General features: G+C 36.8%; 4 protein-coding genes and 2 pseudogenes across 5 annotated transcripts; 3 read left to right on the top strand and 3 right to left on the bottom strand.

The window, feature by feature from the left end:
* The first annotated feature begins 3,472 nt into the window (after positions 1-3,472).
* Positions 3,473-5,686, top strand: LOC145629202 (large ribosomal subunit protein eL14y-like). Its single transcript, XM_081681744.1, has 5 exons — positions 3,473-3,623; positions 3,743-3,844; positions 4,522-4,651; positions 4,735-4,847; positions 5,430-5,686. Exons 1-5 carry the CDS (start codon positions 3,621-3,623, stop codon positions 5,481-5,483), a joined length of 402 nt encoding a protein of 133 aa, XP_081537870.1. The 5' UTR covers positions 3,473-3,620; the 3' UTR covers positions 5,484-5,686.
* A 6,932-nt stretch (positions 5,687-12,618) lies between these two features.
* LOC145629203 (universal stress protein A-like protein) lies at positions 12,619-16,895 on the top strand. Of its 2 annotated transcripts, none has more exons than XM_081681745.1 (5): positions 12,619-12,852; positions 14,288-14,499; positions 15,400-15,521; positions 15,670-15,788; positions 16,653-16,895. In XM_081681745.1, the coding sequence occupies exons 2-5, from the start codon at positions 14,319-14,321 to the stop codon at positions 16,759-16,761; spliced, it is 531 nt and encodes a 176-aa protein (XP_081537871.1). In that variant the 5' UTR covers positions 12,619-12,852; positions 14,288-14,318; the 3' UTR covers positions 16,762-16,895. The 2 variants fall into 2 exon arrangements, with proteins under 2 accessions (XP_081537871.1, XP_081537872.1); XM_081681746.1 differs by having other exon boundaries at positions 14,303-14,499.
* A 1,159-nt stretch (positions 16,896-18,054) lies between these two features.
* Positions 18,055-24,693, top strand: LOC145627090 (uncharacterized). The gene is made up of 5 exons (XM_081679486.1): positions 18,055-18,445; positions 19,284-20,195; positions 20,813-21,013; positions 23,227-23,422; positions 24,243-24,693. The coding sequence occupies exons 1-5, from the start codon at positions 18,344-18,346 to the stop codon at positions 24,425-24,427; spliced, it is 1,596 nt and encodes a 531-aa protein (XP_081535612.1). The 5' UTR covers positions 18,055-18,343; the 3' UTR covers positions 24,428-24,693.
* Positions 24,694-25,254: 561 nt separating this feature from the next.
* On the bottom strand, positions 25,255-28,444 carry LOC145628023 (BES1/BZR1 homolog protein 4 pseudogene; annotated as a pseudogene).
* A 5,326-nt stretch (positions 28,445-33,770) lies between these two features.
* On the bottom strand, positions 33,771-64,050 carry LOC145628024 (putative receptor-like protein kinase At5g59700; annotated as a pseudogene).
* Positions 64,051-68,467: 4,417 nt separating this feature from the next.
* Positions 68,468-69,181, bottom strand: LOC145628025 (uncharacterized). Its single transcript, XM_081680355.1, has one exon. The coding sequence runs from the start codon at positions 69,179-69,181 to the stop codon at positions 68,468-68,470; it is 714 nt and encodes a 237-aa protein (XP_081536481.1).
* Positions 69,182-72,089: the final 2,908 nt, after the last annotated feature.

The raw sequence follows: 72,089 nt of genomic DNA on the forward strand, positions 1-72,089 counted from the left end.
CCCATTCTTTCATTAGGTGCATTAAGAATTTCCTTTCGTGATGAGTTTTTTTTTGGGTGTGCTAAACGCAACCTAAGTTTACTTAACGTAACCCCTTTTTTCCTTATTTTTTCCATTCTAAAAAATGAATCATTATTTGACATGGAACGATGGATTTAAACTTTTTCGCTTTTATTTTGTTTTTTAGCTCAATTCTGTACAAGTTGTGTGAAATAAAAAGATATTCTCGGACATATTGAATAAATGCTATTAGACTTTTCCAAGTATATTGAACAAAACAGTCTATTATATTTCCCTCATATTTGAAAAAAAAAAAGCGTATACTATCTTTCCTCATAAATTGAACAAACTAGTCTAATATGTTCGTAAATATTGAACAAAATACAATTAACAGATAATAATCGACATCGATAAAACCATACGAGTACTTAGATAATAAGCGCATACAATTAACGGATAATAATCGATAAAACCAAATGAGTACTTAGATTTCCATTATATCAGATAATCATTGGCATTGAACAACTCATCTAATAACAAAGGTGTAAGAAACTAAAGTTGTTGATGAGTTTCTAATTAGCAAATTAGTACAGTATAAAAGCTAATATAGGACATAGATTATGATATTAGACATTTTGGACAATTCATATGAAATAATTGGTCTATTTCATTGCACTTGTAAGCAATTCCAACAACTAATTAAGACCAGTTATCAAAAAAGAATGCAACCATTTCGGGCCATCCATCCAAAGCAATCACCTCATTTCGTTCAACTCATTCAATGTAATTGTAACCACTTTTTACCAGCCTTCCAAAACAGTCTCTGGCCCCCAATTTCTTTCAATCCGAAATCAAATTCGCCATTTTTTTTTTTTTTTTTTTGACAAATAGAACTAAGAAATAAACAAACACAGAAAAAGAAACAAACTTAAAAGACCAGAGAAGAAAATGCCGACGTCGCGCCTGAACAGCCAGCCAATGAGCAGGAGCAACCCAGGACCGAGGACCTTCCGAAAATGGCACTCATGGAAACCATCTAGAACCTGCCTTATGTCATGAAGTAACCAGCAGCACTCGACATTATCAGATCTGGAAACACCCAGTAGGTAAACAAAGAAGAACAGTTAGTGTAAACGGAGACACGCAGCAAGCCTCTAGTCAAAGCCGCGAGGAGGTAGGGCCCAGAAACAAGCTTGCAATTCTTCCTGGAGGGCTGAGGATGTTCGACAAGCACGGGAACCCCCACCTAAAACCACATCTGAACCCAAGTCCCGAAGGATCCAACCTGCACCTGCACTGTTATCTTGTTTATCCCAGGCACCATCAAAAATCAAGCAAGTGTCCAACGATGAGTGAGCACACCCTTTAAGCCAGCCCGAAGGAGAAATCACCCAAGGAAGAGAATGTTGTTGAGACGAATGCCAAGAGGAAAAGGAAATGGCCTGTTTGCTACGCTGGTACCAATCCTCAGTTAAAATGGAAATGGTGGTTGGAGAATAGACTGCATTGCGAAAGACCAGATTGTTGCGAGTTAACCAAACTGCCCAAATAGACGAGAAGAAGAAAAGGAGAGCATCATGATTCCCTTTACCAACCAAATCAGAAACCATTCCCGTGAACCACTGTTCAAAAGGAGGAGAAGCAGGACGAAGATGATCAAAGCTCGGAGGGGCATCCAAAACAAACGGACCAGTAAAGAAGCAATCACGAAATAAGTGTGCTGGAGTTTCCGGCTACGAGGTAACGGGAAAACCTCTATTACCTAGAGAATCAAACAAAGGAAGAGCACCATGAATTAAATTCCAAATAAAGAGCTTGAACTTCGGGAGAATCGGCAACCCCCAGAAGCGCTTCCACCACGTTGCAGATGCCGGTGCGCTAGGAATAGAAGCCAAAGAACAACGAACCAGCAATGCATAAGCTGATTTGGTCGAGAATTGACCATCCCGAATGAATTTCCAGTAAACAAAGTCGTCCATCGGACGCTGGGGGTGCTCCAAGGAAAGACTCCGGAGCGCTGAAGAGTTATCAAAGAACAGATGAATCCTAGAAGGATCCCACGCGTAAGTACGTAGATTAATGATGGAAGAAACATGAGTCGGAAGATCCGACTCAACCAAACCTGCTATGAACCTCACTGGCCCCAGGGGCCCAATCGTCCTCAAGCAGACGAACCTGCGAACCATTACCCACTTTCCAAGCCAACCTAGAGACCAAAGTGGACATCCCAGCCGAGAGACTACGAAAACCCCAAGAAGCACGAGGAATCGGACCTGTACCTAACGAGAAGAGCGAAGGATACTTAGCCGAAAGAACCCTAGATGCCAGCAGCTGAGGATGTTGCCGAAGACGCCAACACTGACGAGCCAATAAAGCCGAATTAAAATGCTCTATGCTGCGAAGACCCAGACCACCTAAACCTTTCGGAAGGTGTAACAAGGAAGCAGAAAGAAACGCCAACCCCTTGGAGGAAGCAGAGGACTTCCACCAAAACCGAGCCAAAAGCCTGTCAATACACTTCGTAATAGAAGAAGGAACACGGAAGACTGACAATACATGATTAAAAGATGCAATCAGAACAGAGTTGATGATAACCAACTTCGCCGCTGCCGAAAGCCGCAAAGAGGAGAAATATGACAATCTTTGAGAAACCTTGTCGACCAGGAAACCAAAGTCAGAGACCTTATTGCAACCTAAGTCCACCGGGGTCCCCAAGTACGAACCAAGGTTGTTCGTATGATGAAGACGCAAGATATTAGCCAAAAAAATCCTTATAGTCTGATGGAGTATTAGGGCTAAACTTAACAAATGACTTCTGCAAATTAATCATTTGACCAGACTTGTCACAGAAGTCTTTAAGAAGCTGCATCAAGTTATCGCAAGCAGAGGGATTCACTTCAAAGAAAAGGAGTGAGTCATCCGCAAAAAACAAATGGGAGATAGAGGTATTCACCAAATTGTTATTATTATGGAATCAAAATCCATCGAAATCGAAAACAGCAGTTTATGAAATAATAGGGTAGAACTGTATGTATGAAATTATATATTGAATAATTGATATTTTAATATCATGAATCCTTCAACCAAATTGTTAGTTTGTCGTTGAATATCCATTACAAAATGAAGATACCGAATTGAACAAAATCAATTATTAAATTGAAAATAGCAGAAATGGGTCTACATTAACATGAATGGTTTATGGTTGAGTCTGCATATTGATGAAAAAGAGGGAATTGCGTTGATTTGGATTGCAACGACTAAACTACAAATTCAATAGAGGGTTGCAAAAAGAAAGTAAGAAACTGTTCGTATTGTGTTTTGGGGAGAAGGACGTTTTAGGTTTTTTAGAGGGGTGTGTAGGGTAAGTAAAGGTTGTATTTAGCAATCATGTTTTTTTTACTTTTTATGTTTTTCCTTTTTCTTACCTGAAAAAACAAAAAAAAAAAACCGATCGTTGAACCCAACACATGAATACGACCCAAACCCAAACCCAAACCCAAACCCAAACCCAAATGACCTAATAAAACCCTAGCTAAACACATTGATAATTGTCAGCTGCCTCCTCCTTCATCTCTCCACTCCACTTCCAGGGAAAACCAGAAAACCTTCGCACTTCGAAAATGGTAATCTCTCTCTCCTCTATTTTCCATGGAAATTTAACTTCTTCTTATATTTTTTACGAATTTGTGACAATCAAATCAAATAATATGATTAATTAATTTGTTGAATGAACTTGATGTAGCCTTTCAAGAGGTACGTGGAGATCGGAAGAGTAGCCCTTGTCAACTACGGCAAAGAGTATGGTCGTCTTGTCGTCATTGTCGACGTTCTTGACCAGAACAGGGTATTTTCCTTTTCCGTATTTTTTTTTTCATTTCAATTGATATACAAATTCAAACTTCATCTTCTATGATTGATTGCTTTGAATCGGTTTGATTTAGGGTTTATTTGCAGTTTTTGAGTTGAAATTTGGTTAGGGTTTGTAAATTTATTGATGGGTGAATGAATTTGTTTTAATTCTGCTTCAATTAATTTGCCTGCATTTGTGTTTTTATGGTCGTTTGTGAATTGGAAATCAAGTTCAAATTTGCTTGTATTGTTTGCTTGTTTTCATGGAATTATGGACTTCTATTTTATGCATAATGAGTAAATTTGAGAACTTTATGTGTATTATGAAAGTATGTAGGCTTTTTCTCTTTGGCTGCGTTACTAGCTTTACTTCAGTATTTAACCTGGACTTATCCGGGTTTTCGTTGTATCGTTATATGGATATAGACATTTCAATGGAACCTCTGATTGTTGAATGGTTTAGGATGTCACATGGACTTGTATCCAAATCCTATACCCGAATGCGAGTCTTTAGTTACATACAATCAGGTTATTCTTGATTGGACTCTTGTATGCTAGACATTTCTCAAAGTTAATATTGTTTTTATAAAGTCAATTATAATATGTTAGTTTTGGTTGAGTGGAGTACGGGTTTTGTTTGTATCTAATTGTCTATGGAAAATTGCATTTTAGGTTCTAGTTGATGCTCCCGATATGGTCAGGGGTCAAATGAACTTGAAGAGGCTCTCCTTGACTGATATTAAGGTTGAGATTGAGAAGTCACCAAAGAAGAAAGCTTTGGTCGAAGCTATGGAGGCTGCTGGTAGGGTTTCTTTTATCTTGTAATGGCCCTTTGCCACTTACGGTTTCTGCGTGCATTATGATTAAATTGCAATGATGGTGCAGATGTTAAGAACAAGTGGGAGAACAGTTCATGGGGTAGGAAGCTGATTGTCCAAAAGAGAAGAGCTGGTCTTAACGACTTTGACAGATTCAAGATCATGTTGGCCAAGATTAAGGTTTGTGTTTTTGTTAATGTCTTCACTTCTTTTGGTCCAAATTTCATTGTCCTTTTAATGCTGCTCTCAATGTTCAGTAGTATTTGTTCTTGAGGTTCCTAGTAAAACAATTTAATTTTGGGAGATGATTTGTATGAAAGGAAACCTTTATAAAGGTGTTGAGCAGTATTGCCAAGGAACATTCTTATGTTTTCAGAGCATGTGAATTTTTTGATTTTATTGTTGTTTTCCTCTTATGCTTGTTATACGGTTTCTAGTTAAGGACTTTGATTTTTTTGGGGGCAGTTTTTTATGAAAAGAAAGCTTTAGACTTTGAGCAGTATTTATTCGTCAAGGAACATTCTTATGCTTTCAGAGCATGTGGAACTATTGATTCTAGCGTTGTTTTCCTCTTTTGTTTGTTGCCTTCTGTTGAGCGCTTGGAGGATGTGTAGGTGCCTTGTTGCTCTAAATTGCACGTTTGCACCAATTACTTTTGCCAGATAGACATGCTATTTCTATATAGTCATAAAGTATGCAATCGTCATGTTGTCTATCGACTATCATGGTGCTGATTTATCTCTCCTGTTTTGACTCTTGCAGAAAGCTGGTTCAGTGAGGCAGGAGCTTGCTAAGTTGAAGAAACAGGCTGCATAAGATGTTAGGATTCATGATTTTGTTGTCTCCAGTTAATGTGTTTGAAATTCAAGATTTAGCAAATTTTTGAGTGACTTTGTTTCTTGAAGTACAACGAAATAGCAAGGGAATTTTTATATATCTCCGTCTTTGTGTTGGAACATCTACTTTGTGTCTGAGTAATGAATTTAGAAATCAGCAGGTTGAAGGTTTGTAGCTTTTTATTGCTAGTGCACCTTTCAATTTTGATGTTATTTCAAGTTTCAACTTCTATTACTCAACAATGTTTATCTTCCAATTTTAACATGAAAACAATTGAAAAGTAGAAAAACATCTCATCTTTGTCAATATCTTCCAATTTTGCCATTAACTACATGAATCGTGTCACTTTCCTATATCAATCCTAAAAACCAATCTTGCCAGTTCCAGACCATGCCTTGCTGCATAGCTTCTGCAACATCCGCTTCTGCACTATGATCACTGCAGCAGCTTCCAACAGTTCACCCTTCTGTCTTGCTAATTGCACCCACACAGCCCCAGATACACCTTTCACAATATGTGCATCCAATTACCCGAGTAGATTTTGACGCATCCCACAAGAGGAGACAACAATACTTACTTTGCACATCATGTGCGTCCAATTACCCAAATAGATTGATGTATCCCACAAGAGGAGACAGCAGGCTGGGAGAGCAAAGATGGGAGAGTAGATGAAGGATTAAAAACCTTCATGGCTTCATGACAGAGTAATTTTACACCATTCTACAGCAACCAACAGCACCCACGGTCGGGTGGAGTTCATTTGTAAGCCACCTCCAACTCTCCACTAATGAATGTAATGAATAATGATACTGATGAGCGACCCACAGGAGCATTTATTTCATTAATGTCGGCTAGAAGGCCAAATTTCAGTATGTTTTAATACGAGGTATATGGCAAAACATTGCATCAGTTGCGTCATCATCAAGGACGTCAACCCACTAGTCACAATCTAGCTTTTCTTCAATAAGTCCAAGAACTCTTCATTTTTATTTTTTTTTAATGGTAAGGAGAAGGATCCTGACCGAACCTCAATCCTCACGGTTTTTTTGGTCCAATATTTGCGGGTCAAACACTTTGAGAGTGGGGGGGGGGGGGGGGAAGGGTAAGGAATCCCTACCCTCAAAGTACCTCTAGTGGGGATTGAACCCCCAACCTCATGGTTGGAAGGTGCAATCTTTCCCACTAGACCAAGCTAAGCTTGGTAGTCCAAGAACTCTTCATGCATGCATCATTGAGACATAAATATATTTCACATTTAACAATACAAATACCTTCACATAATAATGCCACATAATTCTTTTAAATAACAAACATGCTTAACCTTTATACGTACAATGTACTTTTTATACGTACAACATTTAAGCCTTAAGTAATACATGAGAGCCCCAAAATCTTCAGCAAAATCAATCAGCATGGTTATGTTATAAACATCAAAACAAGTAGCGACACCAAGTGCAACATTCGTGTCAATGTGTAATGTTCTTTTTGTGGCACATCATAAACATGTGCATGAACTCTAAATAGAAAGTTTTTAAACTGTTATTATTATAACAATTGCACAAAATTAACACCTTTTACAGTTTAATGCAACAATAGAAATACTTAGATCATCATCTCTTATAAAATAGATGCATTTTTCTCTGATTGATTATAAGAGGGCTCTATGCCATTGGGATATATTCTCTAATACATACTTCATCTGTTCTTTTTTACTTGACCTATTTCTTTTTTCACGTTTGCCAATGCAAATCATTAACAATCAATAACTTTAAGTATGTCAAGTAAAAAAGAACGGAGAAAGTAGTAGATTAAGACGTGAGTTAAATTAATTAAGCGAGATTGAACATGAGCCCTCAAAAAATCTATTGAGCTTTGTTCATCTACTAAGTTTAAATGTTACCGAACAACTTGTAAATGACTTGTTTTTATAATTGAACAAAGTTCATATAGGATTAGATTGATAAATGATCCATTTTATAAACAAGCGTCTCTCATAAACAAGATTCGTGCTTTTGACATATGAAAATCTTAAAATTAATCCACATGAGCTAAATTAACATCCTTGATTGAATTTCAAACATTTTAAAATTGCATTTTTTAGGACTTTCGGATATGCCACGTCGCATTCTCGATTATCCAGATGCTCTCGCAAAGACGATGCGCAGACCATTAGCGTTGGACATCAAGGCTCTGCCATATCTGTTTTTGCAACATGACAATCTCACTCGAATTACAAGGACCGATGGTATGTGCCCTTTATTCTCCCAAACTTATTGGCTTATTGTTGGTTCGGCTGTCACAAATCTTGTGTTGGGTGTTCTAAATGGTGAGGTTATTTCGAGAGAACCTAATAAAATTTTTATTGTGCTGATTGAATTCCGTTCGATTAGTTTGTGTAATGTGGTGTATAAATTGATTAATAATATAAGGTGCTTGCTAATCGTTTGAAATTATTTATTTATAATATTAGGGTCTGTTCTGTTCACCTTATTTTCACTTATTTAAGGTGTAATAAGTTCAAATAAGTTCGTTTAAGTTCAGATCAGATTTAATCAGTTCCGATAAGGGTTACCCAAGCACAAATTACAACTAAAATAAGTTTTAATAAGTTCTAATAAGTTCAGGTAAGTTCAGATAAGTGAAAATCAGGTGAATAGAACCCACCCTTACTTCTCTGAACCAAAATACATACCTTTACTCTAGGGAGATTAATTACAGACAACATTGTAGTGGCTTTTGAAGTGTTTCACCATATGAAAAATTCGACTATTACAGGTGGTTCTTTGGCTCTGAAATTACACATGGCTAATGCATATGATAGAGTGGAGTTAGGTTTTTTGAGGCCTGTAATGGTAGGTGAAGATGGAAATTGCATAGATGTGAATTAATAGTGTTATGCAATGTATTTCTACAGTCTCGTTTTCATATCTGATAAATGGTGCACCTTCGGGGGAGTTTACCCCTTATAGGGATTTGTGGCAAGGTGATCCTATATCCCCATATTTATTCATTCTGTGAGCTAAGGCATTATCTGGTTTGTTATATAGAGCGGTGGAGAATGGTAGCTTGCATGATATTAGAGTGGCATCAATGAATCCTTCAATTTCACATTTGTTGTACTACTATAGAGATCCTTCATACTTATGAGGCAACGTCGGGGCAAAGGGTGAATTTTAGTAAGACGACTGTCTTTTAGTAAGGGAGTGCCGGAGATAAGGAGGGGGGAGCTGGCGAATTGATTAGGGGTGTAGTAGGAAGTATCTCAGACTCCCAAATGTTGTTGGGAGGTTGAAGAGGGTGCTTATTACTAAGGGTGTTTGTGAAATATTATGGAAGAGACAACAAGGGCGGAAGGGGATAATGTAATCTAAGGCAGGTCGGGAGGTCCTGATTAAGGCTGTTGCTTAATCTATCCCAACCTACACCATGAGTGTGTTCAAATTTCCCTCTTCTTTTTATGATGAGTTGCGGTCTTTGTTGTCAAACTTGAAAAGGGAGCGAAAGATTCATTGGCTTGCTTGGAGGAAGTTGTGTGAGCCCAAAAGGGCAGGTGGTTTGGGTTTTTGAGATTTTTAAGCTCCTTAATGCAGCATACTAGCAAAACAGGCTTGGAGATTGATTAAGTATCCGGAGAGCCGTATTGACTGAATTATGAGTGCTCCATATTTCAGGGAAGTGATTACTTAAACTTGGAGTTGGGCGCTAATCCGAGTTATTCATGGAGTGGAATATGGGGGGTGAGATGGGTGGTGCAAAGGGGGTATTCGGTGGAGAGTAGGTGATGGATGGGCTGCACATCTTAGTGTGGAGGAGCCCGTGGATACCAAACAACCAATCTAGGATGGTTAATTCTCCATGTGATAGTCGAGGCGGGATATGAAAGTTTGTGACCTTATCCACCTTCCTACTGCATCGTGGTCTGTCACGCACTCACGCTTTTAAAGGATATTTTCCTTCCCTTTGAATATGAAAGAACCCTTGCTATTCTGTTGAGCTTTAAGCTCCTTGATGATGAGTTTTGCTGGGATTTAGAAAAGGATGGAGAATACTCAGTTCGGTCAGCATATAGGGCGATCTTTGGGGAGTATGATGGGGAGCATGGTACTTCGGCTTCAAACTCAATTTCTATTGGAACAAAATTTGAAATGCTGTAACTTTGCCAAGATTGTATTTTATATTTTAATGTGTGGAGGGCGTGTAGGGGTGCTTTGCCAACATTGTGGCCTGGGGGCTTAGCAAATGAATTCATGTGTAACATTTGTTGGGTGGAAGCCGAGACTAAGCTAAATATTCTTCGTGACTGTGTCACTGTGTGATTGCTAGATTGATTTGGCATTGGTGCAATTTAAAGTTAGAGGATAATGGCTTTTGTACGGAGATAATTGATTGGATGCAGGTTTCTCTTGCTTGCATCCATATCGTGATGAGTATGGGCTGTTCTTTACTATCTTCCAGGCGATTTGGACAGCGAGGAATCATTGGGATTTCGAGGGTGAGGCGTGCAATCCCACACAATCAACTACAAAAAGAGGAGAAAGGGTAGGGTTTAGGTGGGGTTTCGACTCGACAAATTAAAAATGGAAGCCACCAAGGGAGGGCATGCTCAAGCTTAATGTGGTTGGAGGGTCTACTAAGGGGCTAGGGGCTTCTGCTGGAGCTGCTGTTCGGAGTGACAAGGGGCAGTTGGTGTTGGTTAATTGTTTTGTGGAGGTTTGAGGAAAGGTGGGAACCTGTTATAGCAGAGGCAAAAGCAGTGCTTTTGGGGCTGCAGGTTGCTGTAAATGCGGGGTTCTCGTGGCTTATGGTGGAGAGTGATTGCCAAGGACTTTTGATCACAATAAAGCCTCAAAAAAGAGGCGGAAGTAGTCTTCATTTGATATTGCATATGTGTTCGTAGTTCGTTTGAGTTTGTTTCGTTGAGCTTTGTTCGTAGGGAATGTAATAAAGTAGCTCATGAGCTTGCACATTGCTTGCCATGGGGTGTTAGTAGTAGAGTTTGGTTTTCGGATTTTCCGAGTTGTATTGTTTCTATTGTGGAACTTGAATCCCCTATGAATGAAAGCTAAGTGCCTTTGGGCCACGTTTCAAAAAAAAAAAAAAAGTATATATACCTTTGTTTGAGATTCAGTTTGTTTGTTAAACGGGATCTCAAAACTTATTCAAGCTCGGCTAATTTCTTACAACGTAAATAAATTAGTGGAAACAAGCTCGGCTAATTCTTTCCTCATGCATAAAATGAGTAACAATTTTTTGTTCATCTATCAAACAAACAAACAATTCTTTGTTTCTTTGCTCATTTGGCACTTAAGCAAACAATTTTTTGCTCATTTGATATGAGCAACAATTCTTTATTCATTTATCAAATGAGCAACAATTCTCATACTTCCACCGTTCTTTAATTTTATTATTGCACCACTTGCCTTCAAAGAAAATTTCACAAATATTGCACCATATTAAATTAAAGAAACAAAATATGTGTGTTCACACTGTAAATATCTAATATACCCTTACTTTTAACACTTGATTTTTTTTTTTACTTTATGTTTACACCACATGGCTTTTTTGTACTTTTACCCTTCTCTCTCCTCATTTTTCCCACTACCAAAAATGTGTGCCCAACATGTATGGTGCAATAGTAAAAAAACGGAGGAAGTATAAGAAAGCGTTCTCACATAAAAACCTATTCTCATCGAATAATCCCCTTAAGGCAATACAATTAATCGATTATGATGAGTAAATTGAACCTACAATCTATTATACGGAGTATACTTAGGGACTGTTCTCTTCATCTTCAGTTTAGTTCAGCTCCAATAAGTTCAGTTCAGTTCAGTTTTTATCTTAATTTCCTTCTCTCATAAAATATACTTGTAATATTCAGTTCAGTTCAGCTTCAAATTAGTTCAGTTCAGCTTCAAATTAGTTCAGTTCAGCTCAATTCAGTCAATCAGAATAGGCCCTTACTCTCAATTATATACAAATTCAATCATAATTAAGAAAAGACAACCATCATAATTAATATTGAGTATAGTTATATATTGTGAGTACTAATTATTTTAATACTCCTTCCGTTTCATTTAGTTAGTCCCCTTTGGAATCAATCACTTAAAATAAGAAAAGGAGGAATCTTAGTAATTTGGAATTTGATTGCAACTTTGTTATTAATGTTTTGTCTTTTCTTGTTTTATTTATGGTTATTGGCTATAATTAATCGCCTATTATAAATTTTGATTGGAAAATTTGTCATGTCAGCAATCCTCTAGCACATACATTAACCAATCAAAATTATTTGATTCTTCAAACACCCAATTAGATTAAGTTCATGGATTATGAAAATTATTCAACTTATAATAATGTTAGGAAATATTCAATGTGGGTACATCATTTTGAAACGCCCAAAATAGTATATGGGACTAAAAAAATGAAACGGATGGAGTATTTCGGTTTGTATCAATGGTATTAAATTTGTAGTTTTATGTTAGCTAATGACGAATTGGCGATGTTGTTGGAGGCTTTTATGCATGCCACGTTGTCACCACAAGGCGGCAATCTATATCCTTTATTACAAATTTAAATTAACTAGTCTTCTGACCCGTACAATGCACGGGTTATTCATAAAAAATTGCATTGAAAGATGAATTAGGAAATATCAATAAGTCATTATGGTTATAATGTGTGATCAAAAATATGATTAAGAAATTTAATTTTTGGAATTGCAATTGAAAATGGGGATTAAATAAAGGTGGAGAGGTTAAAATTAAAGAGAGAAAAGCAAAAGGTTGAATTGAAGAGGGGAGATGAAGATGAAGTGTATATAGAAGATGAAGCATATAATTTTAATGAAAGAATTAAAAAAATATAGTGTAATAAAAAATTAATTAATAGTGTAAGAGGACATGTGGCATTTAGGTTAGAGAAAGAGATTTTGAAGTGCAATAGGATAGAGACATGTGTTTCCCTTGGTTATAGTTTTTAAATACTAAGTATAGATTACTAGTATAATTGTTTCACAAGAACAAGCTTCCCTGTCCAGAATTAAATATTTGAATCTAATTCAAAATAAATAAATAAATAAATAAATACTGTAATAAATACAAGTAATGAATACTTTGTATTAATAAAAATAAAATAAAAAAGACTCCAGAAAATGTCGTTAATGAATTTGAAATAGTTTGCTTCTGTAAACGTTAAACCGTCCTCTTTCTGGGCCCTATCGCCAGAACATCATACATAATCATATTTTTATTCTTCATAATAATCCAAAAACCCAGATTTCTCTTTAATTTCTTCATCAATTCTATTTTGATTTTCTCTCTTCTGGAGTTCTTTCTTACTTGCTCTCGAATCCTTTGTAAGTTTCCATTTATTTAATCAACTTTTTATTTGTTGTTTGATCTTTGTATGATTAACTAGCTTATCTTAATTTCTTCTAGGTTTTGAGTTAATTTTGCTGTTTTTTCTGTTGATTTTTGATTATTTGTCGTAATTTATGGATTTTGTTCTTGTTATTCATTATTTAATTTTGATTAATTTGTTAATTTCTTTTTTAATTTGCTCTTTGGATTGATTTTAGTTGCTGGTATGTAAAGATTATCTTGCTTTCTTGAAATTTTTGCTCAAATGTTGTTGCCTATTTCGCCGCATTTTTGGTTAGGGTTTAATTAAGGTTTTACATTACTATTCGAGGTTGTATTCTGTACCTGTTGATTTCCATGTTGGTGTAGCTTTCATAGTTTCTTAATGATTCATAAACAAGAACATTAGTCTACTTATATCGAGGCAATTACCGGGTTAATTCACCTTAATTGTGGTTAAAATGAGAAAACCTAGTCGGAGACAGCTGTATCTTGACACATTTATGATGTATATTTGATGATTTTGACAAGCTTATGAATGTAGCAGAATTTACAAGTTGAATCAGAATTAGAATACAAATGTACGAGTCTAGTTACCCTTTCGTTGCAAATATCTATCGTTTTTCTAGCTTAAGTGCTTAAATAGTCCACTATTCTAATGTAGGCAATATTACACCATTTCCTTATTCTTTTCTTTTAAGAATGATGGGAATCTCTAGAGTTTGGAGTTTGATTGCCTCAGAATATACTCTATAGAAATGCGGTATACTGAATTATTTTCCTTTCTCCCTCTACACTATAATGGTATAACAGAATTTAGTTACTCCGTATCTGGTATTTATTCTTTGCTATATTTCCCCTTATGTTAATTGTATGTAATTTTGTGTTTACATCTGGAATTTTTGTGAGTTGTAAACAATTGTTCGGATTTTCAATTGCAAATTTTATATTAGAGATTCAAGAGCTGTTGCATTATAGACAGTCTCATTTTTTACCGTGGAGATTCGTGAAGCATTTGCATGCTATGCTAATGTAGTTTGTTCTAACTTCTTGACAATTGACCAGCATTAATTTGCATCTGTTTACCGTGTTTAGTTTGTTCTGCTTCTGCTTGTTAGGCATAAATAGCATATGGGGTTGAATGGTTTTATTTAGTGTTTTTTGTTACTGTAACTAGTCATAAAGCTAAGGGGCTATATGGATTTGGTTTCTTTTCCTTATCTTGAGACCCAAATAAGGATACAAGATAGAATCATAATTAGTTAAAGTTCAAGTGATGTATTCCATAGTCATATTACTCTTAGAAGTAACAAATATTATTGCTGTTTTCTGTCCTGCAATTGAACCAAAAACTGCATATTATTTGATTCCCTCCTTGTATGATTTCTTTTCTTTCTGCGTCCAACTATTGAGCTAAACGTACTCTTACAGAGACTTCTTTGCTAGTGAGAAAAGAGAAAGGATGAGTGGGAGCGAGCCAACTCGAGTGTTGATAGGGGTGAACCAATCCAGCATTAAAGGCTATCCTCATGCCTCCATTAGCTCCAAAGGTGCTTTTGAATGGACTCTCCAAAAGATCGTGCGAGACAATATTCCTGGCTTCAAGCTCCTCTTTCTCCATGTGCAAGTCCCTGATGAAGATGGTACTCTCTTTCTCTCATACTCCTAAATATTTGTTTCTTATTGTATTTGATTACTGATTTATCTAATTAAGATGTTTTAAAGGTGTTGTAGACTTGTTGTGCATTTTAGGGGCAAATTTTATGTATTTAATCATACTTTTGTTCTTCTGGCTATAATTTTTTTTTTTTTTTTTTTTTGTTTTGTTTTGGCATTTTGTATATGACCTACATTACAAATCATATACTGACCTATGTTTTAGCTTAAGGGCGTTAAGGCTGCCTTTATTTGAAGCATTTAATGATATGTTTGCAGTTCTATACTTCTATCTGTATCGTTTGGATTATCTGTATTGTTTGGATTATCATATATACATTGGGACACAAGAAATATTTTGACAATTTACAAATATGCTTTGTCATCAATTTGTGCTTTCACTTTTCTTCTATCACGCACAACTTATGAAGTTATATTGTAAGCTTTCTATTACTCATCCCCTCTGTACAGTATATTATCTGCACCACCTAATTTATGATGTCCAAAGGACACACATCACCTCTTCCTTTTTGATTCTGATTTTGGTATGAAATTTTTATCATCACACGAAGGGGGGTGGTGACTTTGGGATGTTTTGCACATGGCTTTTCTTTTGAAACTACATTCATTATGAAAACAAGTGGCACCATTGACCATTGAGAGTGTATCAGCAAATAATAATTTATATGCATACACAGTTGTTTAACCTAATCTATTCCCTAATGTCTATGCAAAGATATATTTTTTTAATTTTTTATTTATTCTTTCTGCTTGGTATAAATATATAGGTTGCTTCTTCATCTTCTTTAGATAATTTAATACCTATGATGAATTTTGAAGGAATATCCCATAATTTTTTTTTTTTTTTGACATTGTGTTCTTTTTAGGATTTGATGATATGGATAGCATATTTGCATCACCTGATGATTTCAAAAGCATGAAAGCCAAAGAAAAGAATAAAGGACTTCATCTCTTGGAGTACTTTGTTCAAAGATGTCATGAAATAGGGGTAAAGTGAAATCTTTTCAACCTCTGAACTCATCATCCTTACATGATTTTTTGGTTTCTTTGAGTAGGGTTGCTGATATTTGGGCAATTCTTTTGGTATATCATTCTTTTAATGTATGCTTTTGTTGGCTTTCAAATGATTCTTGCAGATTGCTTGTGAAGCTTGGATTCGGAAGGGTGATCCACAAGAAACTGTTTGCCATGAGGTGAAGCGGGTTCAGCCTGATTTCCTTGTTGTGGGATGCAGGGGACTTGGACCTTTCCAGAGGTATGCTAGACTCTCTGGGGTTCTTTTTTCTTGGTTTTTCTCCTTCGTTCTAATATTTACTGTGGATTTTGCTTTTCAGTCTTATTATAATTTAAGGGAAGAAATATTCACTACTCTACATCTGAAATTTTCAATGCTTTCATAATTTTTTTTTTAGGTCATAAGTATTGACCCCTTCACACCAAACTGAGCCATCATTTGCAGAAAACTGCCTTCTTTTCAAGCCTTGATCCCTAGATGCACCACATTCATAATTTCATTTACTGCAGTGCTACTAGCCATTGATTGTTTAACATTTGCAGCGGCTTTATTATTGGCTACCCAGTGCTACATGGACCAAAATATCTTCCCTAAGTCTTTATCAAAGTAAAATCATCTCCATTCCAAAATTATTTTGTTCAATCTGGCCTTTGTACTGACATGATTTGGCAGTTGCTTCAGATTGTCTGGCTAATGCTTTGTTGTTTTGTTTTTTATCCCTTTCCTTACTTGTGCTTGGTGGACCTAGTTGGGTGACAACATGACGAGGGGTTGGATTTCTTGACTGAATTGCTGGACCAAGAATTAGAGGGAGAGAAGCTTATCTTGGGTTGGGGGCTATTTTTTTTTATTTTATTTTATTTTATTTTATTTTTTTGACTAAAACTCTTTTTTGGTTCTATCATACTAATTTGCAACGTAGTTCGTAGTACAAATTTCCCACTTTCAAACAGTGATAGATTTTTTGGAATGGAGACATGGAGTAGTCATTAAAAATTCATAATCTGTTGTAGTCTGGGCTAATCAAATTCCAGACAGTAGTTTTTCTTAATTTCTTTCTACTTTGGAAGTATGAAGACGTGGTTTTGACTGTTTGCTATGCAGGGTATTTGTGGGTACTGTCAGTGAGTTTTGTGTCAAGCATGCTGAATGCCCTGTCATTACAATCAAACGGAGTGCAGAGGAGACTCCTCAAGACCCTGTAGATGATTAAAATGTTGGTGTTGTGGCTGAACCATGGTGCTTTGTATATAGACCTGATTTTAAGATTGTGAACGTTGTGTAAATTTGAATTCGAGTGAAAATTGGGGGCTTAAGACTTGTTTTTTAATGACAATGAATTGAATACGATGCGTTGTGGTGATCTCTTGCAGAGTCTGCTTTAAGGTCTTCATACTGTACAATATTTGTAATATAAGTTCTATATTGTATACTGTATGTTTTCCCTGCAGGGCCTAATAACTTTAGGCTTATTAGTCTTTGTAGTACATGCAACTATGCAAGTCTAGGCGTCTAGCCCGATGGGCGGTGGGAGATGAACTTTTGTGACCTTGACGTTGCAATTGCGAATACCCTCTAGCAGGTTGGGATTGTTGGGGAAGTTTATCGCTATTTCCTCGCATGCTTGGGGCATGTTCAATTTATTTATTTATTTATTTTTTTTATTATTTTTTTTTATTGTAAGTGTTAAGGAAAAAAAATAAAATAAAATTAGGAGGCACTTTTTATGTGGAAATTCTTGATAAAAATAAAGGAAGGTAGTTAAAAATTAAAATTATGGTATGTTCTTACAAAAAAAAAGGTTTTTTTTTTTTTTTTTTTTTTTTTTTTTTTTTTTCCTTCATAGTAACCCTCTTGATTTCACTTAATTACGTTGTACCCTCCATATGGCGAATTTCACACTGTAACTCGCAAGTACGTTTAGTAATCATGTACATCTATGTCTTCAAAACTTAAATTTTCTCATTAGACCCTAAAAATTAACAACATATTTTAATTCGAATTTCGGATCTATCTAAATAACCAAAATTTAATTTGAATTTTCGAATGTTTTAAAAAAAACCAAAATTAATTTGGATTGAATTTAAAAATTAAAACTAAGGTACTGATCACTTTACCTTATAAAAATAATATTAAGTAAAAATAAGTTTTAGTTTAGTAAAAATAATTTCAGTTTAGTAAAAATAATTTTAGTTCAGTATAAAAGTTTAGTTTAGTAAATTTAGTTTTCTTAAAGAAGAATTATAATAGAAAATCAGTATAAATAATTTCAGTTCAGCAAAAATAATTTCAGTTCAACAAAAATAATTTCAGTTCAACAAAAATAATTTCAGTTCAACAAACATAAGGTAAATTAAACCACTGTAAATTTTGAATCAAATTAAAACTAGTTTAAATCCAAATCGAAAAGCGAACAAACACCCTGACTCGATAGCCAAAATACTCGAAACAACAAAGCGTTGGGTTAATGTAAGGGCCACGTCAAATGATCAAGTCTATTTGGGCTCTCTTTCCCTCTACCCAAAATTTGTTTCCTTCCACCATTAAAACTACTCTAAATTCTATCATTTAAAGCAACATCATATTCATCATTATAATTTCAACAAATTCCATCTCGTCTAATCTAATTTCAATCAAATTTAACCTAGATTCCCAATTTTCTTGACAAAATCCAATTAATTTGCAGTTACTTTTGATTTCTTTTTCTGGAAATAAAATCAGCAGAAGCTGAAGACGAAAGCACAGAAGTAATCATTGACTCCTATGGTTGTTCATCGAATTTAATTGAATTATTCATGGAAGATAATTTCGAACCTTCTTCGTCAGTTGAGAGCAGCAATTTTCGATACCCTAAGATTGAACTCCATGATTATGAACCTCGCGCGTTTCCTACGCTGGTAATTTGAATTTGTTGTTGAATTTGTGTCACTTTTATTGAATTGTTATGTAAATTGTTACATGTATTTTTTATTATTCAGAAATTTAATTGTTCCGATTGATTGATTGATTGATGATATTATGCAATTCGTTGCAACTTTTTGATTGATTGATTGAGTAAATATTGTGTGATGAAAGGGGGTATGTTTTTGGTTTGATTAGTGTTGTGATTTGGTAGAATTGTGGTGTTGATTATTTTAGGGTTCTAATTTGATCATTATGTTTAGGGTATTGTAGAGAATTGCTGATTACAATTATAATACTTTGGTTGTTTTTAAAAAGCTTATAAGTGTGAAAAAACTGAAAATTATGATCATCTTGAAATACTTCTACTACCTCCGATTTTTTTAGTTGCAACTTTGGAATATTTTATATCTCTCAAATAATACCCCAAAGTTGCAACTAAAAAAAATCGGAGGTAGTAGTTTTAATTCTATATTGGATGGAATTGAGATTGTTTTATTTTGCCAACACGTCCATTACCCCGTGTTTTAAGGGGCAGGTTAAGTATTCGCTCTTGAGTATGAAATTCTGGTTCAGTCCAGCCATAAACAAACAGGAATTCAAAGTCTTAGACTTTCAAATAAGAATAAAAGAATGAATTTAGATGCAAATTAATTGTCTACAGTCTCATGGTTGAGTTGTGAAGCGCTGTTTTGTATGCAATTAGCAGTGTATATAATGACAATTGCTACAAGGCATCACTTGTAATTTACTGTGATATATGTAGAAATATTCCGGTGTCATCAATATTACCTGTTTTAGTTGACTTGAATGGTAATGCTTGTGCATGGTTAGGTTAAAGAGGATGAGAGATGTGTAAAAAACTGCGAGAATGGAGTAGCTGATGAAGTAGGGGAAGAAGAGAAGAGAGAGACAGTGCATTCTGAAATAAAGTCTTCTTCAGGTCCCGAGATGAATGATGATGTCATACACAATGCAGTCACTGGCCATAAGAAGCATGGCAAAATCTTCATTTATGATGCCCCTGTTTCTGAGGAAACTGGGTTTTGGATTCCTGTCTCTGTCCCTCCTCTACCGGAAAGTGAACATGAAAAATGGGCTTCGAATCCTTCTTTAAATGGGGGCTACTTGCCCGACACAGATATGGATTGGGATCATTTTATTGGAGAAAATAGGGAGCTAACAATGTGGGATGTGGTTATGGAGATGATGATTGTGGCTGGTGGGAAGGTGAAGGCAATTGCTTCTGGGGACTTTCATCAAAGACAACTCTCCTGGATAACATCTAACTTTCTGGAGCAAGCATGGAAGGAAATGGCTCAAACTCTCACTGAGGCAACCATAGTGAACGTGCAGGAGATTTTGGAGACAGAGCCTCCACGTTGGCTTCCTGACAGTTCTGCATCAGCCTGCATGCTTTGTAGTGTTCGTTTTCATCCTATTATGTGCTCCAGGCATCACTGTCGCTTTTGTGGGGGAGTGTTCTGCAATGAATGCTCAAAGGGGAGGAGCCTATTGCCTGTGAAGTTCCGTACTTCAGATCCACAACGAGTCTGTGATGTGTGCGGTGTGCGTTTGGAGTCTGTGCAGGGGTATTTGATGGACCAAGTTAGTCGTGCTGCACAGTTGCCAACCCATGATTTGACAGATCTCAGTACCTTGAGATCTTGGCTTAATTTCCCTTGGGGCCAGTCCATGGAATATGAGATTTACAAGGCAACAAATGCACTCAAAAGCTATAACAAGGTATCTACACATATGAATGTGTTTTTTTAATAATATATTACTCCCTGAGATGTTGGACTTTTTTTTTTCACTATTTATATACTAAATTTGACTATGATTTTTTACTAACATAATAAAAACAAATTTTGTCTTAAAATATGTTGTTAGATAGGTATTAATATAAAGTTTCATAATATAACTTTTAATATAATTTTCATTTATATTTAATCATAAAAAAATAAGGTCAAACTAATGCATCGGCATGTGTGCAAAGGTTGACTGTGCCTGTTATTCTGGGACAAAAGGAGTACTAGTAAATTTCTTACTTTCGTCCCACTTCAGGTAGGATTGAGCTTGTGAACTTAATATGCAGCTTGTGTTATCCATCTAAAATAAGTGCTGGGATTTGTTTCATATGTAGATTTTGGTAAATATTGTGTTGTGCTAGTGTGGTGAAACACTGAAACTGCATAAGTACTAACTTACATGTATATTTTCTTTGGCTGTAGTGTGTGTTGTGTACCTTTGTGCATAATTAATGTAATATCATGAAAAACATTAAAATTATTGCATTGATGGAGTTTGTTGTTTTCTTTCTCTATTTAAAACAATAGCATATTCATGAAAATAATGTACAGATGGGCTCTATGTCAAATGAAAAGTGCATCCCGGATGCTATTTTGAAGCAGGCAAAAGGCCTTGCCATTCTCACTGTCGCCAAAGTTGGTACTGTCATGACTTACAAAGTAGGTACTGGGCTGGTTGTTGCTCGAAGGAAAGATGGTTCTTGGTCAGCTCCTTCTGCCATTGCTTCATTTGGCTTGGGTTGGGGAGTTCAGGTGACACTCTTTCTTTTTTCTTGGATGTGACTTCATTGAAATTAATATTATGCATTGAAGATGATTGTCAAAATATTTCAGTTAATTTACAAACATCATGTTTCCTTTTTTTTATGCAACACAGTGAAATATCTCTGTAGCTTTTGCCTGCATGTTTTAATGCTGCTTTTATCTATTCATTTATTTTTTGGCTGTTGAATTGTTGATGTATCAAATATCAATGAGTACCTTTTTGACGATATTCACCTTGTCATATTTTCAAATCAAAAAAATGTTTCACCTCTATGAAACAATGTTTAAAAGGATCAAATTGTTTTTGCACTATACTTCCTCCGTTCACTAATAGTTGCACCATATATTTCCGGTGACACAATCTCTAATGCACTAGTTTAACCATATTATTTTATTTGTAGATTAGTAAAAGTTATAAAATCTTAACATTATGAAAATATACATTGAGATGAAATCATAAAATATCATGTGACAATTTTTTCCTTGTATATTAATGAAAATTTAAATTAAAAATATTTAATTTGACCTTTATAAGAGAAACAGTGCAACTATTAGTGAACAGAAGAAGTATGCAGAGATATTACCAAATATCTGATGAAATTTCAGCATTCTTTTGTGGAAACTTGGGTGGCTGGGTGTACCAAACAAAAAGGGAAATTGAAAATTTCTCAACATATACATGGAGGAGGGGTTTTACAAAGCACTTTGAGGTGATACAGTGTCCTGCATCATTGCAACTCTGCTTTTTTGGAAGTTTCATTAAGACGCATGTGATTCTCGTGACGAGCTATAGTCTCAGGTCACTAGACAACTCATAAGCTAAAATTTGGAATCTCCTTGATCTCAGCTTGAAAGAGCCTGTTTTCATGTTTTGTATTATGGGTGAAATTGTGATTTATTGTCATGCAGCTGGCCTGCTGGGGCATATGATTGGAAAGGATGAAAGCTTACGTCTAAATTCCATCGAAGATTAAATAAATCAGTGGGAATACGAATATCTTCCTTTCCTGGTGTTGCCTACTTGTCTAGAAGCATGGAATTGGGAGAGAAGCTACATTTTTCCATTTACGTGATGAAAACACGGAAAAATGCCTTCAAAATACTTCTCTAACGTCTGTAGGACTGAGAAGTGTTTAACACCCCCCCCACACCCCCACACCACCTTGTCAAAGGATATAGAAAACCCTGTCAGATACAATGTTTATATTCAAAATCTCAGTATCTATAAGTTAGACATCATCTGATATGAATCGAGTCCCAAGTCTCAGGGTCTTTGCTTGCCTCTGAATTGGTTGGGGGTTTCTTCTTTTGTGGGTTCGTTTTACCCAAGTAACTCAGTTTCAGACAATTACAGATTAGGTCTTCTTCCACTCACCAAATGTTTTTAAAAAGCTAACTTCCCTATGAATAAAAGGCATTTCATGCAGACTGCATGTGCCTACTTGTTTGGATTGGCTTAGCATTATAGAAAATCTGCAGGAAAAAAAGATTGAATAATAGTCCATCTCTTAATTTGTCTGTCTTATGTGTTGGTAGTGAGGAGGCTGGCTTCCTTTCCCTAGGACAGGTTGTTTGCATTTTTTTGAATCTTTGAGTGTGTTTGCTACCTCACGTGGATAATTTGTTTGTGCATTAAATTACAATTGGGAGGCTTAAGGGAAGGAGAATCTTATGAAAGGTAGCTTGTTGAGTGACTATTCCTTGGTTTTGTGAATGGAAAGGAATGATTGCATCTTTCAGGGTAAAAGTTCTAGCTGAGAGTCCTTAAGGGATAAAGTGGTGTCTATAGCTGTCCTTTGATGGAGTTATTGCCTAGCTGTTTCACTGATTTGCAACGAGGGTGGCCTTTTTTATAATGAGCATTAGCATTGTTATGAATCTTGGTCCTGTAAATGATGTACATATTGAAGCCCTGGTCTTGTTTATGGTGTTCCTCTTGGCTCTTGCTTTTATTTCATTTATTAATTCTTTTGTTCATCCAAATTCCCCAAAAAATAATAAATCTTTTTTCATAATCTGATTTCATGTTTAATTGTATGTGATATCTAGTCATTGGAGTATTGAACCACTAAATGTTATCTCCATTTTGATTGTGATTCATTTTAAACCTTCCCTAACCTTTTTTTTTCCCCAATTCATGTGGAATTTGCGAGTTAATGAGGTTTGAATATAAAGGTGATGATGATGGCATTGTTTTACAGGTAGGAGGACAATGTACAGATTTTATAATTGTGTTGAGAACTAGTGAAGCTGTCAAGATGTTTGGAGGAAATATGCACATATCTTTTGGTGCTGGAATGAGTGCATCTGCTGGTGTTGTGGGAAGGTCCGCAGAAGCAGATATACGTGCTGGGGATGGAGGTGTAGCAGCTTGTTATACATATAGCTGCAGTAAAGGTACATTGCTGCAAAATTTTCAGCTAATTGATTGACACCTCTTTTTATTTCCTTATTTTATCTAAACATTATTCACATTTTTGGAATTTATTTTACAATGCTGTAGACTTTTCTAATTTTTATTTTTTAATGTGAAGGGTCCATATTCTAGACCACAGAGCATGTTTGTGCATGTAGAATTGTAGGCAGTAGACTACTTTGATGCCAGGTTGGGTATATAATGTAATACCTTGGAGTGATGCCAGGTTGGGTATATAATTTGTGAATCAGTAGTCAGTACTCAGTATCATGAATTTTTTTTAGAGAGATTTTGGTTTCCCAGAGGAATCTATGCTAAAAAATCTGGTCAAATTTTCTCCCCAGTTGCAAGCCACTGCCATTTGGTAGATTGTGGGGATAGGCGAGAAATTAGTACTACATTATTGGGACTGTTGGTGCATGTGTGTTATGCTGATTATCGACTTATTTTAGCACAATAGAATGGTATCTTGAGTGATTTGTCATAATTGAATACTTTTATAGCTGAAAAGAAGTTGCAACAGAGAATTGCAAGTGGAGCTGAATATATGGGCAGGAAAACTTGCCTGATATTAACAGGCCTGACTTGAGGCTTCAGTCATGGAGTTGCATTTATATATTTGAATGTTTTTTAATTACCATTTCTTGATTCCTTAAGTTGAACATTACTATCTGAAAGCGTTTCCTTTACTGGCTTAAGCTTAATAGTTGACCCGCTGTTGAAGAGCTTATAACATTCCTTTAATCATTACTTAGCTCTGATGAGTAATCTAATGGCTGATTTACATCATTGATTGTACAGGTGCATTTGTTGGTTGTTCCCTTGAGAGTAATATAGTTACAGCTCGCCATAAAGAAAATTCCAGATTTTATGGCAATTCATCTCTGAAGGCGTCTGACATTTTGCTTGGATCATTGCCACGGCCTCCTGCTGCTGCTATCCTCTATGATGCACTAACAGATTTATATCAGAAATTGGAGGGATGAAGGTCTGAAGCATTTGTATATATTGGCTTCGTCCCAAGCTTGGGTCTCAACTGTGGATTCTGTCAGCCTCCTTATTCTTCAAGTTACGCCATCTCATTGATTTAATTATTCTAAAAAGGCACTTAACGGAGTATACAATTGTACAGCAAAATTTACAAATATTGATTTGTGTTTACGGTAAATAATCATTAAAATTAGAAAGTTTTTCGAAACAATCTGATTGTAAATATTAACATTAATTGTTGAAATGTTGAAATTGCCTAAGCTTTGCGTCTTCCCCTGCCTTAATGCCCTCATGTTTTTAAGTCACTGATGTTCAGTGTTTGGAGGCAAGGGCTTCAAAGAGGTATTGCTATACGTTTGATGGTTCTTGTTAGGAGGCTGGGTAACGATCTACATACCATAGTAGCATGCTACGAGAGTACCAGCAAACCATAATGGATGCATGATTATGCATTACAAAGATATATCCATAAAAGTCTGGAGAAAAAGGGATCATAAGAGCATGAGAAGCTCAAAAGTTAGAAATATATGACAGTTTTAACTTCCAATCACTGTATTTAAAACGAGTTTCAGTTTCCAAATGCAAACCTAACACGCCGTTGCAGATTGTAACGATGAAACCAAGTCAGTACAAAACATTAGAATAAAACATCTACGAGCAACACTACTAGTGATGCATGATTTACTAACTTCTCTTAACTATTAATAGGCTACCAAACAGCTAATTGACAATGATCAGTATAAATTTTAATCTTCCATTATAAAGCATATCAGGTTTTTGTTAATTTAGACCTAGCTGCATCACTTCCCAGTGTCCGAATCTCTTACCTGCAAGAAAATTCATTACGAGTCAGGCATATATCAGCCAAATGTGCAGCCTCTTTGTAGTGAATTATGCTATTCAACTCAAAAGTACCTTGTCCTAGAGGATCCAAGTGTGAGCTCAAGATCGTCGGATCCACAATCTTCATGAATGATCTCTCCTTCCCATGCTTTGAGAAGTCCCTTGGCATTACTCCTGAGAGCAAACTCATCTGACATCATTCTAGATACTGGAACACCAGCACTGTGATCACAACCTGCAGGAATAGCAGGAGAACAAGTTCCACTTTGTAAAGGCGACAGCATTCGAGGAGAACCACCTCCAACGACAGCATTTGCAGTAAAGAATCCACCAAATGGATGATGAGAAGAGACAAGGCTGAATGTCGGAGAGGAAGGGGATGAGCACAAAGCAGGTGTTACAGGAGCACTAATGGAATTCCCATGAATGTAGAGATGAGGTAGCTTGGAAGACGAGGGTGGTGGTGACAGGTTCTTAAGCCATGGAATCAGAGAAGTCCCTTGGAGAAAAGTTGTGTTTGCGGTGTAAGAAGATGAAGCAGGGCTTGCTAAAGAGGAGGATGCAGGGCTCGGGTGGAAAGAAGAACTAGGGCTCGGTTGGTACGATGAGCATGGACTTGCTGATATAGACCTGCCTGTGATGCCCAAGGGTTTGATAGGCTTGCACCCCTGCATTAAAAGAAACAATTATTGGACCTATGAAAGTGTAAGCCAAATAAGCATAACAATACATGAGATTTAGAATTTATTTTAGCAAGTAACGTTAAAATTTCCAATTTTTTCTTGGGCAAACAAATACATGAAATATGTCTAATGTAAAGAATGGAGCAAAGGAGGACGTCTAGTCTGGCATCGCGTAACCACACACCACACACTCACGCTATCACGCCTTCAAGCTACATAACTCATAAACATACATAACTCATCATGTAGTCACGTACTCACATCCTTGCACACTCACCCCTACATCATTCATCCTATCGTGTCGTGACTTATGGTCAAGTACCCAAACTATAATTTAGTCCACCTTAGCTTAAAATTCATTTGAATTTACCCAAAAATCAAATTGTCCATACTTTGTACTACGTATATACTTTCTTACATAAACTTTTTTTTTTTTTTTGACAGGATGATTGTCAGGATCGTTCTTACATAACTTACACACGAGCACTAACTCTCATCCACAATGAATCGAATCGATTTACACTAAAATATTCTTACCAAACAAGTATGGGGTAAAATCCTACCCAAAATTCCAAAGATAAATCAAGTAAAACGATTTCCACTGTTTTAAGAATAAATCTTAATAAAAATGATCATTAATTCCTTATGCAACAAAATGTACGAAAGTAGTCAGAAAATACGCAGTAAAATTGACCCTTAAATTATTGAATCCCATGATTTCTGACAAAAGCCGAATTTGCATCACAACTAGTGGTCACTGCTCAGAGAATCACACTAGCTGAGCAAAGCACTGCCACACTTCTACTACTAAGCCCTATCATTTCCTACTCCTATATCTCACAAAAGGCTAAAACCTTTTGCAAAAGGGTATTTTGGTCATTTTCTATAAAAATTATGAGGTCTTACCATATCCTTTCTTCCACCATTTTTTAATCAACATTTACATAAATCAGTTTTTAAAATTCATTCTTTTTACCTAAAAAAGCCATTAATAATTAAACAAAATTAACATATGATATTATGCGTGGTGTATAAAAATAATTAATGGAATAAGATACGATCAAATGGAAATTATGGTCCATGGTGCATTATTTTTAATAACAAAAGTCTAAGAAGAATTGATGATCATTATTTTTACCATTTTGGCTAAGGAGTACATATGAGTCGTTACATTATAACAGAAACAAAAACTAAAAAATCAATTATTGCCAAGAAATTAGCAAGTCCTTTATACCCCTTTCTACATGTAAGAGTTAAACAGTAATAGTAATTCCATTGATTGTGGTTCAAATCTTCTTCGATGAGAAACTACATACTCCGTAATTCACAACCATTATTAGTTTATTACGTAATAGACTAATAATAAGTTTATAAGTTGTTACGAGTCAATTGTAGATATCAACAAATCCAAGTGCTTGTATATAAATACTCCGTACTTGACTTAAATCGTGCAAATTTATAATTAGTTAGAAATCACAATTAATTACGTGAATCTCATTAAATTTTTCTCATGGTGTTCAGTGTACTGTGGTAGTGCTGCATTGTATCAAGCCTTGATTAATGGAGAAATATTAGTACAACTTTATCTTAACTTGTACAAATTTTAATTTTATTTTAACTTTATCTTAACCTTGATCCCCTTCAATCATAGTTCGATCCGTGTAGTTTAATCGGTGTTATCACAATGCCCGGATGATCGCTTGAGCCAAGGTAATACTCGTGATCAACCGGTGGTGGTGGCGGTGGTGTTTCATCATCACCCTTCGCCATCTCTGCCTCACTATAATTTGCGGAAAAAAAAATTTCTAAACCTAAGCTCTGGATACCATGCTAAATTATTTATAAGAGAATAGCTTGAATATAATTGTATTGATGATCTTGGCTATTATTTATTTATAGCCTATATAAGATAGCCTACACAATATAAACTCTATCATATAAACTTCCATAAATCTATATTATATTAGAATATAACTAAGATATATTATTATCCTAAATATAATATCATAAGATCTATATGGAAAATATATCACAATAATATATTTTCCTATATTCCTAACAATAATACTGGTATGAAACTTATTAAACTCAATAAAGTAATTAATATCATATCAACCCTCCCTTTACATTATCATTTCCGGTCATCCAATTACATTTTATTATTTTGTATACTCCCTCTGTCCTACAAAGATTTACGCAACGAATAATAATGTATGAATAAGAAAAGATCGAAAGAGACAGACAAACCTTTCGATAAGTAGTGCCATCAGGTTCAACAATCCAGCCAGCTTCATGACAAAGAGCTCTAAGAACTTGATTATTGTCACAATGCTTGGGTAGTTTATAACTCCCGTACATTCGAAGCCCGGAGTAGATTTTAGCAGCGATGGCTCTACGCTTTCGTTCTCTTCTCTTGTTGTTCTCTCTCTCTCTCCATGACGGTGTTCTAGTCGTTGTCGAAGCCGTTCCGCCATTTCCTGGTGCCATTCTATTGAGATCTTCTTTATGTATAAATGGGTCTGAATAAAGATGACAATGTTGAAATTGGTGTAGAATTGTTGGTAATGGAGTTTTATAAATTCATAGTTTGTGTGGAAGTATTTTAAGGAAGTATCAATACTGTAGTACTTGTAACGTAACATAATAAATAAATAATAGTGGTAAATTGGTAATTGGTAAATAATATAGTGTAGGAATTTGTAGGAGAAAAAGGGTAATGACGTTTGCTAGAAGTGATTGTGACACTGCTATAAGCCTATAACAAACCTAAAGCTAATAAACTCTATGATGACTTGAGGCACTTTGTCCATGTTGGGTTTCACTACAAAATTTTACCATCTCAGCGTGTCTTGTGTTCAAATGAGTCATATGTGTTTAAAATAAGCCATGAAATTTTAAAAAGGCCCTCTGACATATCTACCTGTCACCAAAATTCTGGACATCTCAATTCTCATGATACTGTATGTGAATATTACGGAGTAATGTATTTTGGTTGGAGGACGTATATATATAAAGGCGTATAGCAAGTTCTCAAAGTACATATTGTAGGAAATAATCCCCTGAGCTTCTCATTATTGGAGAGGGTATAAATACATACTTTACACAGATTACAAACTAATCTTGGGACAAGAAGTGAGAACCTCATAAATACAATGAAGGAGAAGGGGAGTGAACCTAGTAAATATACAAATATATACACAGTCTAATACACCCCCGTAGTCGAAGCGGGAGGCTTGTGAACGCTAAGACTATTTCGAAAGTCATCGAAGAGAAGTTGTGGAAGACCTTTGGTGAAGATGTCCGCAATTTGATATCGAGAGGGAACATGGAGGACATGAACTTGACCAAGAGCAACCTTTTCACGCACAAAGTGGATATCCATCTCAATGTGTTTGGTTCGTTGATGTTGAACCGGGTTGCCGGAGAGATACACGGCACTAACATTGTCACAATACACAACCGTGGCTTTCTTGATGGGTAAATGAAGTTCGAGAAGGAGGTTGCGAAGCCAACAACATTCGGCAACAACATTAGCAACCCCACGGTACTCGGCCTCCGCACTCGACTTAGAGATGGTGGGTTGTCGTTTGGCACACCAAGAAATCAAGTTGTCTCCAAGAAACACGCAATAACCCGATGTTGATCGGCGTGTATCGGGGCAGCCACCCCAGTCCGCATCAGAGTAGGAGGCTAAAGAGGATGCGGGAGAAGCATACAAGTGAAGGCCGAGAGAAGAGGTGCCTTGAAGGTACCGTAGTACACGCCGAATAGCTTGCATATGTTCCTGCCTTGGATCGTGCATATATAAACAAATTTGTTGTACGACATACGAGATATCCGGGCGAGTGAAGGTGAGATATTGGAGAGCTCCGGCCAGACTACGATATAGTGAGGGATCATCGGTGGGGGGGCCGGAAGTAGAGCTCAATTTTGCTTTGGTGTCGACGGGAGTAGCCGAAGGTTTGCATGAAGACATGTTTGCACGAGCGATGATGTCCTTGGCATAGGATTGTTGAGATAAAAACATACCCCCGGAATGTCGAGTGACCGAAATACCAAGAAAGGATTTTAGAGGCCCGAGGTCAGTCATTGCAAACTCTGAACTGAGACTACCCATAATAGAAAGCCGGAGAGCATCGGAGGAGGTAGTGAGGACAATATCATCGACATAGAGAAGAATGTAAGCCAAATCTTTCCCATGTGAGTAGATGAATAGAGAATTGTCTGATTTGTTGTGAGAAAAACCAATAGTAGCCACAAAGGAAGCAAACCGATGATACCAAGCCCGTGGGGCTTTCTTAAGCCCATAAAGGGCCTTCTTGAGAAGACAAACATGACCCGGGTTGTCCTTATCACGAAGACCTGGTGGTTGGTGCATATAAACAGTTTCAGCAATATCACCATTCAAAAAAGCATTTTTGACGTCCATTTGATGGATGGACCAAGACTTGGAGAGAGCAATGCTAAGGACCGTCCGAATAGAAGCCGGTTTAACCACCGGGCTAAATGTCTCATCACAATCGATCCCAACCTGTTGGTTCCTGCCATTAACAACAAGACGGGCTTTGTGCCTCTCAAAAATACCATTAGCATCCTTTTTATGTTTGTAGAGCCACATACAAGGAATAACATTGACATTAGGAGGACGGGGCACTAACTCCCACGTCTTAGTTTTAATTAGAGCATCAAATTCCGTCATCATGGCATTTTTCCAATTCGGGTCGGAGAGAGCGACAATGGGATTGTTTGGTAGAGGAGAAGGGGTGGACTGACAGTGGAGGTCGAAGATAGTTTTGGGTTTGTGAATCCCGTGGGAGCTACGGGTCCGAATGGATAAAGGAGGAGGGGGAGGCCTGCTTGCACGTTGGCCCAAAGAAATGGGACCCTGATCATTAGTGGTGATAGGTGGATCAAGGGGTAAAGACCCAAATTGACTTGGGCTGGAGTTGGGCCGAGGACTGGCGGAGCCCATAGGAGGAGAGTGAGGAGAGTTAACTGGTGGAGTGAGGGGAGGGAAGTGGGCCGCGTTTTGCTGGGCCGTGGGAGTGAGAGAGTGAGGAGAGTTAACTGGTGGAGTATGGGGAGAGATTTGGGCCGCGTTTTGCTGAGCCGTGGGAGTGGAGAGGGGAAATGGCGTCTGGGCCTGAGGTGTGGGCTGATGATATAGCTGATGGAGAACAGCAGGAGGGGGTCCATCATCAAGGAAATCATAGGTAGAAGGGGTTGGAGTGTGAATTTTTGCAAACGGAAATTGGGTTTCATCAAATATCACATGACGGGAAATGATGATTTTTCGACTAGAGATATCATAGCATTTGTAACCACGGTGATTGGGGGGGTAGCCTAAGAACACACAAGGAGTAGATCGGGCTTGGAGCTTGTTAATGGAAGTGGAGGGGAGTAGAGGGTAGCATAGGCATCTAAAAACCCGAAGATGAGAGTAGGAGGGGTCTTTTTGATATAGAATTTGTGTGGGAGAGTCGTAGGCTAGAAGTTTTGTGGGAAGAATATTGTGAAGGTAGGTGGCCATTTGGAGAGCATGATGCCAAAAGGAGGGAGGCATGGATGAATGAGCAAGGAGAGTACGTATCATATTGTTGATAGTACGGATTTTCCTTTCGGCTTTTCCATTTTGAGGGGAAGTGTGAGGACAAGAGAAACGGAACGTCATGCCATTAGAGATACAAAAATTCCGAAAAGGGTCATTGTCATATTCTCCACCATTATCACATTGAAAACATTTGACATTACGTTCAAATTGAGTATTGACATAAGTATTGAGTTGTAAGAAGAGGGAGTGGACTTGTGATTTTCTTGCGATCGGAAAGGTCCATAGAAAATTAGTAAAATCATCCAAAAATAGCACATAATAATGATGTCCCGCACTACTTAATTTAGGAGAAGTCCAAATGTCACTATGTAAAATGTCAAATGGCAAAGAAGTACAAGTAGTGGACGAATAAAAAGGAAGTTTTACATGCTTTCCAAAAACACAAGATGAACAAACAATAGAATTCAAAATCCTATTACATTGAATAAAATTGTTCTTCTTGAGTGTGCTCAAAATAGGGGTCCCGGGATGGCCAAGACGGGCGTGCCATAAGGTGGAGGGGAAGGCAGCAAGGGCGGTGTGATGTGAGGCATGAGTGATGGTGGTGGTAAAAGGATATAGCTCCCCCGAGCTATCACATCTCATACGGATGATCCCCGTCCGAAGGTCCTTCACAGAAAAACCAAATGGATCAAATTCAATAGACACAAAGTTATCACTAGTGAATTTTCGGACAGAAATCAGATTTTTAATGAGATTAGGGGCATGCAAGACATTTTTTAAGGTGAAAGGAGGAAGGGAAGCTTGACCATGACCATGAATTGGAATGCTACTACCATTACCAACAATAATATTATGACGATTGCTCAAATTAAAATAAGACGAGAGAGTACCTTGATTCGAAGTCATGTGAGAAGTTGCTCCGGTATCCATGTACCAATTGTCGTCGGGTTGATGTAAGGAGAGCGTGTGCAAAGCGGATTCGACGTTCGTGGGGACATAACCAACGGAGGAGGGAGCATTGGCAGTGAAAGCTTGGTGTTGTTGTTGTGGTCTTGGCCCAAGAATGCCACTTTGATGAGGCCTCTGCCCAGTAGGAGGACGGGCCTAAGAGTTGGTTGGATATGGGCAAGGGGGAACGACCCAAGGGGGAGGAGCATAAGCAGCCCAAGGAGGAGGGTATTGCCAACTGTGAACATTATTCCACGGAGGAGGAGACGAGAATTGTTGCTGGTGTTGCTGCTGACCGGAGCCGCGACCACCACGACCCTTGCCGTTGCGACCACCACCGCCGCCGCGTCTTTTCCCATGGCCACCGCGACTGCCGCCGCGATTGCCGCCCTGTTTTTGGTGGTGACGATTGTCGTGACTGGAGGAATGGTCATGATTAGAAGAGGAATTTCCGGCAGCAATAAGAGCGAAACTAGAGGCGTGGGCTTCGTTCGATGCTTGAGTAGTCTGTCGTGACTCTTCAAGGGTAAGCATCGAGCGCGCCTTTTGGAAGGAAACAGGAGGGTCAGCTTGTTGAATCAGAGTAGCAACATTATCGTAAGCTTTCGGAAGCCCACGAACAAGAGTAATTACAAGACGAGGATCAGAGACCTTCGCTCCCACATTAGCGAGTTGATCTGCAAGCATCTTGATGTGTTGACAATAGGCAGAAACATTAGGGAAATTTTTTAAATCGACTTGAGCAAATTCGGATTCGAGTTGCACAGCACGGTTGGTTTGATTATCTTGAAAGACATCTTTCAATCTCTCCTACGCATCCGCGGCGGTAGAGTCGGATTTAAGAATTGTATTGAGGAGATCATTAGAAATAGTGCTATATATCCATTGGAGGACAATTGCGTCGAGGCGGCTCCAAAGTTCAGGGTCAGTTTGGGAAAGAGAAGAGGAAGCGTCGGTGTTTTCAGCAGGGGGAAGGATGTGGTGAAGAACTTGATGTGCTCTTGCGTTAATTTTAAAGAGCTCGACCCAGGAGATATATTGAGCACGGTCCATCTGAAGGACAATGGGGATTACACTTTTGATATTGCTAACAGTGAAAGCAGGGTGAAGAACAGAGGATTTTGGAGGTTGCGGTGACTCACTCATGGTGAAACAGAGGCGGCTAGAGAGAGAGAAGAAGAAGGAGGGAAGCAAGAGGGAGAAAGCCTAGCCTGATACCTGCATTTGACTGGGTTTGGAGAAGAGTGCATGCATGCTTCTAGTTTAAAATAGGAAGAACAAAATAAAAGACAACACAATCTATATGCACCTTTATTTGTCCTCATTCTGATCTTGTGATCTTTCTGCAACACCTAGCTGGTAGCCTGGTACATCAGCTGCTTGACATGCATTAAGACTTGCCTGTAGCATAACATCACTTAATTCAGTACATACAGAGAACGACTAATTTTGATTCTTCAGTGGCTCAATATATGTAAGCAAGCTCCAATTTAAGAAAAGAAGAAATTATATCTGAGTTCTTCAGAATGCAAACTGTCGGTCTGCTATTCATGCTCTTAACTTATAATTCAGAGTTCAAAAAATGGCTTTTGGTAGTGTTGAAAATACAAGCTAAGCATGTGGTTGCAATTCTTAACCATTTATATTTAAAGCATATTGGTGAGAGTTGCACATGAGCTCATTTTACCATGTAAAGGTTGTAAACTAAAAGCGCATCTCATATGGCAGAATTTCTGAGAACAAGAAAGATCTATATATTATTGGAAATTTCGTGTAGAACTACCCTAAAGATAGGGTCATATGTGAACAACTACCCATTTTTTTTAATTTGTTTAGAACTACCTGCAAGTTTGTAAATGTTTGGATAGCACTACCCAATAACATTTTCCATCCAATTAAGACGTTACTTTGGCCCAATTTTTCACTTTTGTCAATTACAATGGTCAATTAATGCCAAAATAAGCAAAAATTCGAATTCAATTAAACCCCCAAACCTTAGAAATCAAGATCCCCAAATAATACTAAACTTATGAATCCTAAAATGAATTCCTAATTAAAACCTTAATTAGGTTAATTACAGTAAATAAAAACCTTTAAATACATTGGGGGATTAAATTGAGTGGTAAAAGTGAAAATGTGGGCTCTAATAACGTCTTAATTGGATAGAAAACGTTACTGGGTAGTGCTACCCAAACGTTTTCAAACTTGCAGGTAGTTCTAAACTAATAAAATAAAAATGGGTAGTTGTTCACAAATGACCCTATCTTTAGGGCAGTTCTACACAAAATTTCCATATACTACCTCCGTTACAGGTTATGTGCAACGATTTGACATAAAGCAGAGAATGAAAATGTCTAATCGTTGCACATAACTTGTAACGGAGGTAGTATTTTTGGTTGCTTCAGCAATAATATGAACACTTTGCTTACAATTACACGAGGAAGAAGGATCCTAAACCCCCAAGAAAAATAGTTCAAAAGACATTATCAAAGATATGATTTTAACCACTAAGAACTGCAGATAACATCTTAGTGCACGACAACAAGCTATGGAAGAGGCGATTTGATTTGCACAGTTTAGAACAAAGGAACTGTAGAAAACCATCAATCTCAAAGGCACAAAAACGCATGCTGAATACATCATGTGGACAAAGACAATGTAGCTTAGTAGTAGTTTCAGACACACTGAATGCATAAATGTATACAGAGAAAAGGCACTTCTTACCTAATGCCCACCAACCTACTGTATTCCTTATTTTGGTTAAAATTTCCTGCAGTTGATTCAGGAAGAGTATATGCACCTTCTAATGGCATGGAATGATTACAGTTTTATTTTGAACTTGATAGCTCAGACATTACTGAAGTTTGTGCAACATTTTTTATTTTTTAAGATAAAAGATGCTAATAAGTGGAAGAGAAAAAGCCTGGCATCATTTAAGATACTCAAAACACTCCTCAATAATATTATAAGTTATGGTGGGCGATTTGAGCGCAGGTGTGCCACGTACAAGTGAACTGATATGCTATGAGTAAATGAGATCCAATATTTAAGATACTGTACTATTCAAAAGAAACCAGTAGTGTTAAAAAGAACATACGGTCGATACTGAAGTCCAAAGATATATACTTGTCTGTGACTGTCCTCTGAAAAGAATTTTGGGGCTTAGTGGCTTACAAAGCTTATTTAGCCAAAGAATGTACGGCTTTGTAGAGCCATTTCCTTTCTCTTATCTCTGGAAGCAGAAACTGTAAATAGCAATCAAACAGTTGTATCATATCTCTGATAAGTTCAAGGCCTTCTTGCTAGCTGAAAAATTCTGCCATGAATAGATTATATGCAAACATTGTATAAAGACCTGTCAACCATTTTCTTATATGACTACATAGATTGGAATTATATTCTAAACATAAATTAATCCAAAATTTAAAGTGGTCAAGTCATTTTTACTTCTATGGAACTAAGGGAACATCGAAAGTGTACATTACTTGAGTTTGCTTAGGTTGCACATCCAACTTTGCAGCTGTGAAAAGGTTAGTACTTTGGTGCTCATGCTCAAGCTTATAAACCAAATATTTCAGGACAAAAATTATCAATGTCAAGACATTTTCAAAGCTATCATCTAGTTGCGGCTTTTGTTTGCCTTCATCCAGTTTAATTAGACAAGTGAAAGAAATCAGAATGCCTCTGGAAATTTGGAACAAATTACTACACTAAACAGGTAGTACAACATATTACAAGCATCCAAGCATCACATGGTAATCACAATTAGATTCATATATTTTGCACATTGTAGACACCCATTTGTGTCTCCCCAAAACCAAACCCAGTGATGAGTGCCTTTCACGTCGAATCATAATCGAATGAAACGAAAGTGTGGAAAGGTCTAGTGTAGCGGAAAGTTTTATTTCTTTTCTCTTCTCCCTGATTTTGAAAACTTTATTTTAAGAAAACAGCCAATCCAGTTTGGTTGGTCCATGATATAGGTCCAATAGTGGTGTAGTTGAATGGGGCTTGCAAAGACCTTTCCAACGATATATTATAAGCCCAATTCCGATGAATATTGAGGAAATTGTGGCCAATTTACTAAACTGGGTCCGGTTTGAGCTTTATGTACGGCCCAATGATCTAGGGGAGGGCCTAATATGATTTATCATTCCTAATGCAATTAGGAATGGTTTTAGTCTTCTAGAACATCCTAGAAGGTTCTTTTCATTCCTAATTCAATTAGGACTCTTCAGAGTTTTAATCAAGATCAAATAGCATTTTCGATGGAATTATATTATTTTATCTTCCAGTACGGGAAATTTATCAGATTTTCGAAAACGCGTTGAAAACCAGTTTGGCGTCCAACCCCAGGCCTTGGCGCCTGGAGCCAGGCTTGGCTCCAGACGCTAGCCATTGGCGCCTGGCGCTAGCCACTGGTGCTGGCGCCAACTAGCCAGGGCTGGCGCCAACTAGCCAGGGCTGGCGCCAATGCTGTTTTGCGATCTTCAGACTCTGTTTTGTTAAATTATCTTTTTTGGATGATTTTCTCTATAAATATCGTATAAAAAAACTCCGTTTTCATTCACCAATTATCCTCAATCTTCATCAACTCTCTTCATTCACAAGTTTTCAATTACCATTCATTTAATCCTTTTCATTCGCAACTCATTCATCATCTTCATCTTTCATTCATCAATTCTCAATAATATTAATTCTTTAGAATTCTTTTCTTTCTTCTCTTTCTGGCTTTTTAATACAAAATTCCGCATTCACAAGATCTAGAAACACCTAGCCATATTCGAAGTTGCCTTCGCCCTAGACGTGAAAGGTTTTAATTTCTGAGGGTTTAGTCCCAAATCTCTCTTTCAATTATTTAATTTAATTGTTTTGATTATTATTTTCCTTGAAGTTACTAACGTGTGCATTTTGTTATTAGAAAGAGGTACGAGGCATCCAAGTAAGTACTTTAATTGATTAATTGATATTATGATGTAGATATCATGTTTATATTGTTATTTTGATATTCCTAGTATCATGTCTAGGGTATTTTTAATATTGAATATGGTTGTTATGATGCTTCCTATTTTCTTCCTAATATTTATTCATGTTAGTATCATGTTAGGGTTAAAGGTTTGATTTTTATTGCTTAGTGACATGCTAGGATTTGTTATTAATCTTGTTTGTATCATGCCTAGGATCTTGCTATGCTTTAACATGACTATGATGATTATGATTATGATTGATATAATTATTATTAATGATGTTGATTATTTATTTATGTTGCTTGATATGCATATTATTTTATGTGTTATTGCTTGATCACCTTTTATTGCATGTTAAAGGGAATTGGTACTTGCAATCACGCTTAATAAGATAATTAATAATCTTGTTAGGTTAATTGTGATTATAATTCAAGTGATCGCCAATAATAGATTTGTTTGTGCATTAATATCCAACCAACATAGATAAACAGGTTTAGGGTTAATCCTATTGATTGCATGTTAATCAGAAAGCGCACATGAATACGATCAGAATAAAGTAGAGGCCTATTATTAGGGCAGGTTCAATCTCTTTTAGGTTGGATTTGTACCTTCAACCCCGAACCCTTATTTGGTTCATGACCTTATGGAGTTGACGATCTCTTGGATCGTTAAGGGGTGTAACCTTCACCTCGTGAACGGTTTACAAGTTCCTTAAAAACTTGTTGGCGACTCTTTTGCTCTATCTTATTCCCTTTTGGACGCCACCGTACTTTAGTGTATGATCACAGTGGGGTTCAAGCTAGTGGGATTTTAAAGGCTTGAAATTATTCCCTACAGTTTTTGGCGACTCCACTGGGGAGGATTTCTATTTTAATTCCTGAATTTGTTTCGACAATGATTTAGAATGAGTGGATGAGACTCGAAATGTTCTAAGTATTTCATGTGCGTAATTTTGATTAACATTATTGTCATATGCATAAAAAGGTTCTCATTGGAAAGACCATCCGTAATGAGTAAAAAACATAGGATTTTACACGTAGGAAATTTGAGAAATGTCTTTCACAACTAGGACTGAAATAACACCGCGCGAAACTGGAAGATTTTATCGAGCACAGAAAGCTGCTGAGGCATGTGGGAAGTAGCGTCAGGGGCCAGAGCTTGGCGCCAAACTTTTAGCCGTAGCGCCAGTATTGGCGCCAGGCGCTACAGTTAAAAGTTGGCGCCAGTCTCTGTTTGCTGGCGCCAGTTTCCCCCAATACCGAGCCAGAAATATGCGTTCTAATTTCGACCGGTTTTTCGTATTGTTTGCTCGATCCTGCTTCCTGATTGAATTTTTTCTCATTTTTCTGAAAACCATATGTGTTCTACATATGGACATAACCTTCTGGGAATTCATGCTCTATTTACCCGATTGAACGCTCCTGGAAACAAAGGGTACATCTGAGATGTTGAATTCACCAAACCATGGAAGTGAGTTTTTTCTAAAACTCGCGGTGTCCCATCCACACGCGCTAACCCTTCACGGTTAGGCTTCTGCGCGGTGCATCCGGAAAATTAACCATGGACCCTCTATTGACTAAACCATATCCCGAACTTTAGAGAACTAGAGCCATGGTTAGGTTGCGAACTCATTGCATCATATTGTGCCTACTTGACTAATTGTGCATTATTTGTTGTGCATATATATTCTATGTTTCTCTTTACCTTTTGTTGATTTGTGTTGAGACTAAAATTTATGACTTAAAGAACTTTGCCTAATTAATTAATTAATTAATTAATTTGAGTCAATAAAGTTTTTTTTTAATCGAAATTGACCTAGTACGACTTTAGGCATACCCCAGTTGACTAATAATACCGAAAACAGTCCCAGACTGAAGCTCCAATATTGGCGCCAAAGTCTGAGCTGTAGCGCCACATTGTAGTGTGTAGCGCCAGACATTTACTTAATTGTCTGGCGCCAATCACCATATTGTGACGCCAGTCCTGTCGCTTGGCTGACAGTTCGGATTATTTGTCGAGTCATCAACTAATGTCTATTTAATCAATTTTCTGTTTAATTCGGTTAATTTTCGTTGTCAATAACACCTTGTCAAGTCATTAATCGAGTCTTGGTCACATAGTCTAGCCACATGGTCATGACACGAGTCTTAACATGTCACCTACACTCACTAGTCTTAGCACACACTTTGAGTACACATCACCATGACTATGTCGTAGGTCCATGCATGAGTCGGTCTTTCCGTCATTTGAGTTGGGGGGTACATTCTATTCCTAATTCTTCATATCCCTCCATCTAAATCTTTCTTCACATTCTTCCATCTTTCTTCACCTCCTCCATCCATTGCATGTTGAATAAAGTTTGAGTCAAATAATTAATAATGAATATCCCCAAATTCCTTTCCCACAGTACTTGGTCGAGGAGAGAAGGGCGATTAATCAAGGACAACCTCTTTATTCAAGTTTCCCTTTTTGATAAACCGATTCGTCAAAAGAGGAAGGCTAAGAAGATAATGACGACTCAAGAAGAAGTCAATGATCTTAGGAACCAATTGGTTACCATGACTGAAACACTGAAGCTCCTCACACTTAAGGTCAATGATCCCGTGAAGCAACAAAAGATGGATCTCATGCAAGAGAGTCTAAGCAAGCTATCTAGTGACTATAAATTTCAGGGCATGAGTTCACAAGGGGTCTCGCTGGACAAGGAACTTCTTCCGCATAATTTCAACGCCACTGACATCCCTAAATTCAAGGCAACAAATAACCCTTACTTCCATCTAAGAGCTTTTGAAACTATAATGAGCATTAAGGGTATCGATAAGAAGGTTTTCCCCTCTATGTTCCCACTATCTCTTGAAACCGTTTGCCAACAATGGTTCTTCTCCCTTGACAAGGAGAAAACCTCTACCTGGGAATCGATAGTGAACGCTTTCGTTGATAGGTACAAGTGCAATATCCAAGTTGAAACCGATCATAGACAACTTGAGATGCTAAGACAAAAAGAGAATGAAGGCTTTACTTCTTTCTTTAATAAATGGAGGGAAACTTCCGCCAAGATGATTGAGGTCCCCACCGAAAAGGAGTCTGTGAGGATGTTTATCAAGAATCTCCAAGAAAAGTATTCAAAGCACTTAAAATATCAACACAACTTGAATACCTTCAAAGCCGTTTATGACATCGGAATTGAAATCGAAGACGACCTCGCAAAGCAAAAAGCTACTAACAATAGTAACCACGGTGGCTGGAAAGGAAAGAAGAACGGCAATCCTTCTTCTTTCGAAAACGCCCACTTTAGCAATAATGTTAGTACCTTTGACCATAATGATGTTTTAGCCATGGACAATCAAGGATCTAAAAGGAAACCCAGGCGAGAGTTCACACCCATTGGAATGACCTACGATGCTTGTAGGGAATAATTTCAAGCCTTTAAAATCCCACTAGCTTGAACCCCACTGTGATCATACACTAAAGTACGGTGGCGTCCAAAAGGGAAGAAGATAGAGCAAAAGAGTCGCCAACAAGTTTTTAAGGAACTTGTAAACCGTTCACGAGGTGAAGGTTACACCCCTTAACGATCCAAGAGATCGTCAACTCCATAAGGTCATGAACCAAATAAGGGTTCGGGGATGATGGTACAAATCCAACCTAAAAGAGATTGAACCTGCCCTAATAATAGGCCTCTACTTTATTCTGCTCGTATTCATGTGCGCTTTCTGATTAACATGCAATCAATAGATTTAACCCTAAACCTGTTTAATCTATGTTGGTTGAATATTAATGCACAAACAAACTATTATTGGTGATCACTTGAATTATAATCACAATTAACCCTAACAAGATTATTAATTATCTTATTAAGCGTGATTGCAAATACCAATTCCCTTTAACCTGCAATAAAAGGTGATCAAGCAATAACAATAAATATAATATGTATCAAGCAACATAATAATAATCATAAACATTAGAAAGACATAGGAAGCATCATACATGATCATACTTGATATTAAAAACACCCTAGACATGATACTAGAAATCATAAATAATAATCTAAGCATGATATCTACATCATAAATCAATTAATCAATTAAAGTACTTACTTGGATGCCTCGTACCTCTTTCTAATAACAAAATACACACGTTAGTAACTTCAAGGAAAATAATAATCAAAACAATTAAATTAAATAATTGAAATAGAGATTTGGGACCAAACCCTCAGAAATTAAACCTTTCACGTCTAGGGAGAAGGCAACTTCGAATATGGCTAGGTGTATCAAGATCTTGTGAATGCGGAATTTTGTATTAAAAAGCAAAGTTTAGAAATAATGCTAAAAGATCAATGGTTCATAAAGTAATTGTTGACGATTGATGATTGTAGATGATGAATGAAAACGGAATTTATTAAAACTTCAGAATAAAAGAATTGGTGAATGATAGATGTAGATGATTGAATGGTGAATGAATATTGATAATCCCTCCATCAAAACGGAGTTTTTGATACGATATTTATAGAGAAAAACATCCAAAAAAGATAATTTATCAAAACAGAGTCTGAAGACCGCAAAACCACCTTGGCGCCAGACCTGGCTCATTGGCGCCAGGACTAGTGGCTAGCGCCAAGCGCCAATGGCTGGCGTCTGGCGCCAATCCTGGTTCCAGGCGCCAAGGCCTGGGGTTGGACGCCAAACCGGATTTTAACGCGTTTTCGAAATTCTGATAATTTTACCGTACTGGAAGATAAAATAATATAATTTCAGTCGAAAATGCTATTTGATCTAATTAAAACTCTGAAGAGTCCTAACTGAATTAAGAATGATAAGACCTTCTAGAATGTTCTAGAATACCAAAACCATTCCTAATTACATTAGGAATGATAAATCATATTAGACCCTCCCCTAGATCATTGGGCCGTACTTAAAACTCAAACCGGGCCCAATTTAGTAAATTGGCCATAATTTCCTCAATATTCATCGGAATTGGGCTTATAATATATCGTTGGAAAGGTCTTTGCAAACCCCATCCAACTACACCACTATTGGACCCATATCATGGACCAACCAAACTGGATTGGCTGTTTTCTTAAAATAAAGTTTTCAAAAACAGAGAGAAGAGAAAAGAAATAAAACTTTCGGCAACACTAGACCTTTCCACACTTTCGTTTCATTCGATTATGATTTGACGTGAAAGGTACTCATCACTGGGTTTGGTTTTGGGGAGACACAAATGGGTGTCTACAGAAGCCCCCACTTTGACTGAGTTTGGAGAAACGCAAGTTTCGAAAACGAAAGTCAAAGTATCGATAGGGACGGAGAATGATTCAGAACGTTCTGCGATCCTAAATCAATCTTATAACGCCGATACCTGCAAAACTAGCGTTAGTTAAACAGATAAAAGAGTTACGAAACGCGTATCTTGCACCGTCGAGCACACGTCTCTGAAAGTAACCGATTGCTGCTGCTGTTGTTTGTTTGATGACTTTCTACAAGCTAGAGAATGCTATCCCGCCTGAAAACCGCTACGCCTTGTAACTGCTTCCAATTAGAAGATTGCTTCGCCCGAAACTACCTTCTCCGTTGTGATAATATTCCACGTCCAAGGGAATATCATCGAAAATTATTTCTCTTGAAATAATTCTCATCTGCATTATGATCATCTTCCATGCCTCAGGAATTATGATCGAAGACAATTTCGCCCTGGAATTACCTTCAGTTGTTTGTGACAACTTTCCACAATCTATGGAACGCCATCTTGCTGTTTGTTTTGACAATCTTCCGCAATCTAGGGAACGCCGTCGATCAATGTTGCTACATCTTGAGCCTTTTCTTGAATCATAGTGACAACCTTTCCAATCATAGCAAAAGTCGTCGAAGACTGCTCATCTCGTGCTGTCTTCTCAAATCTTGGGTGACAACCTCCACAATCTTAGCGAATGCCGTCGAAGATCGCCCATCTCGTGCTATCTTCTCAAATCTTTGGTGACAACCTCCACAATCTTAGCGAACGCTGTCGAAGACCGCCCATCTCGTGCTATCTTCTCAAATCTTTGGTGACAACCTCCACAATCTTAGCGAACGCTGTCGAAAATAACTTTACTTGAAGTCATCCTCAGTTGTTGCGATAATATTCCAAAGAAAATTACCGAAGACCAACACTTGTCGATCTTTAAAGCTCGCTCGAACTTTGCTTCCGCTATGCCTGTACGTCGGCGCTCTTTTGCTTTGAACCTGTATGTCGGTGCCTTTTCTGCTTTTGAGCCAATGCCTAGGCGCTTTAAGCTAAGTGAGACGATCTTTCATCAGGTCGATCACTTATTGCAATGGTAATCCAACTGACTACTTAATCATGTCAAATTGCTTATAGGGGCTAACTGGCGTACCAAGGAACCCGAAATTGCTGTATGAAGTCGAAATCACCTTTCTGAGAGGCTTCGAGCTCTGTCGTTGCTGAAATATTTCTGGAGCCAAGAATTGACTCTGTCGCCGAATGCTGTGATAGGGTCTTCCCTGTTCTGCTGCACCTGTGTTTATTTTTTACTATAGAACTTTGCCAATCTTTAATTATCTTAGGGTTGACCTAAGGCTTAATGTTGCTTGACTCATCGACTTGACACAACTCAAGGTATAAACTTGACTCGATGTGATTGACTGACTCGAGGTTGACTCAACTCGAAGTGAAATGACACATGTGTTAGACTCAAATCAAAGTGATATGACACGACATGACTCAATGTGTACATGACTCGTGTGTGCATTGTAATGTGATCGTGCGACTCGAAAAATGCAAAAGCAAAAATTTTCCGTCAATTTTGTGGAGGGTACCGACTTTCTCCCGAAAAAGAAAGACGCGAAGAAAGAATCGAAGTTTTCGAATGCATGTTGAATGAGCTTAGTCAAATGTTGTTTGATACTATCTCTCAAGGTTCAAGGATTAATCCATCCTAGGCTATCTCAACTGTTGACTCCATGATGAAAGTATTTGGGTAACTTAGGCACGGAGGCTAAGCACTTCGTACTTTGTGATGCAATGATGATTACGATTGATGAGCGATTTTGATATGATAAGGCATGCTTCAGGGTTGTATTAAGATTTCATGACAAAGGGTTCCTAAGGGAAGTATATTTGGTCATGTATCTGTGCAGTGCGTGATAGTGACACTAAAGTTAGGCCACAAGAGCTAAGTGTGTGGAAAAATATATTATTGAAAAGAGTCAAATGGTGGTGACTCTTAGGATAGGTAAGCTAATGATGTAGGGATCAAGCCCCCAAGTCTAGCTCTAAATGAATAGGGATGAGCATTGGAGATCCCTTAATATGATCATGGTGCAAGTGTGTGAATGTGAATATGAATGCATGTTTATTACGGCCGCACCTCGATGTGAGGTTGCCTACATATCCGTTAGGAATCAGGCCGAACGTAGCTCTAGCCGAACCTCGCACAAGTGTGTATACCTCAAAAAGGTCTTTTAAGGGTTGTAACGTGGTTAGGCTAAAGGTTTAAAGAAGAAGGGGATAAAGGCTTAAGACCCTAGATAAGCCCCCAGGGTGTGCAACTTTGCTTTTGAATCTTTGTATTTTCATGCTTGAATTTCTATTCTTTTTTAGCTCTTTTTGCTTTAGCATTTATTTTACTTTTGCAAGTGTGGGAAATCCCGATCATGCGGTCTATCACTCACTTGGCATTCATGTTTCTCAGGCACGGTGCCGAGCACTCGATAAGAGACGCAATCTGAGACGTATTCTTATCGAAGATATTTTCACATCAAAGACATTGGAACACTTGCCCTTTTGTACACTTATTTTCGTTTTTTATTATTGCTTATTTTTGCTATTTTGATCATCTGAAATCACTCAAGCTTTGTTCTTTGAAAATTGCATAAGTTGCACACCATCCCATCCCAAGATTAGATAGATGTAGGTTGAAAAAAGAAAGGTCTATCATTAGACAAGGCTCAAAGTGGTTTATGAAGAAAGGATTGTAAATTTGAAAGGTGAAAGGAGATATGATGTTGCTACAAGGGGTGCCTCAAATCATTAGTATACTTTGTGTTTAGCTCGACATGGATTTTTTTTTTTTTTTTTGGCAATGTAATGTGATGATCATGTGCAAGGACATAGATGCTCATTTTATTAAAGGAAAAAGAAAAGAAAAACTACAAAATAATCTAAAGGAAAAGAAAAGGTGCCTATGCTAGACTTATTGGGGAAAGGAAAAAAAAAAGAAAAAGAAATAGAAAAAGAGGTCATGAAATCTTTTCGTTGGAGCTCGCCTCTTGTCTTGTGTTGTTTCCTTTATCATCACTCGCTCTTCTTGTTAACTGGAGGCATGGGAAGCTTGTTATTATCAATCAAATGTTGGATAGCCTCCTTTAGCTTCCAACAGCTCTCAGTAGTATGACCCCTACCTTGATGATACCTGCAGTGTTCGTCTGGATTCCAACTAGGCAATCTCTTTTCAGGTGCGGGATCTTGAATAGGTCCAATGGGAGTAATGAGTCCTTTGACATGGAGTCGATCGAAGGCAGTATCGTAGCTCATCCCAATGGGGGTGAAGTCTTTCCTTAGTTGCTTCTTAGATCGTTGGTTATCTATGGCTAAAACTTCACTGAGATCAAAGGTACTAACATTGTTACTAGAGTAGGCGTCTTCAGAAGAAGAAGGATTGTCGCTCTTCTTTCCTTTCCAGCCACCATGGTTGCTATTATTAGTAGCTTTTTGCTTTGCAAGGTCATCTTCGATCTCGATACCTATGTCATAGACGGCCTTGAAAGTATTCAAGTTGTGTTGATATTTTAGGTGCTTTGAATACTTTTCTTGGAGATTCTTGATAAACATCCTCACAGATTCCTTTTCGGTAGGGACTTCAATCATCTTAGCGGAAGTTTCCCTCCATTTATTAAAGAAAGAAGTAAAGCCTTCATTCTCATTTTGTCTTAGCATCTCAAGTTGTCTATGATCGGTTTCAACTTGAATATTGCACTTGTACCTATCAACGAAAGCGTTTACTATCGGTTCCCAGGTAGAGGTTTTCTCCTTGTCAAGGGAGAAGAACCATTGTTGGCAAACGGTTTCGAGAGATAGTGGGAACAGAGAGGGGAACACCTTCTTATCGATACCCTTAATGGTCATTATAGTTTCGAAAGCTCTTAGATGGAAATAAGGATTATCTGTTGCCTTGAATTTTGGGATGTCATTGGCATTGAACTTCTGCGGAAGAAGATCTTTGTCCACCAAGACCCCTTGTGATGTAAGCTCTTGAAACTTGTAATCGCTAGACAACTTGCTTAGGCTCTCTTGCATGAGGTCCATCTGTTGTTGCTTCACGGGATCATCAACCTTGAGGGTGAGGAGCTTCAGTGTTTCAGTCATGGTAACCAATCGGTTCCTAAGCTCATTGACTTCTTCTTGAGTTGCCATTATCTTCTTAGCCTTTCTCTTTTGACGAATCGGTTTATCAAAAAGTAAGACTTGAACAAAGGTGTTGTCCTTGATTAATCGCCCTTCTCTCCTCGACCAAGTACTGTGGGAAAGGAATTTGGGGATACTTATTGTTATTTATTTGACTCAAACTTTATTCAACATGCAATGGATGGAGGAGGTGAAGAAAGATGGAAGAATGTGAAGAAAGATTTATATGGAGGGATATGAAGAATTAGGAATAGAATGTACCCCCCAACTCAAATGACGGAAAGACCGACTCATGCATGGACCTACGACATGGTCATGGTGATGTGTACTCAAAGTGTGTGCTAAGACTAGTGAGTGTAGATGGTGCGTTATGACTCGTGTCATGACCATGTGGCTAGACTATGTGGCCAAGACTCGATTAATGACTCGAAAAGGTATTATTGACAGCGAAAATTAACCGAATTAATTAGCAAACTGGTTAATTAGACCCTAGGTGATGACTCGACAAATAATCTGAACTGTCGGCCAAGCGACCGGACTGGCGTCACAATATGGTGGTTGGCGCCAAACTTTTTAGTAAATGTCTGGCGCTACACACCATACAGTGGCGCTACAGCTCAGATTATGGCACCAATATTGGAGCTTTGGTCCGGAACTGTTTTCGGTATTATTAGCCAACTGGGGTATGCCTAAAGTCGTACTAGGTCAATTCCGATTAAAGAAAATAGACTTTATTGACTCAAATTAATTAATTAAATAGGCAAAGTTCTTTAAGTCACTAACTTTAGTCTCAACACAAATCAACAAACGGTTAAGAGGAACATAGAATATATATGCACAACAAATAATGCACAATTAGTCAAGTAGGCACAATATGATGCAATGAGTTCGCAACCTAACCATGGCTCTAGTTCTCTAAAGTTCAGGATATGGTTTAGTCAAATAGGGTCCATGGTTAATTGTCCAGATGCACCGCGTAGAAGCCTAACCGTGAAGGGTTAACGCGCGTGGATAGAACACCGCGAGTTTTTAGAAAAAAAAACTCGCTTCCATGGTTTGGTGAATTCAACCTCTCAGATGTACCCTTTGTTGCCAGGAGCGTTCAATCAGGTAGATAGAGCATGAATTCCCAGAGGGTTATGTCCATATGTAGAACACATATGGGTTTCAGAAAAATGAGAAAAAATTCAATCAGGAAGTAGGATCGAGCAAACAATACGAAAAACCGGTCAAAATTAGAACGCATATTTCTGGCTCGGTATTGGGGGAAATTGGCGCCAGCAAACAGAGACTGGCGCCAACTTTTAACTGTAGCGTCTGGCGCCAATATTAGCATCTGGCGCTACGGCTAAAAGTATGGCGCCAAGCTCTGGCCCCTGACGCTACTTCCCACATGCCTCAACAGCTTTCTGTGCTCAATAAAATCATCCAGTTTCGCGCGGTGTTATTTCAGTCCTAGTTGTGAAAGACATTTCTCAAATTTCCTACGTGTAAAATCTTATGTTTTTGACTCATTACGGATGGTCTTTCCAATGAGAACCTTTTTATGCATAAGACACAATGTTAATCAAAATTACGCACATGAAATACTTAGAACTTTTCGAGTCTCATCCACTCATTCTAAATCATTGCCGAAACAAATTCAGGAATTAAAATAGAAATCCTCCCCAGCGGAGTCGCCAAAAACTGTAGGGAATAATTTCAAGCCTTTAAAATCCCACTAGCTTGAACCCCACTGTGATCATACACTAAAGTACGGTGGCGTCCAAAAGGGAAGAAGATAGAGCAAAAGAGTCGCCAACAAGTTTTTAAGGAACTTGTAAACCGTTCACGAGGTGAAGGTTACACCCCTTAACGATCCAAGAGATCGTCAACTCCATAAGGTCATGAACCAAATAAGGGTTCGGGGATGATGGTACAAATCCAACCTAAAAGAGATTGAACCTGCCCTAATAATAGGCCTCTACTTTATTCTGCTCGTATTCATGTGCGCTTTCTGATTAACATGCAATAAATAGATTTAACCCTAAACCTGTTTAATCTATGTTGGTTGAATATTAATGCACAAACAAACTATTATTGGTGATCACTTGAATTATAATCACAATTAACCCTAACAAGATTATTAATTATCTTATTAAGCGTGATTGCAAATACCAATTCCCTTTAACCTGCAATAAAAGGTGATAAAGCAATAACAATAAATATAATATGTATCAAGCAACATAATAATAATCATAAAAATTATAAAGAACATAGGAAGCATCATACATGATCATACTTGATATTAAAAACACCCTAGACATGATACTAGAAATCATAAATAATAATCTAAGCATGATATCTACATCATAAATCAATTAATCAATTAAAGTACTTACTTGGATGCCTCGTACCTCTTTCTAATAACAAAATACACACGTTAGTAACTTCAAGGAAAATAATAATCAAAACAATTAAATTAAATAATTGAAATAGAGATTTGGGACCAAACCCTCAGAAATTAAACCTTTCACGTCTAGGGAGAAGGCAACTTCGAATATGGCTAGGTGTATCAAGATCTTGTGAATGCGGAATTTTGTATTAAAAAGCAAAGTTTAGAAATAATGCTAAAAGATCAATGATTCATAAAGTAATTGTTGACGATTGATGATTGTAGATGATGAATGAAAACGGAATTTATTAAAACTTCAGAATAAAAGAATTGGTGAATGATAGATATAGATGATTGAATGGTGAATGAATATTGATAATCCCTCCATCAAAACGGAGTTTTTGATACGATATTTATAGAGAAAAACATCCAAAAAAGATAATTTATCAAAACAGAGTCTGAAGACCGCAAAACCACCTTGGCGCCAGGACCAGTGGCTAGCGCCAGACGCCAATGGTTGGCGTCTGGCGCCAATCCTGGTTTTAGGCGCCAAGGCCTGGGGTTGGACGCCAAACCGGATTTTAACGCGTTTTCGAAATTCTGATAATTTTACCGTACTGGAAGATAAAATAATATAATTTCAATCGAAAATGCTATTTGATCTAATTAAAACTCTAAAGAGTCCTAACTGAATTAAGAATGATAAGACCTTCTAGAATGTTCTAGAAGACCAAAACCATTCCTAATTACATTAGGAATGATAAATCATATTAGACCCTCCCCTAGATCATTGGGCCGTACTTAAAACTCAAACCGGGCCCAATTTAGTAAATTGGCCATAATTTCCTCAATATTCATCGGAATTGGGCTTATAATATATCGTTGGAAAGGTCTTTGCAAACCCCATCCAACTACACCACTATTGGACCCATATCATGGACCAACCAAACTGTATTGGCTGTTTTCTTAAAATAAAGTTTTCAAAAACAGAGAGAAGAGAAAAGAAATAAAACTTTCGGCAACACTAGACCTTTCCACACTTTCGTTTCATTCGATTATGATTCGACGTGAAAGGTACTCATCACTGGGTTTGGTTTTGGGGAGACACAAATGGGTGTCTACAATGCTGCTTTCGATCGTCTCTATGACCGAGGATTAATCAAACCTATTGGCCCTACCGAGGATCCAACACCAGAAAATCGATCTTCGAGATGAAATCCAAACTCCTATTGCAAGTACCATCGAGGGCGCGGTCATACTACTGATGAATGCTACAGGTTTCAAAACCTCATTCAAGACCTCATAGAGGCAAATAAGATCCCATCGCCTCTAGCTAGCGAGAAGACTGGATGATGTCGGAGCAAACAACACAAGACAAGAGGCGAGCTTCAATGACAAGATTTCATGACCTCTTTTTCTATTTCTTTTTCATTTTTTCTGTTCCCCAATAAGTCTAGCATAGGCACCTTTTCTTTTCCTTTAGATTATTTTTGTAGTTTTTCTTTTCTTTTCCCTTTTTAATAAAATGAGCATTTATTTCCTTATATATGATCATTTCATTATATTGCATCAAACGTAATAAAAAAAAATAAAAAAAAGGAAAAAAAATCCATGTCGAATTAAGCACAAGGTATACCAATGATTTAAGGCAACCCTTGTAGCCACATCATATATCCTTTCGCCTTTCTAATTTACAAATCCTTTCTTCATAAACCACTTTGAGCCTCGTCTAACGATAGACCTTTCTTTTTTCAACCTACATCTATCTAACCTTGGGATGGGATGGTGTGCAACTTATGCAATTTTTAAAGAACAAAGCTTGAGTGATTTCAGAAAATCAAAATAGCAAAAATAATAATAATAATAATAATAATAATAATAATAATAATAATAATAATAATAATAATAATAATAATAATAATAAATAAAAGTGTACAAAAGGGCAAGTGTTCCAATGTCTTTGATATGAAAATATCTTTGATATGAGCATGTCTCAGATCGCGTCTCTTATCGAGTGCTCGGTACCGTGCCTGAGAAACATGAATGCCAAGTGAGTGATAGACCGCATGATCGAGATTGCCCACGCTTACAAAAATAAAATAAATGCTAAAGAAAAAGATAAAAAAAGAGCTAAAAAAAAAGAGTAGAAAACCTCAAGCATGAAAATACAAATATTCAAAAGCAAGGTTGCACACCTTGGGGGCTTATCTAGGGTCTTGAGCCTTTATCCCCTTCTTCTTTAAACCTTTATCCTAACCACGTTACAACCCTTAAAAAGACTTTTTTTTTTAGGTATACACACTTGTGCGAGGTTCGGCTAGAGCTACGTTCGGCTTGATTCCTAACGGATACGTAGGCAACCTCACATCGAGGTGCGACCGTAATAAACATGCATTCATATTCACATTCACACACTTACACCATGATCATATCAAGGGATCTCCAATGTTCATCCCTATTCACTTAGAGATAGACTTGGGGGCTTGATCCCTACATCATTAGCTTACCTAGCCTAAGAGTCACCACCATTTGACTCTTTTCAATAATATTTTTTTCCACACACTTAGCTCTTCCGGCCTAACTTTAGTGTCACTATCACACACATCACGCATACATGACCAAATATATTTCCCTTAGGAACCCTTTGTCATGAAATCTTAACGCTGAAGCATGCTTCGTCAAAATCACTCATAATTGTCATTGCATCACGAAGTATGAAGTGCTTAGCCTCCGTGCCTAAGTTACCCAAATGCTTTCATCATTGAGTCAACCATTGAGATAGCCTAGGATGGATTAATCCTTGCACCTTGAGAGATAGTATCAAACAACATTTGACTAAGCTCATTCAACATGCATTCGAAAACTTCGATTTTTTTTTCGCGTCTTTCTTTTTCGGGAGAAAGTCGGTACCCTCCACAAAAATGACGGAAAATTTTTTCTTTTCTGCATTTTCGAGTCGCACAATCACATTTCAATGCACACACAAGTCATGTACACACTGAGTCATGTTGTGTCATATCACTTTGATTTGAGTCTAATACATGTGTCAAACACTTTGAGTCGAGTCAACCTCGAGTCAATCATATCGAGTCAAGTTTATACCTTGAGTCTTGTTAAGTCGATGAGTCAAGCAACATTAAGCCTTAGGTCAACCCTAAGATAATTAAAAAGATTGGCAAAGTTCTATAGTAAAAAATAAATACATGTGCAGCATAATAAGGAAGACCCTACTCCAATTCTTGGCGCCAGATATATCTCAGCAACGACAGAGCTCGAAGCCTCCCAAAAAGGTGATTTCGACCTCATGCAGCAATTTCGGGTTCCTTGGTACGCCAGTTAGCCCCTATAAGCAATTTGACATGATTAGTAGTCGGCTCGATTAAAATCGTAGTAAGTGATTGACCTGACGAAAGATCGTCTCACTTAGCTTAAGCGCCTAAGTATTGGCTCATTACAAGCACCAAAGCATCGATTCAAAAGCAAGCACTTAAACGACAATGTTTCCAAATATGGATTGTCGCGCATTCTTATTAAACGACAAAGTTTTCCAAAAATTGGATTGTCATCCCCAACTGACAATATTTCCAAATATGGATTGTCGTGCATCTTCTTCAACGACAATTTTTCCAAGATTGGATTGTCATCTCTGGCAAATTTTCCAAGCGTGGATTGTCGTGTTCCTTCTCTGTTTGGCAAGTTTTTCCAAGTTCGGATTGTCATACATTCATAGATCGCTGGCAAGTTTTCCGAAATTGGATTGTCATACACCCAGTTCCCTATGGCAAAATTTCCCAAAGGATTGTCGTAGGTCTCTACTCATCATAAATTTCGGAAAAAGTTCCTCAACGTGGATTGTCTTCAGCAAGTGGCAAATTTTCCCGAAGTGGATTGTCGATCGACTCTTTTTTTGCAAATGTTCCAAGACGCGGATTGTCAATAGTGGCAATATTTTCCCAAAAGGATTGTCGCACAGCGTTGGAAAATTTCCAAGGTGGATTGCTTTCAAGAGTTATATTCCAAGATGTGGATTGTCGATCGTAGCAAAGTTCTTATGAAAGATTGTTACGAAGCATTGGAAACTTTTCCAAAAATTGGATTTTGGCAAATTTTCTGAGATACGGATTGTCGCTTCATCGTGACAACATTTCCAAGGATGGATTGTTACGTGGCATTGACAACTTTCCCTAAATCGGATTGTCATACATCATGCAAGAGTTGTGTTGGCAACTATTCCCAAATACAAGAGGATTGTCGACATACTGGCATAGCAAATATTAAAAAGCAGTGATCTTTTCGAAGACTATCACAGCGGGAAAAAGAAGCTCTTCGTTTTAAGACACGTGAACATATAAAAAAGAAGCTCTTTGTTCAGAGACGAGTGAACATCGAAACAACAAGGTGGCATTCCCTAGATTATGGAGAGTTGTCACAAACATCTGAGGATTGTTTCAAGAGAAGCAATCTTCGATAGTATTCCCTTGGACGTGGAATATTATCAATGCGGATGGAGATTGTTTCAAGAGAAGCAATCTTCGATAGTATTCCCTTGGATGTGGAATATTATCATGGCGGAGAGGATAGTTTCAGGAGAAGCAATCTTCTAATTTGGAAGCAGTTACAGGCGTAGCAGTTTTCAAGCGGGATGACATTCTTTAGCTTGCAGGAGGTCATCAAAACAATCGGTTACTTTCGGAGACGTGTGCTCGACGGTGCAAGATACGCGTTTCTTAACTCTTCTATCTGTTTAACTAATGTGAGTTTTGCAGGTATCGGCGTTATAAGATTGGTTTAAGATCGCAGAACGTTCTAAATCATTCTCCGTCCCTATCGATACTTTGACTTTTGTTTTCGAAACTTGCGTTTCTCCAAACTCAGTCAAAGTGGGGGCTTCTGTAGACACCCATTTGTGTCTCCCCAAAACAAAACCCAGTGATGAGTGCCTTTCACGTCGAATCATAATTGAATGAAACGAAAGTGTGGAAAGGTCTAATGTAGCGAAAAGTTTTATTTCTTTTCTCTTCTCCCTGATTTTGAAAACTTTATTTTAAGAAAACAGCCGATCCAGTTTAGTTGGTCCATGATATGGGTCCAATAGTGGTGTAGTTGGATGGGACTTGCAAAGACCTTTCCAACGATATATTATAAGCCCAATTCCGATGAATATTGAGGAAATTATGGCCAATTTACTAAACTGGGTCCGGTTTGAGCTTTATGTACGGCCCAATGATCTAGGGGAGGGCCTAATATGATTTATCATTCCTAATTCAATTAGGAATGGTTTTAGTCTTCTATAACATCCTAGAAGGTTCTTTTCATTCCTAATTCAATTAGAACTCTTCAGAGTTTTAATCAAGATCAAATAGCATTTTCGATGGAATTATATTATTTTATCTTCCAGTACGGGAAATTAATCAGATTTTCGAAAACGCGTTGAAAACCAGTTTGGCGTCCAACCCCAGGCCTTGGCGCCTGGAACCAGGCTTGGCGCCAGACGCTAGCCATTGGCGCCTAGCGCTAGCCACTGGTGCTGGCGCCAACTAGCCAGGGCTGGCGCCAATGCTGTTTTGCGATCTTCAGACTCTGTTTTGTTAAATTATCTTTTTTGGATGATTTTCTCTATAAATATCGTATAAAAAAACTCCGTTTTCATTCACCAATTATCCTCAATCTTCATCAACTCTCTTCATTCACAATTTTTCAATTACCATTCATTTAATTCTTTTCATTCGCAACTCATTCATCATCTTCATCTTTCATTCATCAATTCTCAATAATATTAATTCTTTAGAATTCTTTTCTTTCTTCTCTTTCTGGCTTTTTAATACAAAATTCCGCATTCAGTAGATCTAGAAACACCTAGCCATATTCGAAGTTGCCTTTGCCCTAGACGTGAAAGGTTTTAATTTCTGAGGGTTTGGTCCCAAATCTCTCTTTCAATTATTTAATTTAATTGTTTTGATTATTATTTTCCTTGAAGTTACTAACGTGTTTATTTTGTTATTAGAAAGAGGTACGAGGCATCCAAGTAAGTACTTTAATTGATTAATTGATATTATGATGTAGATATCATGTTTATATTGTTATTTTGATATTCCTAGTATCATGTCTAGGGTATTTTTAATATTGAATATGGTTGTTATGATGCTTCCTATTTTCTTCCTAATATTTATTCATGTTAGTATCATGTTAGGGTTAAAGGTTTGATTTTTATTGCTTAGTGACATGCTAGGATTTGTTATTAATCTTGTTAGTATCATGCCTAGGATCTTGCTATGCTTTAACATGACTATGATGATTATGATTATGATTGATATTATTATTATTAATGATGTTGATTATTTATTTATGTTGCTTGATATGCATATTATTTTATGTGTTATTGCTTGATCACCTTTTATTGCATGTTAAAGGGAATTGGTACTTGCAATCACGCTTAATAAGATAATTAATAATCTTGTTAGGTTAATTGTGATTATAATTCAAGTGATCGCCAATAATAGATTTTTTTTGTGCATTAATATCCAACCAACATAGATAAACAGGTTTAGGGTTAATCCTATTGATTGCATGTTAATCAGAAAGCGCACATGAATACGATCAGAATAAAGTAGAGGCCTATTATTAGGGCAGGTTCAATCTCTTTTAGGTTGGATTTGTACCTTCATCCCCGAACCCTTATTTGGTTCATGACCTTATGGAGTTGACGATCTCTTGGATCGTTAAGGGGTGTAACCTTCACCTCGTGAACGGTTTACAAGTTCCTTAAAAACTTGTTGGCGACTCTTTTGCTCTATCTTCTTCCCTTTTGGACGCCACCGTACTTTAGTGTATGATCACAGTGGGGTTCAAGCTAGTGGGATTTTAAAGGCTTGAAATTATTCCCTACACACATAAAATCCTATAGAGAACATCGCCTCATCCGTTCAAAGAAACACAAACAGAAGATCCTAATTATTAAATGATGCAGAATCTAATAAAAGAATAACTGAATGAGACCAAATTAACTTATAGATAGTCGTTCCTTGTAATTTTCCCACTCAGCGTGTTATTTTTGGTTCAAATCGGAAAAGGCACCACTTCCCCCTCTTGCTGCTCCTACATATGTTGTCAAGGTACAATACAATAAATGATATAAGAAAACAGAGTTGCCAAAGAAATGATACAAAAAAGATAAACAGGTAACATTAGATTCTGATTTTCCGTTGGCCTCAATATGTTTTCGATAGGAGCATTCAACGAAGAATCATCAAACCAAATAGGTAAGGAAGTTGTAGCTTCACCAAAATCAGAACTGGAACTCGAGCTTGGTTCTACTGCAGGGTTTTGAAGTCGTTGTGCTACGAGTAACTCCACAATCACCTTTCCCATTGAAGGCCTTCTAAAACCCTTCTTTTTTACACACATCTTAGCAATTCTCCCATATATCTCAACTGACTCTGGGTTTGCATTTGTAAGGCGTCGATCGATGATATGATGCAATTGCCCATTTTTCTGTGAATACACGGCTAAATCACGGAAGCTATTATGTTCATTAAGCGCTTCGATATCATTAGCGCGTTTTGCACAAAGAACTTCGAATAAGACCATCCCGAAGGCATATACGTATGATTTTACGGTTATGCAAACTCTATGCCTAATCTCAGGATCTAGGTATCCATGAGTTCCTTCATGTATTGAAACACTAGCCTGAGAATTACCCAAGATAATCTTTGATAACCCAAAGTCAGCAAGTTTGGCTTTAAAATCCTCATCAAGCAATATATTTGATGGTTTGACATGTTGGAGTTTTCTAATCCTTGTAATGCAAATCGGAGTGTTGTTAAGTGAGTGCGGTCACCTTGATGTCGATGTGTGCAAGGAGCTAGTGAGATAGGGATGTAGCACACAAGACTAGTGAGCCACGCAAGGCCGAGCTAGCAAGGGAGCTAGAGCTCGATGCTAATAAATGGCTTGCGGCAAGTCCGAGATAGAGCTCTCATGCGAGAGAGCTATAGCTCGCTGCCCAGAAAGCCTATGGCAGGGCCGAGCGAGAGCTCTCATGCGAGAGAGCTATAGCTCGGTTGTGGCCTGTGGGTTTGGGCTTTGCGTGGAAGGCTTGCCTTGTTTTGTTTCTTTTTCTTTCTTCTCCTATAAATACTACTCCTTAACTCTTATTTGATACACGTTAATTTCATTATTGAAATAACCTAAACACAAAACCTACCCTTTGAGATCTGAGCAGTTCTTGAGTAATTCCACGCTTCGGGTTCGGGTACACGAATTACGAAGGAGAGTTGCGTTAAACTTGGGGGGCGTGCGTCATCAGGAAACCTGTACCGGTGGTGGCGTATTTCGCTTCTAAGGCAGTGGATTATGTTCTACGGCGCGACTGTGAGTTTGAGATCTTCGATCAAGTATTTTTTTCCTTTCATCTTCTCTATTTTGTCATTGGAATCAACATGTATTTTACCAACAATTTAGAAGCGAAATAGTATTAATTTATTATACTGTTGATTCCTGGATTATTCAATTATATAAATCGTTTGATCGGGATGGAAATTAAAATTTGGTTCGGGATCCTCGTATGAAATTCATCCGTATTTCTCGAAGTTCAAGAACCCTAATTTTTGGGGAAATTTAATTTATCCGTCAGTGTGAAATATCTGTGTACCTCGGTAAAGTGTTTTTGATCTTTGCTTAACTGCAGCCTTCTTTATTTAATTTATGGCTTCTAGTGGACATTATGTCAGCAAGGTTAAGGAAAGTTAATTCCTAATTTTTCCGTTTGTCAAATATGGTTTCAAATTGTATCATAGTATCTAAAGAATTAAGAGAAAAGAAAACCTGAAATTTCCATTGAAGATTGTCGGTGGAATTTTTAGTAAATTATATCATTAAGCAAGGATTTGCATTGATGATGAATATACAATTAGAATATTATTGTTGCGCCTACCTTGTCCTTTAATTTGGAAGTTTGGGTGGAGCGTAATTATGAATTGCTGACATTGGTTTTGGGCTCCAAGTTTGATGCCATGATGATGCAGTTAAGGTGGACATTTAAATTGTCTCTATTACTCCGGTATGTGATATGAAGGCACTGCAATTAAATTGATCTTGGTGTTTAACTGGATGTAATACGGGAACTATAAATCGAAGACTCAGAAGAGTGCCGACTGGATATCTGCATTCAGGATTGTATTTCCATGGAAAAGATGGTTCTTGTTCTGGTGATGTGATATACAACTGTTAGCCCGATAGTAGCAGTCTCCTCGATTCACTCGGTTGATCAAGTGAATATGATCAGAGTGGAGAACTATAACAGCTACAATAAGCTAAATCAGATAAGTCCTTCTCAAATAATTATTTTCTAACTTTACATAATATGGTATCTATTATTATGTGGCCCCTGATATGCTTAATTTTATGATTACTCCCTCCGTCCCAAATTACTTGCAACGGTTTGACTTTTTGCACTATTCACACATCTACCTTTGACCATCTTTTTTAATTATTATATGAAAGTCAATGTAATCATGTAAGATGTTGTTGGGTCTATTTTAATGTATAGTTACTTAATATAAACTTTTTATAACTTATATAAATATATAATAAAATATATCAACGGTCAAACATGTGCATCGGCAAGCGTGTCCAGTCAAAATGTTGCAAGTAAACTGGGACAGAGGGAGTATGAGCTATTGCAACGCAATGTGGGGATGAGGTGATTTGAGTTAGATCTTGAGACTAACTAGTAAGTTAATCAGTTGTTTGTAATCTTGTTGATGAGTGGTATAGAGGAGGAAGGTCTCCGTAAGAGACGTTTAACTGTGGTTATTTTCTTGTTGGTTTGCAAGTAATTTATTTCTGCTAATTTATGTTTTGTCCAATGGTAATTTATTTATGTTTATGGACTTTAATGTGTTTTGTCTTAGTAGATTAGGGATGACATGTGTTCTATCTTACGATAGTGTTTTTATTGTTATTTTTCCTAATCATGGACAATGTTTTGTTGAGCACGGAGTATGTGATAAGCTTGTAAGTGTCTCTTTTTAGATTAAAAAGGGATTTAGAATTATTGTTTCTTTTAATTCTTGTGATCTTAATCAGCTTTGTTCACGAACTTGAAATGTATTTAATTTGCTAAAGATGTAGCAATTATTTTTCTTGTTGATGGTCTAGATGAGAACGGGTTGATTTCCGTGCTTATTAGCAGAATAAAAAAGGCTTGACTTAACAAAGCTAGAATGGCCGTGCAAGTTTGAAGTGTAAGTGCCCCACATGAGGTAAGGATGAGAATTAACATCCCATATGTCTTTAAAGTCTATTAATATTTTGTGAATGTTAGTATTGTGGGGATAGCAGATATGTTTCAGTTGTTTATTTGTTTAGTAAGTATTTCACCCAAGAATTTGGTTGATACTCCCTAGTTTGTTACCCGAGTCATGATTATTTTCATGTGGTATATGTGATGTGGGGGTTTCCAATAAAGAAGAATTGACTTATATATATGTTTCACATAAAGCATGAAGGCTTGTGGGACTGTGGGTGATATGTATGCTGAATATCTGCTACGTTTATCATGTACGAGCTTGATATGTTAAATCCTTGAAATGTCTCAAGTATATGTTTTCCTATGACATGACATGTTAGTTTTGGTCGTTCATAGGATTTGTTCTTGCTTCCTAAGCTTTATTCTGCTAGTAAAGTTGATGAGTTCATCATCTAAGGTGTATTGGATTAAAGCTTGAACTAGTTGTTTATCATCTTAATTTTACTTTCTTGATCGAAAGTTATATGTAGATGGTTTGTTGTGTGGTATGTATTCAAGTAGTGGTGGATGAAAAAATCCTGAACCATATGGATAAACCTTGATTAACTAGTTGTGGAAAGAAGCATGTTAATGCGAGTGTGCGCTCCTTTGAGTCTGATATGTTTGAGAAGAGTATATCTTGCCTTGCTATTAAATATCCATCTGTTGTAAGTAACTTTCAAGGTGAGTTGAAAGGAGGTTGATTGGAAATGAGCTGAAGGTAAGATACTATGTTGTTAGGATTTATTCTGTAAGTTTGGTGCTGACCAACTCTTATGACTCACCTGGTTTGTTCTAAGCTTTCCTGGTTTGCAGTAAGGTTGCTTAAGCTTCCTAGCATGATTGATTGTAAATCAAGGGTGTGTATTTAAAACGCATGCACAGGTGACAACTTAGAAGATGAGGTATTTTTGCTCATAATGTTATATCTTTTGTGATATGTATGGTGAGTGGGGGTTAGATTTGAGTAATCTAACTTGTTATGTTAAGTTTTTCTTGGCATGTGAGTTGAACTTATTGATGCATGTGTGATGTTACTATGGTTCGCATTGATAGAGTTCATTTTCTAGAATGATCATAAGTTGTTAACTTCACATGCATGTTGTTAATTGAGATAAAGATGTATATGTGTCTCTAAACCAAGAAACAAGTACAAGATAATGTGATAAGAAGAATGGTTCTAGGCAGTATGCCAACGAACTAATAAAGGTACGCATCAATCTCATTATTGTGATGTAGAGAAAGTGGTTTGGTAAATTATATTTATCATGTCTAAGCCAGAGTTATTTTTATGATTTGGCCTTGATGTTTGATTCAAATGTGCTAATGTTTTGCAATCTAAATGATGAACAAACTATTCTTGACGTGTAGTGTTTTTGTTGTGAACTATATTGTTCATTATGTTTGTCAAGAGAGAATTACTCAATTATTGTTTGAGTTTCAGTTAGTACAGGGATGAAGGTTAAAGTGAGAAAATTTCTCAAGTACCTATCCAATAAGTTCTAAGAGACAATGATTGAATGAACAACGATGATTAGTTGAACCTCTTCAGTGTATGGTTTTTACATGATGAAGGGTGATGCTCTGTTTCGAGTGCGCTGCAAAACAAATTGTTGTACACTATCCATTATGAAGAAAAGGTTCATTAGATTGGATGACGTGGTCAAGAAGATGATTGTTGCAAAAATTAATCTCTGGAAGTTTGTCCATTGTGGGGGTAATTTGATCCTCATGTTCTCTACATTATTTTTCATAAGTGTCTATGTATGCTGCCAGGAACTGTATACAGATGTAGTGACAAAGTTAGACAAATCTTGTGGAGGTGATACTCATATCAGAGTACGTGAAAGCAAAGAAGAATCAAGTAGGTCATTATACAAGGATGAAGCACAGATAAGTGCTTGATTGTCTAAGAGAATATATTTAAGATCCTATGGGGTATTTTAAATTATTCCAGAGACGAAGATTTAAAAGATGAGTCTACGTTTGGAAGTTATCTGGCTTGATAACCCTCTAATTTATATGGTTATGAGATACTTTGGTAGACTTGTTGCTTGATGTTTACAGGTTGAGCTTTAAGTGCTCTTAATATGTCCATAACCCAGGTTGGGTGGTCAATTGAGACAGCTTACATGGACACACCGAAGTGTTTTAATTTATTGAACTTTTGTTCTGAATGGGTCTAGAGCCTTGTTTTGGTTGACTCATTGTTGGATTTACACCATTTATGTTTATTGAATCTATAACTTTTTTTCAATGGTTTGTTGATCAGGTGGATTCAGTAAGGTTGAGCGTGGCTCTTAATGTCATTTGTCCAGTTATTCTTTGAGCAGGGATTGATAATGGTTCTTAAGTGGATTTAAGACCATTAGCCCAGTGGCTCTTAGAGTAGGATTGAAAATGACACCGAAGGTGGAAGGTTGAGCATTGCTTGCTCTTAATACTACTAGCCCAATTGCTTGAGAGGTGGGAACGATAGTGATTCTTAAATAAATTAGAATCACTAGCCCTGATACTTCTCGAATAGGGAACGATAGTGGTACCGAATGACTGAGGTTGGGAGTATCCCTTAATGCATCTAGCCTAACAGCTCATTGAGCAGTGGATTGATAGATGCACCGTCGAGTTGATAGGGTTGAACTTTTTGTTCTTAATGTTCTTATTCCATTGCACAGAAAATCTTGGGTTTGCAAGGTGCTTGAATGTGTTTTAAGCCTGCAAGGAAAGACCCTAGATGTGCTGGGAATGTGTATTTTATACACAGACGGAACACCTACGTGAGTACGAGGGGTGGCCTCCTTCAAGGGAAAATTGTGGTGTAATTTTCCTGAAGTACTCATGAGAGCCCAAGGTGTTGGCCAAGAGTGGCGGAGTTGCTCAAGTTCAAAAGGTGAAGTATGTGATACATGTTCCTTCTTCGCTCCTGGGAGTTCAAACCTTTGGATACTCACCAGAAGAGTGTTGAATACCTGTGTCACTAAGGCATTAGTTCAAACCTTATGGATACTAGTGCTTAAGTACTTAACCTTTCATTTTACTGTTCAGATTTCATGATCTCATGTCCGTTTTGCATTAGTTGGGGATTGTTGGAGTTTTCTAATCCTTGTAATGCAAATCGGAGTGTTGTTAAGTGAGTGTGGTCACCTTGATGTCGATGTGTGCAAGGAGCTAGTGAGATAGGGATGTAGCACACAAGACTAGTGAGCCACGCAAGGCCGAGCTAGCAAGGGAGCTAGAGCTTGGTGCTAATAAATGGCTTGCGGCAAGTCCGAGCTAGAGCTCTCATGCGAGAGAGCTATAGCTCGCTGCCCAGAAAGCCTATGGCAGGGCCAAGCGAGAGCTCTCATGCGAGAGAGCTATAGCTCGGTTGTGGCCTATGGGTTTGGGCTTTGCGTGGAAGGCTTGCCTTGTTTTGTTTCTTTTTCTTTCTTCTCCTATAAATACTACTCCTTAACTCTTATTTGATACACGTTAATTTCATTATTAAAATAACCTAAACACAAAACCTACCCTTTGAGATCTGAACAGTTCTTGAGTAATTCCACGCTTCGGGTTCGGGTACACGAATTACGAAGGAGAGTTGCGTTAAACTTGGGGGGCGTGCGTCATCAGGAAACCTGTACCGGTGGTGGCGTATTTCGCTTCTAAGGCAGTGGATTATGTTCCACGGCGCGACTGTGAGTTTGAGATCTTCGATCAAGTATTTTTCCCTTTCATCTTCTCTATTTTGTCATTGGAATCAACAGGTATTTTACCAACATGACATCGCCGTGAATAATACCTTTTTTTCCACGAAGACCAGAATGGAGATAATAAAGTCCCCTAGCAGCACCAATACATATCTCAAGTCTCTGTTCCCAGCTCAAACTAGTTGCTTCAGTATCTTCAGGATAAAGATGACTCTTAAGGGTTCCGTTTTCCATGAACTCAAGAACCAAAACCTTCACATTCTCTTCATCACAATATCCCAACAAAGAAACCAAATTACGATGGCGACATTGTAGCGTCAATTCAAGTTTTGTCCTGAAAGATCTCTCTAGAGAGCCCAACAAAGAAACCATATTACCCCGTTTTATAGCAACCACTTGGCCATCCTCTAACACCTCGGTAGACTTTCCCGAAACTACCCTGACCAACAACATGTTCATCATCGAAATCATTTGTAATTTCTTTGATGTATGATAAAGAATAGCGAATTAAAGTCTGCTCATTGATTATTGACTCATTCGCGTTGGTGTTTCTTGTTGAGTGGGAAGTCCCTCTAAAGAGTGTTAAAGGGATGCCAATTTCAAAATTCAACTCCCCCCTTTTCATTTTGAAAACAAAGAAGAGAATGACACCCATCACAAGAATGAACCCCACAACACTTGTGCAAACTATCACAACACGTAACCGATTATTGCTTTTTTCCATAGAGGAAGGCGAACTATTATTACCCCAAACTAGAGAGCGATAACCACCATCAATTTTCATGATCTCCAAACCATTCAAAAAAGCTCCATATTTGATCCCATATCTCAAAGTTGGTCCAATGCTTATACTAAGCTCCTCACCAGTCATCATTGAGGTCACGATATCAACATAAACAGGGACACCAAATACCCCATTGGTAAAGTCTAATGTATGAGGAACCAACCATGAATTAATAAACGGTGAAGGATAATTTGTAGTCTTTTGATGCACTCACGATGTTACAAAAATGTTATCGTATTAAATACTGGAACTTCGACTCGACATAAAATTTTGAGGTGATGTTGACATTTGCACTATTATAACTTAGTGTTTTCACTCTCCTACAAGTTTCATAAACCAAAATTGGTGCAACAATCACATCCGTTCGACTAATCTTATGCCAAATAGCTGTCATGTTATGTACCTCCATTACAGAATTTTAATTTTATTATATATATTATATCTTATATATTATATATTATGTATTATATATATTAGCGTTAATTATTAGCCTTTAATTTTTAACAATTGTTTTGTTTGATAAATATTTATTTTACAAATACGGAATAATTTATATTCTAGTAATCAAAATAATACAATGATTAAATTAAAAAAGTACTCTATATGTTCAATAGATTATCTTTCTATGTTTTCCGTTGTCTCCGTATATCATAAGTTTAAAAACTACTTTGTATATATATGGTAATTTATGTAATTTATACTACTATATACTATAAATTTTTTTAATTGCTTTACTCATATAAATTTATACTCGGTAGTAAATAATTTAAAACTTACTAAATATGTGTATTAAAATAAAAGTGTAATAAAAGTTTAAACAAGGGAAAAGGGGACCTAGTTGATCATGCTGTTAATATATTTTTTCATTTGAACTAAATGGTCTATATTTTTTTATATATAAACACCATTCCCCCATTTAATGCTCTAACTAGTTTTTATGCCCGGGCGATGCCCCGGGTTATTGCATTATTTCTATGATAGAAATCTTTATTAATATTTAAATTTGATAGAATCACAAGTAATATGGTAATAGCTTAGTGGCTAACATGTTAAAGTTTAAGCTGAAGGTTGTGGGTTCAAATCTTGTAAGAACCATATTTTTGAACATATGGAATGAAAAATTTTTAGGAACACCTTTTAATATATTGTATAGATAGATTCTTTTGAATGTCAAAATAACCAAATTAATTACACACATCCAATCAAATTCAGTAAAAAAGTGAACCCCAATTTTACATTAATAAACTATAGTACCCAATTAATCAATTAGTATACTTACATAAAATTGGTTAATTTAGATCCGATAAACACCTCATATAAGTTAGGGTTTTCGAATGTCTTTTGAATTAACTTTAGTTAAATCAAAGATTATCTTATTATGGTTCACGATTATCAATTTTGCTGTAAATTTAGTAATAAAGGTTAGTTATACCTTTCATGACCCTTGCCTTCTTTTTTTTTTTTTTTTTTTTGATAAAATTACCCTTTCCTTCTTGAATAAACATACAAGTATATAAGCTCATCTCTAATAACTAACCTTAAAAAATTTTATAATCATGTAAAAGAAACTTTAAAATTACCCTGATTGATTATATGCATGCATGTGGAGCTAGTAAAAGAAATTTAAAGCAAGTTTAAAAACGAGGGATATGATTCTATCATCTAGCTAGCTAAACCTGGCCTTTTAATTAACAATTAAGCATACGTAGAATCTATCATATATCATAATCCTAGCTTCAAAGTAAGTTAAGAAGACTCACTGTTATGTTAGCAATGGAAGCTTCCTAGCTGTCTTCTTATTAGCAATGGAACTTCCTTTGCGGCATCCGGCCGGGCGGTAAGAATGATTTGTAGGATTTGCCCCAAATATCAAATGCAATTATGTTGCATTTTTTATACTCATTTGTTGTTTACTCTTGTGAATTTTTATTTTTTGATTTTTTGATGAAGGTATGGTTGTTTACTACGGAATACTTTAGTTGTTGAAAAGAAGAGGAATGAAAAAAATGATGGCAAGAACTTGGTAAGAGAATCACAGTAGCCGCAAATCACTGCTAAAGTGCTAACTCACTACCACTTTGCAGTACTAGTGGTCACTACTCAGAGAATCACAAGCAAGTAGCTGAGCAAAGCACTGCTACACTTCTACTACTAAGCTTTATCATTTGACATATTAGCCCCTAATCCTAAATCTCACAAAAGGCTAAAACCCTTTGCAATAAAAGGGTATTTTGGTCAATGAAATCTAATCATATCCCTAACCAATCTCTCCCCCCTTTTTTCGGCCAAATTTACATAAAATAATTTTTCAAATTCATCCTTTTTATCTAAAAACGGCCTTAATTAATTACAAATGAACATTAATAAACATGTGATATGATGCATGGTATATAAAATATTATGATTAATGGATATAATTCATATAAGATATATAGTCAAATGGAAAAAAAGGTCCATGGTGCATTATTATAACAGAAGTCCAAGAAGAATTGATGATCATTATTTTTACCATTTTGGCTAAAGGAGATCATATGAGTGACGAGTCGTTACATAAAAACAAAAACAAATACTGAAAAATTAATTATCGTCAAGAAATTAGCGAGTCCTTAATACCTCTTCTACATGTGGGAGTCCTTTATAGTAATTCCATTTATTGTGGTTCATATTTCCATGGATGAGAAACTAAGTACTTCGTAGTCTATAAGTTGTTACGGAGTCAATTGTAGTCTTGTAGATACTGACAAATCCAAGTACTTGTATTTAAATACTCCCTCCGTCCCTAAATTACATTCCTGTTTGTAAATTTACACGGGAATCAAGGAGGAAAGAATAAGACAAATAACAATAATGAGATATTGCAATGGGAAGTACAAAACATTAAATAATGTAGAAGACTACAATTGACTAATTTAAGTACTCTGTAGTTGACTTGAATCGTGTAAATTTATAATTAGCCGGAATCACAAATAATGATGTGAATCACTCATTAATTTTTTTTCGTGGCATTCATTATATTGTGGGTGGCAGTGCTGCATTGAATTATAAAATTGTACGAAGACAAAGTTACAAATTAATTGAGAATTCAATATTCTTAACCTTGAATAACTTAAATTTTAACATCGATGACATAAAATAATATTCGTATGACACTAATTTAACTTAAATAAATACTTCATAATTAATTAATATCGATCCTCCCTTCAAATTACCATCTTCCACTCATTCAAAACATTTTATTTTGCATACTTTCTCTATTCTACAAAGATTTACGCAATGAATGTATGAATAAGAAAAGATCAAAACAGACAAACCTTTCGATAAGTAGTGCCATCAGGCGCAACAATGGTCGGATTCCAGCGCTGACTTTTTTGTGACCCTCACGAAAATGGAATATGGTAATTGTTGTAAGAGACTACCAATAGTCGGATTCTGGCGTTGACTATACCACGTGACCCTCACGTGACCTTTTCTAACCCCTTTTCCACCTAATTTTCCCCAATATCCATCCATCAGAAGACTCTTCTCAATTTAGAAGATCAATTTTTGACCAGAAACTAAATAAGCAAACATCATTAATCAAATCAACAACAACAAAAATAAACGTGCCTCAGAAGTAACAAAAGGCAAAATAGCAGCCAGAAATTCCAAAGGCTCTAAAACATAGCTCCAAGCTCCGATTCAAGTGATTCTTGAGCCTAAATTGATTGATTTTTCGAGGTCTACATCTTAAAGGGGAAATTACATACAAAAACTGATTGCATGTTAGAGTAATAGGATAATTATAGTTATGTGAAGAATAATTCAGAATGGGTTCTGCGCTTAATTGTATCTCATAGCTTATGATATGATCATCTCATATCTTATGATACGATCGGTTTAAATGGGTACAACGAGTGGCAGCAGCAATTGGTTGTGCTAAGGCCTTGGCCTAAGGGCCTGTGGAAAGTGTTGGTTTGTATACACCCAACAATTGACAAAAGGTTTAACCGAAAATAACGAAATAAACCTTAATTGAGAGCAAACACAATGGTTGTCCACAACCATTGTGGTTATTGCTTATTTTAATAATTTCTACATCTTCCACCTCACCTATAACCACTCTTGTACCTATTTAATAACCAATGTCTCCCAATAGTTAATCACAAATTTTTGGTTATACATTTTCTCTCTCCTACTTTTACCCAACCCCACTACACAATATCTCTCTTTAATCCTATCATATATATATAACTAATGCACTTGGTAATAATCAATTAAAACTAATAATTATTATTAGCATACATTAATTAAATAAAATGACTTATGTTTAAACTTAATGCATTATATTATTTAATTAGTAAGTAATTAGTCGTTAATTAAGAAATACACAATAATTGCAACTTTACTAAATTCGATAATAATAAAAATAATACATATTCTATCAACTGACAACAATCTTTAAAAGATAACAATGAAGCGTGATTGAGTACAAATACAATAATTTAATGTTACGATTATACAACTTTTAACGCAAATTATTTTGCCTATGGTTAACACCGAATTTGAGCAACATATGTTCAACTAAGTCTTTCTTCAAGGCTCTATGCATAGCTTCATCACGAACACGAGTTCTATTAGACATATAAGTTTTCAAACTTGCAATTCGATTGTTGCTATTTTCAAACTGAAAAGGCTCTTCAATATTTCTATTACTTGAAGACGCATTTGTAGCTTGATCAAATTCATTTGGATCATAATACGTTTTATACGTATCTCTTTCATCCTCAACGATCATATTGTGCATAATGATACATGCTATCATTATTTTTCCTAACATTGATGAGTCACGAGCTAGCGCAGGATTCTGTATTATTGCAAAACGAGCTTGTAATACTCCAAAAGCACGCTTAACATCCTTTCGTCTAGCTTCTTGTAATTTAGCAAAAAGACATTCTTTTTCATTTTGTGGTAGTGATATTGTAGGAATAAATGCTGCCCATTTAGGATATATACCATCAGTGAGATAATACCCCATATTGTATTGATGATCATTCACAACATAGTTAATAGAAGGTGCACGACCTTCAAAAACATCGTTAATCAAAGGGGATCTATCAAGAACGTTAATATCATTACGACTACCTGGTGTCCGAAAAAAAAAAGCATGCCAGATCCAAAGATCATATGATGCCACAGCTTCCAAGATTAATGTGGGTTTACCTGGTCTTACAGAAAACATACCTTTTAATCGAAGTGTACAATTTTTCCACCGTCAATGCATGCAATCAATAGAACCTATCATGCCCGGAAATCCTCGATGTTCACCAATTCTTAGTAGTCTAGCAGATCTTCTTCATTGGGCTTTCTAAGGTATTCATCACTAAAGTAAGAGACAATTCCTTCCACAAAATGTTGTAGTGGACCTCCTGCAAGAGATGCACTAATTCGAATGTAGTCATCCACAGAATCAGCAGAGGTGCCATAAGCTATTAGCCTCATAGCAACCGTGCATTTTTTGCAATCCGGAGGCACCAAATCCTCCAGTAGCATCTTGTCTTTGCTGAAAGAAAGGATAACGTTCTTCTAAAGTTTGCTTTATTCGGAGAAATATATGTTTGTTCATGCGAAATCTTCGACGAAATAACTGTGGGGGAAACACAGGATGGTCAGCAAAGTAGTCATTCCATAAACGACTGTGTTCATCCTCACGATCCCTTGGAATGGGGATCCTTGTTGTTCTTAGAACTTGATTTAACATTTGATATACTTCTATTGGATTGGACATCAAAATTAAACTTCATCCATCATTCGATTAACAAGACGATTAGCTTGCCTATTGTTGTGTTTGGCTATTTTCTGAATTGGATGAAGAATTAGAAGAGTTGGAGCTTTCGTCGGATGACATGTTATTAAAACCAAATTGATATGAGAATGGAAGGTAGAAATTTTTTAGGGGAAAAGATGGATGGTTAATCAAGTGAAATGTACCTCATCCATTTTATAGAACAAATGTGTTTGGTATGTAGCCATCTTTATTGTCTTATATGATAAATTTGAAGTCTTGAATGCATGCATTGATTCAGAAAAAAAAAAAATTTAATAATTTTTCAGTAATGTAGATGCATGCATTTGTATTGTCAATATCAACTTAGCATTGTTATGTACGTAAAAGCAATGTAATGTTACTATTACCTTTTCAATGTCAAGTATATCAGCGTACAGTGTTTATCACTATTACCTTTTCAGTGTTAAGTACATCAATGTCTAGTATCTAATATTTGCTTTTCAGTGTTGAGTACATCAATTCGTTTTCTATGTAATGTAAATCAATGTACATCTTTTGCAGTGAAATATCAAAGTGAAATATCAATGTACATCTTTTGCAGTGAAATATCAATGTACATCTTTTGCAGTGAAATATCGAACCTTAGTACATAAAATAGAAAACTAAAATATAAAACAAATTATTTGAAATTAAGCAACATGTAAACTATGATTAACCATAAACTTAGTACATCAGTCTGAGGGGAATAACTTCTTCAATAAATTGTTCCTTAGTTCTTGATCTTCCGAAGATAGGTTTGGCTTTGAATCGAGGTGCTTAAATAACTCCATATTAATCTTTCATTATTTCCTTGCTTCTTTCTCCCTTTCTAGTTGCAACCTTGTAAGTTCCACTTGATTTTCTGATTGCCTTATAAGTTTCATGTCCTGGGCCGTGTCCTACCATTGTTGCCATGCTCCAACTGGCATATTTTCCATCTTGCTCTTTCCTTTATTTTTGCTAGATTCGTTGTTGGTAGGCAAGGCTGAATACCAAATATCAGTGATATTATATCACCACTGGTTGGTGTTTCGGGGTTTGATGAAGATGAGTAGTTGCCAGCTTCATTGATACGTGATCTCTTTGAGTCACTTCCTTGAGTAGATGTTTTTTGCTTGCATTTTTGAACAATATCTTCACTTGGTTTTCACGCATCATGTTGTATCAAAATGTCCCAAACATGCTTGTCTTGAAAGGTTTTAGACATCAATGATGTCTTTGTTTTGTCAGCAGCATATATACTATATGCTGCCTTCATAACATCTTCATCATTGTGACCACTTCCCCTTCTTTATTCAACATGAGCATGTGAACCACAAAATTTAGAACATGAAGCATTGATCCTTCTCCAACGGTTTCTAAGTTGCTCCGAACCCCTCATTTTCAACAAATCTTCTCGTGTTACCCCGTCAGTACCTTCTTCGAAACACCTTTGTTTGTATAGTCTAACATTATTATACATTTCCTCAATTTTCCTCCAAAAAACATCCCCCTTTTGGTTAGTGTTACTTTTTTTATTTTGACTAAACTCAAGCCAAGACTTCACAAGAACCACTTCTTCAGCTTTTGACCAAAACTTTGTTTTCCCATCTTGATTGCCTCCTTCATGACCTCTTTCATTGACTTTGACTTCTTCAACTTCTGGTTCATTGTCGTCATCTGATCCATTCGAAGTGTATGAGCAATTGAAACTCGGAAGTGCACTATCATCACCTTGTGACATAGGAAATTGAGACATAGGAAATGTTGGATCACCTTGAGAGATTTGAATATTCTCAAAAGATGGTTAACATTTTGAGAATATGAATAATTAGGATTTTGTAGTGGTTGAAAAGGGAAAGAAGTAAAAGTACTTGGATTTGAGAAATTGAGATTTTGTGAACCATAATTCGAAAATTGTTGAAAATTTGTATCTAAATCTGAGTTGAGATCAATTTGAATGTCAGAATAGTAAGGTTGAAAATTTGGATTATTCTGTTGTTGTGATGAGTTCTGAGATTTTGTGGGTTTTTTTTTTCTATTAGATTTTGAAATATTCATCTCTACACAATTTGATAATAAAGAGAGTAATATTCACTAAAAAAATTGTTTCTAAATACCTCAATATTGGCTTCATTTTATAGAGAAAAATAAAATAGAGCCGTTGGTGTTTTTTATTTTAGAGTTGTATTTTAAAAACTATGGCCGTTACAAAATTACAACGGTAATACAATCAGAGCAAATCTCAGCCATTGATTAAATAAATAGGTGCCATAATCCTCTTTAGCCACGTCATCCTAGGTTGTCATAAACACCCACCCACTTGCAATATTTTATTGCATAA

Source organism: Chenopodium album, chromosome 4, assembly GCF_948465745.1.
Source record: "Chenopodium album chromosome 4, dcCheAlbu1.1, whole genome shotgun sequence".
NCBI lineage: Eukaryota > Viridiplantae > Streptophyta > Magnoliopsida > Caryophyllales > Amaranthaceae > Chenopodium > Chenopodium album.

Coding starts and splice junctions, on each gene's coding strand:
- LOC145629202 (XM_081681744.1), top strand. Junction 3,845..4,521: donor ACGTTCTTGACCAGAACAGG/GTATTTTCCTTT, acceptor ATTGCATTTTAG/GTTCTAGTTGATGCTCCCGA. Junction 4,848..5,429: donor TCATGTTGGCCAAGATTAAG/GTTTGTGTTTTT, acceptor TGACTCTTGCAG/AAAGCTGGTTCAGTGAGGCA.
- LOC145629203 (XM_081681745.1), top strand. CDS start 14,319: ATGAGTGGGAGCGAGCCAACTCGAGTGTTGATAGGGGTGAACCAATCC. Junction 14,500..15,399: donor GCAAGTCCCTGATGAAGATG/GTACTCTCTTTC, acceptor TGTTCTTTTTAG/GATTTGATGATATGGATAGC. Junction 15,789..16,652: donor GGACTTGGACCTTTCCAGAG/GTATGCTAGACT, acceptor TTTGCTATGCAG/GGTATTTGTGGGTACTGTCA.
- LOC145627090 (XM_081679486.1), top strand. CDS start 18,344: ATGGAAGATAATTTCGAACCTTCTTCGTCAGTTGAGAGCAGCAATTTT. Junction 20,196..20,812: donor CACTCAAAAGCTATAACAAG/GTATCTACACAT, acceptor AATAATGTACAG/ATGGGCTCTATGTCAAATGA. Junction 21,014..23,226: donor GCTTGGGTTGGGGAGTTCAG/GTGACACTCTTT, acceptor ATTGTTTTACAG/GTAGGAGGACAATGTACAGA.
- LOC145628025 (XM_081680355.1), bottom strand. CDS start 69,181: ATGTTTTCTGTAAGACCAGGTAAACCCACATTAATCTTGGAAGCTGTG.